Below are 72,089 nucleotides of genomic sequence, written 5' to 3' on the forward strand. Positions count from 1 at the left end.
GAAATTTTTTCGCACTCTTTAAAAAATATATAGTACTTCTTTTTTATTTACTCTTAGGTACCATGTCTAACAAAGGTATCAGAGTAACTTCCTTTACCCCACCTCTGTTGATTTTTCGATGAAATCCTGGCTTACGATTGGTTGAAGTCTGTCACGTGAAGGGGGTGTATTACTTATACCTAGTCGCTTGAATTCAATACATGGTCGATACGGAGTTATCGTTCTTTTGTAACGTTCGAACAACTCGAGTTCAAGAGGTTTGCCGAGTGTCTTTTGACAATTTAACAGTTAACTAATGTAAGTAACGAGATTGAACCTTTTTCTCCCTTTACTGAAAGTCTTCAAAACTGTCAGTACGTTAACACTCGCAAAACAACATTACGTAACACAACATGACGTCATAATAGGCATTGCATGAGTGATGATGAAACATATATATAGTGAGGATAACAATTTTACAAACCATAGACAATATATAAATGTTTTATCGGTGGGGTAAATTCGTTACATAGTTTTGTAGTGACAGGGTACGGGATGATACCTGGTTAGTAAATTTCATACCTGGCGAGGCGAAGCCTTTTGTAGCTAACATATTTTAAGAAATCGCAGTTTATAAGCAAAAGGTCCGTTGTCAGTACATGTTAAGTTTATCTGGTCCGGTGTCATTTTTCTTAACATGTAAGTAAATCAATAAAATGCAACAGAAATGATCAAATATATGCTTAATTTAAAAGAATACAAAGCACATTACAAATACATGCATATTTGAATCTCGGGGTCGTCTTAAAGCAGCTCACACCAACGTGCTAACTATTCTGCGATGTTTTTATTTTCAATTCATTTTCTCTTAGGAACCTGCGTCCTAGCTAGTATGCAAACATATACAATTCCTTGTATATCATCAGTATAACAAAATTAAAATGTTATGCTTAGGTCACATTCGGGCGACCAAATTATTTTTGTATCGTCGGCTGAAAAAAACATGATCGGCCGACACTAGTATCGGGCGACGCAGAGTAGTCATATTAATTCCTAGGAACACCGATACTTTTAAAAGTAAAAATACTTATAAGTTGGCCAACCGTCACCCGATCATCGTTCGCTAGGCCGCAGTTTGATTTTCATCTTCGGTCGACAGTTGTACGAAAACCCCATTCCTAAATGTCGACCGACTGACGACCGACTTTAAAAACTATATGCCGATGGTCGGCCGATGATCGAAGGTTGGTGGACGGACTATTCAATGAGTGCTTCAATTGAATCGGCCACAGACGAAAAAAATAACTTGACCCTACTGACATGCATAAAATTGGTCGGCCGACGAAAAAAAGAGATAAAAATCGGACAAGACAGCGGCCGATAATATGAAACTTGTGTGGAAGCATCCTCAGGTAATGTAGATTCAAGTTTGTTCAAATCATTACCCCCGGGGGTAGGATGGGGCCACAGTGGGTTATCAAAATTTTACATAGGATAACATAGGAAAAATCTTTTCAAATCTTCTCAAGAACAGCAAAGCCATAATTGGTCATATTTATATGGAAGCATCCTCAGGTAGTGTAGATTCAAGTTTATTCAAATCAAAGTTTAACATAGGAATACATAGGGGAAATCATTAAAAAAATCTTATTCTCAAGAACAACAAAAACTTGATTGGTCATAATAAAATAAAAGCATCCTCAGGTAACGTAGATGCAAATTTGTTCAAATCATGACCCAACAGAGGGGCCAAACAGGGGATCATAGTTAAACAAAGGATTATAAAGGATATATCAATAAAAATTTCTTCTTTAGAAAACAAAGCCATTATTAGTCATATTAGTTCAAAAGCATCTTTAGGTGGTGTAGATTCAAGTTTGTTCAAATCATACCCCCTCCACCCCCCTCCACTTTAATATTTAAACTTTTGAATACCTAAGTGATTTCTGCTATTTCCGAACCAAAGTGCTCAGGTGAGGGATGTGGCCCATAGGCCTCTTGTTTTTGGTGGATTTGTGAATGTAATTGGTTTGTAAATCACATTGAACTATGCTATTTCATGCAGCGTGATTGTGACGGTACATTTTGTCTTCCTGTTCATATTGTCGCCGGCGACAATGTGTACAAACACTCACTGAGCATATTGTCGTCCATCAGTACATGTCGCATGACAATGCATGGCAATGTTTCCAGATAGATATGACTAATCATTGCTTTGCTGTTGTTGAGAAGAAAAAGTTTAAAGAATTTTCCTATATATTCCTGTGTAAAACTTTGATCGCCCTTTGTGGCCCCAACCTAGGCCCACAGGTCATGATTAAAAGAAACTTGAATCTACACTACCTGAGGATGCTCCCATATAAACATCGCTAATCACGGGCCTACTGCTGTTCTCAATATTTGATCCAAAAATTTCAGAACGAGGAAAGGAGGGTGCGGTTCAGATTTTTTTTTTTTTTTTTTTTTTTTTTTTTTTTTTTTTGGACAAACAAAAAAAAATCGTTTGTGTGTGAAGGAGTGTTGCTGTATAAGTTAAATATATTATTTTATCATGAAATTTTACCTGTGTACAAAATTGAGAGTATATACAGGTTAAAAAAAGAATTTACAAAAGTAAAGAAAAATGAAAAACAAACAAACAAACAAACGGAGGGGGCAGGGTGGAATACGGATTGGGGAGGGGGTGGGATGAGCCGGTGCTAAATCCGCCTTTTGTTCTTGAGAAGATTTTTAAAGAGTATACCGTATATTCTAACGGAAAACCTTTATCACAAATTGTGGCCCCACCCTACCTATGGGGGTTATGATTTGAACAAAATTGATTTTGTTTTTGTTTGTTTGTTTGTTGTTTTAATATCCCTCTAGAGAATTTTTCACTCATAAGGAGACATCACCACTTGCCAGTGGAGGGCCAAAAATTTACACCTATTCTCGGAACTCAGGGCCATTGAAAAGTGTGAGATCTTTTTCGTGCCAGAATATAAAAAATTAAAAGCATACTTCATGTATGTACTTTCACATAAGTATCATCTCTTCTGATCCAGAAGTTCTTGAGAAGAAAATTTTGAAAGAATTATTCTTAAATATTCTATTAAAACTTAAAACCCACCTATTGTAGCTCACCCTTTCACAGACATGATCTGAATAAAAATGAATCTACACTTAATAATAATGCTTTCACATAAGTTTCAACTTTTCTGACACAATGGTTCTCGAGAAGATTATTTAAAGATGTCACTAAATTTTCACTAATTCTTAACTATACATGTACTTTCTTGAAAGAGGGCGTGACCATTAATTTGAACAAACTTGACTCCCTTTATCCATGTTTGCTTTCTGGTAAGTTTGGTTGAAAATGAAATTGGCCAGTAGTTCTTAAGAAGAAGCTGAAAATGTGAAAAGTTTACAGACAGACAGACGGACGACACAAGAAATGTGATCAGAAAAGCTCACTGGGGCTATCAGCTCAGGTGAGCTAAAAATGTGTCAACCCCTACACCAATATATCGGCACTTGTATGAGAATTAAGCAAAAAGATGAATTCCAGATAACAATTCTACTGAACAAATAACTTTCAATCTCATATCCATGTATATATAACGAGAATAATTGATAACTGATTTTTCAGATATTTCAAGAAGTACGGTATTTTGACATATCGTAGTCATGTAAACCAATGCTGGACACAATTTTCTGAGCAACACCATTTCTCCCTACAGTATTGCGAGTAATGCTAAATAAATACAACTTGTTTACTTATCAGCAATACACTTTGTCCTTTTGTCTGTCTATCTCTCTCTCTCTGTGTGTGTATGTCTCTCTCTCTCTCTCATCACGACCTTAGTAAATATTCAACACACCATATCGGCGATAAAATGTGCCAATGGTCACAGTACATATTGTCGCCGACGACAAAACGTGCCGATACTTGACTGTACATTTTGTCTTCCATTACGCAGGAGGAAGAAAAAGGTTCGTCTCGGTACAACTTGTCGCCGGCGACAATATGTATCGATGGACGACGATATGTGCAGTCAGGGTAGGTACATTTTGTCGCCGACGACAATATGTTCAAAACGACAATATGTACCGTCACACCTCTCTTTTTGATGGCATCCTTAACGATACCTAAAACTACGATGGCCGATAGCGGCCGTCAATTTACACTAACGTTATGTGTGTAACATGTACAGCATTTTCAATGAGAACTCACTGACACATTACACCCAAAAGGAAAAGTGTACAAAGCGTACAGTGTCAAAGCAAATTTCATGTACACTCTACACCAACGTTTTATGTGTAAAATGTCAGTAAAACTTTCATGTACACTCTACACCTAAAGGTGATATCAAGATTCAAAACAGATCCAATGTTTCTTTATCGTGCTGCTCCCTCAAAGTGCCTCTTGATGTTCACATAAACCTGAAGTAATTTTTATTTATATTTTCGCTATAAGGAAATGGCTAAATAAATGCGTCTGTCCAGTAGAAGATATCAAACAGTTCATATAGTTCTGGAAGTGAAAAATCTTGTTTCTAGTAAATATGGATGAAAGGTTATAATACATTTCAAAATATATAAAGTGAATCATTTTCTTTTACTTAGCAGTAATATTTACAATCATTTTCACACAATGTGAAATGAAAACAAGAATTGTTTTATATTGTGTGATAATTATCACTTTCCATTTTTTGACTGGAAAATTTGAATGCTGATGTACCTCTCCTACTGGCAGACTGATCCGTTTTCCAAGCTGTGTCCTAAATAGCATTTTCGATAGTTATTATCATGATCTGATTAAGTACCTGTAATTTAATTGATGACCCTTTTAAACCTTTCATAAAATACTAATTTTGCTCTTTACTGATTATTTACCAAAGAACTTAATTTGCCAGCATTTCCTCAGGCCCCAAAACCATAAAATGAGAATAGACTTAAGTCAAAATTTTGATTTTTTAGCATCTTGAATTTTTTTTATATTGTTGCTTAAAAATTTGCAATTTTATATAACATTTAAACTGAAATATATGATGAAAATTTGGTTTCAATATCAAAATTATTTCAAAAGTTATACTGGTTTGAAATTTTGACTTAAATCTATTCGCAGTTTATGGTCTTGGGGCCAGATCTATGTGAACTTCAAGAGGCACCTTGCGGGAGCAACGCAAAGAAACACGTCTGGTTCCGTTTTGAATCTTGATTCACCTTTAGATGTAGAGTGTCCCTGAAAGTTTTTCTGACACTTTACACACATAACTTTGGTGTAGAGTGTACACGGAATTTGTTTGACACTGTACACTTTGTACACTTTTCCTTTTAGGTGTAATGTGTCAGTGAGTTTTCAGTGAAAATGCTGTACATGTCACACACATAACGTTAGTGTAAATTGTCGGCCGCTATCGGCCATCGTATAAAACAACATAAGATTGTCCCTCGTAGTGTATACAATACAGTAGCGACAGCGGATCGATGACAACGGACTGAATTTTCGTATCATGTCATGACAACGGACAAAAATTGAAATAAATCAAAATTTTCAGTTTTAATTTGTTATCAATTTTTCTGTAAAGGCTTACAACATGTCTTGATACTGTCTGCACCAATTGGTGAGTATATTATATTCTATTTAAAAATATAACATCTCGGAAGGAAAATGAATGAAATCCACATGTGTTTTCAACAGGGTTTAATATCGCCAACGCAAACTCCTCTTTTATTACTTGTTTTTAACGGCTGAAATTCATACAGCACCAAATAGGGTGTCAGCCCTGTTTCCCATTGCAATTTCAGACATTGTTATAGATAATTTAACTTGAAAAGTGAAAAACTTCTCACAGCCTGTCTTCTCAAGTCATGACAACGGACGGATTTTATCATAACCTCATCTGTATGTTCATGACAACGAACCAGTTTTAGTGCTTAACTTTAAAGGTTTCTGACAACGGTACTGTCTAGGAACTTAACGTGTTCCTGGCCGTGATATTGAAGGGATCCAAAAGTTGCACTTATATATTATGTCAGTAAGAATTTATACTTTTGGTCTAAATTTGTAACAGACAAACACTACAGACACCTATCTGGAAAATACATATAACTGTTGAATGTTATGTGTGGCTATCATACTAATTTGAAACGCATTGGTTAGTGGGTAATGCCCTGGAAGGAAAGGTTCTTTATGTGGGCAAGAAGTTTGCAATGGAGAAATATTGAAAAGACTGTCTGAGACATAAAGCTAGTGTGTGAATTAATGACTGTGCCAAACGTGTAGCTGTTTGATATTCAGTAAAGATAGCAAACGGTTAATCAAGCACCGTCCCTCAAAAAAAACTGAATAATAGAAACTGCGAGCAGGACAAACACGAAAATCTGGAAATATCAGACATAGGAACAGGTGCCGTGGAGGAGTAAGCATTTCATGTATTCCTGTTACGCCCATTGTGAGCCCTTTGTCTTGATCAGGCAAATCATGTTAATTGATAGATTGATTGTATGTTGTTAAACATCCCATTCGAGAATTTTTCACCCATATAGAGATATCACAGTATGTCAGCGACGGGCTTCAAATTTATACCTATACTAGACATTCAGTAAGGTTTGTATTTCTTGCCAATGTCTACCGTGACAAGGAAACGTTGTAAGGTCTATTAAATTTGACGCGGCGTGGCGAACGAGAATCGAACTCCCGACACGAAGCGAACGCCATTCCAGTAGGCTACCGTGACCGATCAAATCATTATGAACTATAAGTAATATTACATGTTACAAGGCTCCAGCCTTTGGCACCCCTTTTTCAGCTCTTCAAAGTTTTTTTTTATTTAAATATTTCGGATTTCCAACGTTTCGGCATGAGCATCACTGAAGAGACATACTTCGTCGAAATTTACTTCCATTCATATGTCGACTCGATATATCAAGTGAGCTTGAAATAAAAGATACTACATAGACTGACACATCTGTTTCATATTAAGATATTTGACTAGAAAAATACGTTAATGGTAACCTAACAACAAAGCTTTATGATAAACTTGATGACTCCAACTTTTCAATCGTCAACTTCCCTTACTTATGTAGCAATATACCCTTATCACCTGCATATGGGGTTTCTGTCTCTCAGTTGATTCGATACGCAAGAGCATGCTCTACGTATGAAAAATTTCTAAAACGAGGCAAGCTATTTACAAAACAAGTTGATGAAACGAGGATATCGACAGTCTCGTTTGAAGTCATCATTTCGCAAGTTTTATGGTCGAACAATGACCTTGTCAGCACATACATTCTATCATTGAGTCCAATGCTGATTAACATTTTTCATACTAATTGTTAGGCCATTATTTTTACACTGAACTGTCTACGGGTTTTTTCGATCATGACAAGGAGCACACGACGTTGTGAGCGGTCGCCAGGGGATGCTCACTCCTCCATGGCACCTAACCCCACCTCTAAATTTAGATTGCTCTGCTCCAAATTTGTATTGTTTCATTGGACTTTCGAGATTGAATACTGATCGTTATCTTCATATTTCATACCTGTGGTTGGATCAAGTGCAACGGAGGAGTGAGCATCCCATTCACACCATGTGTGAGTCCTTTGTCTTGATCGGGTTAACAGATAAGCCGCAGACAAATCAGTATGAAAATAATGACTCCACAATTCATATTTAAAAAATCGGTCATCGGACCTAGCAACAAATTGTATTTGCAAACAGTGTCTCTGTATAGACCGCAGCATTTAAAAAATGTTGAATTTAAATGAGTTGATTCCTTTTTAACTTCAACTTATTTTTAGTAGCCTGTGTAGGTTTTGAAACTGGTCATCGAACATGCTCATCGAATTATATCAGAGACAAAAACACCATCTGCAATGATAATTATATGTTGCATATCGTTAATAAGGGAAATTGATGATAGAAAAGTCGAAGTATTCACGTTTATCATAAAACATGGTTGTTACGCTGTAGTTTGTCATCATTGTCCATCTCAAGTAAAATATCCATATTTGAAACAGATTAAGTTAAATTGAACATATTTTATTGACAAAGTCAAAAGAATAAGACACAAAATAAAAATTTACAACTTATACAGACCTTGTGGTCTTTCATTTCGAGTTTAGAGGGATACAATAGGATATCGAAACAATGAATATTGTAAATTAATAAAAGTCGAAATGAAGGCCATAGCAAGTCTTTCCCTTTTCGTATTTGGAAGTTTATAAATAAATTCTGCTTCCTAAGATTACAAATAAACATGTCGGCTATAAAAGGGTCACAATCAAGACTAACAGTTATTCTAACAATTTGTTTAGAAACCTGGTGTCCAAAGATGGATAGATATTGTCAACCAGGGACGCCAGCATCATTATCAACTTCATAGTCCTTGTGTACAGGATTTTTAACAAAAATAATTGTGTATAGGTGATAGACAAAATATAAAAATTTCCCAGTTTCATTTTTTTTTGGACGAAGCAGTAAAGCCTGGTCTTTATCATGAGGAATGGGTGCATAAAGTGTTGTAAAAGCTGATACTTTTTGGGGGAAGGGGTATTTCATATTTTCTAGTGTATACAGTTTTTTTTTTAGCTTTTTAATATCCAAATTTGATTGAACCTCTTCTTGAAAATGTTGTTGCACAGTACTACTGAGGTTTCTCCTTCATTTTCGTGGGAGTAAAGAAAGAACCTTGGTAGAAAATTTGCTAAATCTCTATATGTATCTTTGTTTCTAATGAGTTTAAGGAAGTTCTAGATCCAGTATAGGTATGGTAACAGTTCGCTTGCTTGGAATTTAAACTTTTTCGAAATTAACGCGTGATTTTGAAGAATCTCTTCCTTTTGAGGAAAACTGTTAATACAAGGTGGATTACCAACCGTAAAATTAAAATCTAAGTTCAATTACAAACAATGTAGAAGCTTTGTCAGCTGAAACCAGTACATACCGATCATGTAATCTATGTTATTCCTTTTCCACTTCTGAATTTTCGTACTCAGATGCTTAATTTGATATTAATATATCCATTTTAATTTTTTATATTTTTTTTTCAAAAAGTGTAAAGTTCTTCATGTTTGACCCAGTATTCTGTCTCCAATTGAAAGATCGATCGAGGTTCCCTAAAATGTTGACCCTTTAAAATAAGTGATTTAAGGTAATGATTGTTCACTATGATACATCACAAGCAGTGACGCACCCAGTAGGACAGTTGAAAGGGGAAGAACATGAACATGCAGGAGGCATTTATTTCAGCTGCAGATGGTCGATATCTAGGATCATAGAACATTAACATGATAAAAAAAGTCCATGGGCTTGTCTTCCGGTTGTCTTCCGGCTCCGAATCTTATAACAATAAATTATGTCATTATGACGACAAAAATGGGAATTATACACATTGGTGTTTTCGTCAATTCAGCACATTTTTTTTTTAAATTCTACAAAATCATTTTGAAAAATTTAAAGAAAAGTGACAATTAAAATATTCTTTCCGAACAAAAAATGTAGTATACCACCTAGACCTTCCTTTGAAAGGCGAATGTTTCGATTAATTTATATGTATGTATATGATTGATTTATTTTTTCAAGTTCATTAACTTTGTGCAAAATGTCATTCATTAAATGGAGAAGAGTCAAAATGTCCCCGTCCCCTTCTTTGTTTTCAAGTCTGTCTTTTTCTCCTTCATACCTCTTAAAAAAAATATATTCTCATGACCTTTTTTTTCGAAGTGGTTGTTCAAACAGTTTTGTAAAATTTGTTTTGAATATAAACGGATTAGTAATTGACAAGTCAAGGCATTCTTGCAATTGTTGAAATGATATTCAAATCAAAACAAATGAACCATTGTGTGTTAAATTGCGAGGCAAACATACAATTTTAAGTAATTTTCTTAAAATTTGCAAGGAAATAATTGCTCAATCGGTTTGAATAACTGTAATATAATTTTATCTTCGTGAATTATTTTATCCTTTATTTTTGTTGAATCGCTGTCTATGGGAAGTTACAGGTCGACTAAGAGTTTCCACTTTTAATGGAAAATGGCGTTGGAGTTATAAAATTTCATTAAAAATACACTTGAAAAGACTTTTCCTTGTACATAGTATGTTAGAAGACAATGGGATAAAATTATAGCTATTTTTCTTGAAATATTCAGTTTTGGTTATAGACGGGATATTTGTCTTACACGAAATATTTATTTTTTGTGCTACTTGGCGTATAAACGAACAACGGCTTATTGACTTTTCGAAGTTATACCCTCAGCTTCATTTCTTTTGTCATTTATCAATAGCTTTTCAATAAATGCTTTATACTGTAATTTCGTTGATGATCACCAGCAAATACTCCCAATTATTTCGTTCTATACCAAGTTTATTAGATATGAGAGGTTATAAACCTGGAGGATTCTGCTCATTATTTTCATTTTATTTAAGCTTTAAGGCAAGTTTCGTGAGTTCATCTCATGTGCTTGAGGCAAATATCCAAGATATTGATAAATGCAATCGAAAATGAATGAAATGACATGCTTTACAACTACTTGTCTAAAGTAAACAGAATGAATGATCACAACACATGTACCTCTTTTTACAAAAAGTGAAATACATGTACATGTATTTCTTGAGAAGTTCTATGCTTTTTTCTACAAAACTTTTTCTCAATTTTTAACCAATTACATGTATGTGCCATTTTTTAATTTTAAAAGGATTAGAGAATGAAGGAGAAAGATAATACTGTACGAGAAGACTAAGTATAGTCGCCCAAAGTCAGTGACGTCGTGCCAATGTCCATGAAAAAACGTCCACTATACTTCATACCTAATGATGAAGGAAACATATGGGGTGTTTATCTTTCAGTTGATTCGGTACGCAAGAGCATGCTCTACGCATGAACAATTTTTAAAACGAGTTAAGTTATTGACAAACAAGTTGATGAAACAAGAATATCAATAGTCTCGTTTAAAGTCATCATTTCGTAAGTTCTATGGTCGATCCGATGACCTTGTCAGCAAATACAGTCTATCATTAAGTCGTATGTTGACTGACGTTTTTCATACTAATTACTAGGCGATTATGTACACATTGAATTGTCGACGTATTTTTCCGATATTTACCGATCATGACAAAGAGCACACGGCGGGTGTGACCGATCGGCAGGGGATGCTCACTCCTCCATGGTACCTGATCCCGCGTCTGATGTTTTTGGAGGTCAGTGTTTGCTCTGCTCCCAATTTGTATTGTTTTAATGGACTCTGAGCTTAAATACTGTTCTTTATCTACATATACATGGCTATAGAATTTTGTAACGGAATGTACTTTTCATGACAACGAGATATGAAATTTTATCGTTTCAAATTGACATTGCCACAAGTATGTTGTTATGATTAAATCTTTTCAATATTTTCAAATCAATATTTTTCAAAGTCGAAAAAACAATAAAAGTTATGAAATAAAAGAAGGGGCCTTAATAATTTCAAAACACCTTACTACTATTCAGAATATTTGTTTAAAATTTGTTTAAATAAGGTGTTATAACACTTTATATGTTGACAAGACACTTAATAATGAGACAGTGTACAAGTTATAACACAACAAGTGTAGAGATCTATACGCTTCCATAAGTGGGTTTACATTTAAAACTTAAAAAAAAAACAAGATGTGTTTGTGAAACACTGATGCCCCCGTATGGCAACTTATAGCAAAGGCTAAACTTTCTCAAATGCAAACCAAATATGTTGGTACCCAAAGTAAGGTCTTGTCTCGAGGAATATACCTGTGAAATATGAGAGCCCTAGCAGCAACCATTGAAAAGATATGGAAAAGGTTAAAGTTTTTCAAAAGTAAGTCAAACATCAAGGTCAAGATCAAATGGTAAAAAATAATGGTGCCTAAGGAAAGGCCTTCTCACAAGAAATATACTGATGAATATGAAGGCTGAAGCACCAATCGTTCAAAGGTTATTACCAAGGTTTAAGTCTTCCAAAAGTACGTCAAACTCCAAGGTCAAGGTCAATGGATTACAGTTGTTGGTATTCAAAGGAAGGTCTTGTCACAAGGATTACATATGTGAAGTATGAAAGCCCTAGCACCAACGGTTCAAAAGATATGGCCAAGGTTAAAGTTTTCCAAAGGTAGGTCAAACTCCAAGGTCAAGGTCAAAGGGTCAAAGTTGTTGGTTTCCAAAGGAAGGTCTTATCAAAAGAATTACACATGTGAAGTATGAAAGCCCTAACTCCAACTGTTCAAAAGTTATGGCCAAGGTTAAAGTTTGGTAAAATTATGTAAAACTAGGTCAAACTCCAAGGTCAAGGTCAAAATGTCAAATATGGAGGTACTCAAAGAAAGGTCTTGTCACAAGGAATACACATGTGAAATATGAAAGCCATAGCTCCAACCAATCAAAAGTTATGGGCAATGTTAAAGTTTTTGCAGACAAACAACTTTGACCCTTTGACCTTGACCTCAGAGATTGACCTACTTTTGAAAAACTTTAATCTTGGCCATAACTATTGAACCGTTGGTGCTAGGGCTTTCATAATTCATATATGTAATCCTTGTGACAAGACCTTCCTTTGGGTACCAACAATTGTAATCCATTGACCTGGACCTTGGAGTTTGACCTACTTTTGAAAAATCATAACTTTTGAACGATTGGTGCTTCAGCTTTCATATTTCACCAGTATATTTCTTGTGAGAAGGCCTTTCCTTAGGCACCAATTTTGACCATTTGACCTTGACTTTTCCATATCTATTCAATGGTTGCTGCTAGGGCTCTCATATTTCACAGGTATATTCCTCGAGACAAGACCTTACTTTGGGTACCAACATATTTGGTTTGCATTTGAGAAAGTTTAACCTTTGCTTTAAGTTGCCATACGGGGGCATCAGTGTTTCACAAACACATATTGTTTCTTATCCTTTAAAAGATTAAATCTTAGTATAAAACATTCATAAATATAGAATTCATTTTTATTCTGAACCACAGTTTTTAATTCATATTTTTTTAAATTAAATTATTCATCAAATTAATTTAAAAATTTGATACAAAGATTCAAATTTCAAAGTACTGGTCCCTAATTTGGTCCAATGTTTAAGGAGGGACTCTTCTCATATTTCTTGTATTTAAAAATCAATAAAATTTTCATAGATTCAAGAAGACATTATCACTAAATGATGGTATCAATTCGATTAAATTTGACCGTTTTATTTTAGAATCAAGGTTAGGTGAAGTTCATTATCCTTTTCTTGACATTAAGAATAAAAATTACTGTTGCCAATCATGCCAACTTCTATTTCAAAAGATTAAATGTTTTTCTTTTTGCATAAAAAGATATCACCATATAGGGTCTATCAGACGATACTACCTTTGACATAAATAATTTAACTGATATAGATATTGGCCATTCTGAATTTCCTCTATTTTTCTTAAATTTTTAGTATATATTAGTTATTTTTATATGCTTCGTATATTTAATTTTTCTTATTTTCACATATGGTAAAGTAGTCATATAAAGATACAAATTGATACAAAAACAGAAAGTTATGAACGTTTACTAAAAGAGAAAAAACACTTTTTACGAATTTTTTGGTCAAATCTGTACTTAGTTTGGAAGCTCTAAAAAGCTAACAAAATTGTAGTTTGTTTGGAAAATCATATTTATTTGATATATTTTAAAACTTCTATTAATTTTACTTTATATTTAAAAATTTCTTTAAGTCTTTGATTGTTTAAAAAATTTTAACTAAATTCATTGTTCTATAGTAATTTGAGAAGCAGAAAAAGAGATATTTTCATACGCCGCCGTTCCGCCAAAAATATAGTCCCTGCTTAATTTCAAACTCAGTTTATCATTTCTATCTTAAGATGTACAGTTATGATAAGGAGAGAAAAAATATGATCTTTTAAATCCCTTACATCTTTATTTATATAAGACATATAACCAAATACACTTTGAATATTTCATCTAGTCAGAAACCAGACAAGAATCCCTACTTATTAAGAGTAGAAAATTTAGAACATCTTTGGGAATCTTTAAAATAGCTAAAGAAATATACAACCGTCCTTGTCTATTATAAGTATGGTGCGCCAAATTAACAAAAGCGCAATTTTTGAAGATATCTTCATTCATTTGATATCCACGACAACTTAATTAAAGATCTCTCTAGGATATCTTCAATAATGAATTCCTCCGTCAAATCCATTAATTCATCTGTTGAAAGCATCAATTTGCAAAATTGATGCGCAAAATAATTGAACTGCTGCGCTCTTCAAATGATATCAAGTGATAACGAATATTGATCGATCTCATAAAAACCTACAAACAATATAAATCTGTGAACAGGGCATAAAATTATATGTGGGATCAGATACCTAGAAGAAGTAAGCATGCCCTGTCGACCTGTCACACCCACCGTGAACCTTGAGCTGATCTCCGCAATAATTCAATTGAATAGAGCAAATATTTAATTAAACAATCCCATTATTGTACGTTATTGTGTGCAATAATTGTTTTAATGATAGTTTCGGATAATGAAAGATTTTTTTCAATTATTTGAATTAATTTTAATTTCATATTTATGTTAATTTGAATTCCATAGACTATATATAGTGTATACGGTCCAGTGTGTGTCAATGAAGTCGGGAGGTCTTTTAAAGAGCACAAATTCCCCCATAACAAAGAATCCCCTAAGGAATATAGCATATTCTACCTGATGTGGAGTTCTGTTATAAAGCAATTAAGATTCCGCATAGCAGGCCTTCTTACCTTTATTAACGTCATCGATTCTAATCTTATATGTGCATTTAAAGGGACATAATGAAGATTTCATCTGATTATTTCATTTTTTTTTTTAGATATTTGATATTCCCAACAGTCAAATCTGAATGTCAATTAATATCTTACAATTCGATGTTATGTAAGCAAGAGGTGTTGCCTATTTCTGTTTACAAACTGATTAAAACACTGTAAACAAATATTTATAAATAAGTTATAAAAAATAATTCTTGTAACGAAATTTAAAAATGAAATAATTATTATCTGGAAATTTTTTTTGTAGGTGGGTGGGTGTTCTACTAAATCGCAAACATGCCGGAGGGGACTAAAGAGGGGAATAGAAACTTTAGAATATACAATCATTTCAATGGGGGGGGGGGGGATTTGCAATGAAGCATTTTTCCGTATGATGATGATTTGCTATATTAAAAATAAGACCAGAGAAGTTTTGCTATATAGCAAATATACCCCTGGGGACTCTGTACATGGGGGTCTTTGCTACAGAACATCCGGATGTAAACTCCAAAACAATTTATATTGCACTGTACACATACTGTAGTGTATAATTTTGTAGATTTCTTAAATCGATTACATTAGGGGGAGGGGGTGTAAAGATGATACTATTTTATTCTAACAAAATGCAGAATACAAGATAGTTTGTTTCCTTCCCTGAAAATCAGATGAAGTTACATCTGTCACATGATAAATGGACTAAAAGTGCAAACCACTTATTTTAATAAAACTCTACTAACAGAACATTTATTTGTATAGAACAAAATAAGATTGAAAGTCAAAAAAAAATCTTTTTTAATCGCTCATCAGTGGTAAAATTCACCAATAAGTCTTCATTTTAATAGAAAACGTCAATACGCTGACTACTACTTTAGTTGCTTTATATAGAAAAGTCCAGCTTGAAGTTTGAAATGGTTCAAGACGGCTGTCCTTCTTGGCTCTTTTTTAAATAGGATATCAGACCACTTTTTTTTTTACTGTGGTCATAAAGAGTACCAAATGTAGTCCCTCGGCATCTTGATCTCTATGTACTTGACACTTGTCTATCTTTATTACACTTCAAAGAGAAATTTCTTTGACGTCATTCAGTGTACCAAGGTATTCTGTTCCCTCGTGAACTGCTTAGAGACTCTATATGGATAACCCTGTACAATGCTGCTAGAGCGATTATCTGTAGAAAATCGCACAACAGTCTCATCCCAAAATCGGTTTCTCGGTCTGCGACCAAAACACATAAACCCTAGCGCAATGATGAATGCCTTCCTAAAATTCTTGGACATGAACCCGTAGACAATAGGGTTGACACAGCTATTAAAGTACGATAAAACATAAAACGCTTGACGGACATGCTTCAACGTTCCCATGTGCAAGTTGTCTAAGATGTCAAAGGATACTAAGAGATTGTTGGTCGTTATGGGTCCCCATGATATCATGAAGAGGAGGATTATAGTTACAAGCATCTTCACGACCTAGATGTAAAATAAAAATAAAAGTCAAGTAATCTGATCTCAGTACTTCAATTAATTCCAAAGTTATGGTATGTTATGTCTCAATATTTTTTAACTAATGAGCACAATGGGATCTTAAGATTTTTTTATAGTTGAAAATTTAAAGGAGTGTAAATCTTTATGACTTCATGTTTATCGAAATGATTTGCAACGAGGGTAGTTCAATGAATAATGCAATATGTCATCTAAAGGTAAGAAAGGTACGTAATACGTATTCTAAACATTTTCAATCCCTCAAAGCATTCCCTGTTATCCACATTGCTTAGGTCGTTGTACCTCATCATACTCATCTTTAGGGATGCACCAAAGACACTAATGAATATCATTTCCCATGACATATCTAATATTGTACAATCTTTTTTCGATTGTTTTTGTGCGTTTTTGGAATAAAAGGATCTCACAAAGGCTGAGATCTAGCGAACATAGGGGATGGCAAAGCTCTGTAACCCTTCTTTTTTCAGAATTTCATTTATTTTTCTGTGCTAATTTGCAGCAGCGTTGCCACGTGCAAGAAAATTACCCTGGGGCGGTATTTGGACTTTCTTTGCAGGAAGTCTGTTTACCTTTCCTCAGTGCAATTTGAACATAAAAGTTACCATTAATGGTTCTTCCTTTGAGTGTATCTACATGTTTTACTGGACCTCTTGAAAAAAAAAATGAAAACTAATAAAACATGCTTGGAGCCCTTGTTTCTCTTTACAATAATATTAACGATAGCTTTTTCTTGATTCCACATTTTATTATTGATCTTCCTTTTTGTCTATAAAAAATGCAACCATGTTTTGTCATTCATCACGCAAATTTACAAATCTTCTGTTTTTTAAAATATTTGTTTTTAATTAGACCGTTGGCACATTTAATGTGTGTTTTCTCTTAGGAAATTTTTAGAAAATAAGGTACTTATCTGATAGAAATATAATTATATTCATTCTGTTATCAGAATTCTATAAAATGCTGTGATGATGAAATGCTTAGTGTCTTAGCAAAGTCTTTCGATGTAAATCTGACATTTTCAGATATCATGTTGCACATAGCATCGATAATTTTTGGTGTCCCTACAAATCTCAATCGACCAATTTGACTGTTATATTTTAAATCTCCTTTTTTTACTTTTTAATTTCTGAATCAATCTGAAAACTATACAGCATTAAAAACTATTCCTTCCACATATAAAAATCATATCTTTAATATGAGTTCTTCGGCGATTTATGTAAAGAAGCACAGTTTTCACATACGCTTCCATTTTCATCTTCTTGGTAGAGATCATTTTAAACAGTTTCAGCTCAGTGTAGCGACCATGCTTACTTTAAAAGTGAATTTCTTTGCAAGGATAATAGGAAAATTCTTGGGGTTTTCTGTAATTAGGAGCTCTTCAATTGAACGTTTCAACTGTGACAAAATAAAATTAGACAATCTACATTTACCATGATATACTGTTTGTTGCATTATTTATTGAACGACCCTCATATTCGTATATCATTCAATATACTGATATCTTGGTTAAGAAGATCTCGTGGATCTTACGAATAAGACCAAAATCTTCATATTTTCCAACAAGTATATAAGATAATATATTAATATATTAGATAAAAATATTATATTTCTATAACATTAAGATAGAGTGTAAATAAACTTTTCCAAAAATGATATCTTTATTAACAAAGAAGTTACAGAATTGTTTTTTTTTTATATTAGTCTTTTTGCAATTATAGTGGACATGATCGACTTTTTAAAGACTCCCTCCACGTGCAGACTACACTGTACCTGCTTCCTGGTATTATTGTCATCGCCATTAGTCCCTCTTTGGTTGATGATTTTTTTGTCCCGTCTTGATAACACTCGTCGAAGTTGGACAACCTCTTGTTTGTCTCTGAAAGTGCTAAATGTGTGAATTATAATGCTCCTGCGGATTTTAATCTTCATAATATTTTAGAAATTTAATGATTCCGACAGCATTTTTTAAAATAAAATTAATTTTACTACAAAGTATATGAAGAATCTCTAAACTACTATTTTGTAGATGCATTTCAATGTTTTAAATTGTAAAATAAATGCTCACACATGTGCAAATATGTGCAGTCTTTAAAAATATATATAAATAAAAAATATAGTGTACCCTAAATTGCGGTCACGTTTGTCCATTTTCCATAGTTTTCTGCAGATGCTAGTGTAAGCGTAGCTGACAATTAGGAAAGGAACCAACAGGATGATCATGAACATGTAGGTACCATATAGCCTCTGTACAAGGGAATTGTTCCACTCCAAGATGCACCAATGGGCATTCCGGTATGTGCCTACCGTCTTGTGAGTCTAATAAAACCATGACAGGAATATTACATAGATATTGCATGCTAGCGAAATTTGCCACAGTCAGCAATGTTTTGTTTGGGTGAAATTTCCAATGTTGTATACGCAAGTTTACAATACATTTTTTTTTAAATACAGAATGAATAAACATTATCACAGTATGTATATGTATCAAAATGAGACAAAAAATTTATTTATTTCTTTATCTAATCATATGTCAACTTTTCAGTAAATACCACAATATACTGTGTTTATGAATATGCATGTAATAGTGGGTAGCAATAACACTTTTCAACCCAGGAAAAATATTGATAACAGAGCTGTAGCCATGGTTGATTACGGTTTCCGAGAGATGAAAATTTTCAATGTTACCCTCAACTAAATGCATTATTGAAATAATACTGAATGTTCTGTACAAATATGTGAACAATGGACCGTGCGCGCATAAATTCTGCGCAGTCAACATTTTTTGGAATATCACCCGTTGTCAAGTAATGTTGACTGTTGCTACATTCTATTACGCTGGAGAGTGTGGTTTCATCGTTTAGTGGGTAGTTGATGTTTTTTATCGACGAATCAAGATTCAACTAATTTTTTGTACTACTTGCCTATATTTTCAGCTTGTCATTCTCAAATAAAATATGGTTTTAAAAAAACTAATTTACATAAAATTATATTATTACAAACCATCAAGGCAAGTCGTATGCGCATATATTCTGCTCAGTCAACGATTTTTAATACCACCCGTCGTCAAGAAATGATGATAGTTACTATGTTCTGCCACTCATGAAGGCGTGTTTTAATTCTTTTGTATTAACTATTTCTTGACCTATCAGATTAAACAATTTTACAAGAATATTTTCTTTATTTATTATATTTTTAGGTATATAATTCGAATTTAATTGGTCGATACAGGTTTGAAAAACAACTTTTTATCATCTGAGAACAGAAACCAATTCCTTCAGGATGATATAATCTTGCAATGAGAAACATCAATTGACAAAGTTTTTTTTTTTTTCAAGAAATATCACATGCAACAAATGAATGCGCATACAATTCATTGAAAAAAAAATCACTTTTCATTGTAAAATGTCCAATATAACTTCTTTTTTTTTAAAAAAATTGAACTGTGTCTTCATTTTCACATATTTTATATTCTTTGACATCATAATGAAACAAGCTGAGGGTAGTATTGAGAATTTTCATTCTAAGAAAACCATTATCAATCTCAATTACACCTCAGTTTTTTAATGGATGAAAATTTTCAAAGCTAATTTTCAACTACATGCTATACTTAAAAAAAATTCACAGCAAAAAGATGCTGTGCTCCAAAGCGAAATCTTCGTAAGAAGAGTGAAGAGAGTAATGGTTCTTTGTCCAACGCTAAGAATCGTTCTTTTGTCCTTTATTTTTTTCCATTAAGAATGTAAACAGAATATAAAAGTAATTCTCTTAAGTAAATTGCTAAAATAAATGAATTTTGTTATATAACTAATCTATATATTTTACCTGGCCTGCCAGAGTTGGTGTTGCCATTATGATGCTCAGAATCCAAATGCAGAGGACACTTCGTCTGGCTAAGCTTATTGTACAAACATACTTAGACTTTATTGGATGCAGAATAGCATAATATCTGAAAAGGTAAATACCGGTATTTAAGTCATGTACAAAGACATCTGTGAAAATTTACGAAGTCAATCAGTGCTGTTACACTCCGTTGGTCAATAAAATGACTTACAGAGTTGACATAGCATCTGACAAGTAAACAGAATTTTCTGAGAAGTTGACATAAGATTACGCAAGTCGATATCATTATAGGACAAGTCGATATAACATCCGGCAAGTCGACTTTAGCTTATCATATCGACTTGTCAGATAATTACGACGACTTGTCTGAATGTCAAGTTGTTGACTTGAAGGAAAATTAAGATGATTTGTCAAAAAATAATGTCGATATGTCAGATAATTATGCTTACTTTTTGGTCATATATATCAATTTGTCAGATATAGTGATGACAACTGACAGTAAGTACCATAAGTTATTTTTTTATAACAATATTATGAGTTCCTAGTGCTGATGATTATTATCTATTAAGTCGATATAAAGATCTGACAGTTGACATATAAACATCTGACAAGTCGACATATTGGGGATCTGACAAGTCGACTTCTGAAACATCTGACAAGTAGTGAGAGAAATTTGCCACCATGATAATTTCCTTAAGGATATTAAATTGCTGCTGGAAGTGTAAGGTGAGAAAGCAAGGTCAATTAGAACGTGACCAAAATTTGTGACATTCTGTTTTCTTGTTTCATAATGAATGGCTTACCAAACTTGAAATATTAGGTTTTTGTTTGTTTGTTTGTTTGTTTATTGTTTAACGTCCCTCTCGAGAATTTTTCATTCATATAGAGACGCCACCACTTCCCGGTGCAGAGCTACAAATTTTGACCTATACTCGGCACTCTGGGCCATTGAGCAGTGCGGGATCTTTTTCGTGCCAGCACCTACTGCGACATGGGACCTCGGTTTATACGGTCTCATCCGAAGGACCGGTCTTCATGTCCCACAGTGGAATTCGAACCCGCGACATAAGGATCAACTCCTTACTCTTCGACTCTAGAACGAACGCTCTAACCACTGCGCCACGCGGGCGACTGAAATATTAGGTAGAGAACTGGCTCCAGGATCATGAAACAGACTTAGACTTAAGTCAAATTTTCAGTCGCCTATAAAATATTAAATAATTATTAAATTGATCTCTATATTTCCAAATAACAACACTTTTGTAAAGCAATATACATGTAGTAAAACTATTTAAATTTTTGTGTGGTTGTTCTCTGGAAAATTTTAGTACAGCCTGTCTTGAATTTCGAACGTGTAGTCTTGTAACCTAATTTTATATATTTCAGTAATTTTAAAGTTCTTTTGATATGCAATTTACAGTTACATTTTTGTTTGAGATTAGTTTAAATCAATATAACATCAAATGTGATGGAAATAATGTATAAAAATTCTGGGTGTCTAAGAACGATACTAATAATACCAATCAACCTTAACATTGCTTTTTAATAGCAGTTACGTGAAGTGCAGCTTGAAAGACTTGGTGGAAGGAGGGGAGGTCTTATGAATATTTTAACGGGGCACGTTGAATTGTTACGGCAATCAATATATAATTGTTAAAGATAAGAAAACCACAGATGATGTATTTTTCTCCCTGATTTTCATTTCGAAATATTAATATTATCAAAGAAAGTCGTAATGAACTGTACAAAATATGATGAACGATGCAGGTGTAATCAGTTATTAAATGACAGGCCTAGATCCTTTGTTTCGGCCTTTTTCTCCGGTTAGCTAATAACAATTTTTTTATGAAAATGTTTAGGTGATTTATTTTCATCTAAATAATACGGAAGCGTAAAGGTCTCTATACTTGTTGTGCTATAATTTGTACATTGTCTTATCTAAATATAAAGTGTTATAACTCTTTATTTATACAAATATTTTGAATTGTAAAAAGGTTTTTTTTTTCATAATTTAAGGTACCTTCTTTTATTTGATTGATTTTATTGCTGTAAGTTATATCGACTTAAAAAAAAAATTTGATTTTTAGATATTGATCGAGGCGAGATATTTAATATACATGATATTAGATCTGAAATGCAGACAGTTACATTTTATCTGATATTCATTCAATCATGATTCACTGCTTATACTTTTTTGAGTTCGGGGGTGGGGTGTGGGGTTCAATACTGTTGAGGTTCACGTGTATGTGGTAGATCATATGTTTACCACAAGATCAAAAGAGTCACTTTTGTAATATTGTTACTTTCGATTCATTCAAGAATAGGACTAGTACTAAATGTATTTATGAATGGAACACTGATTGAAACTATGGGGAAGGGGGCACATGTCGTTAATTATCTTACTCATAACAATATTTATTATGCATACTTTGCAAGTACATAATTTTTATTTCGGAGAGAGATTGATGATTTTATTAATAAAAGAAATTATACTAGACTTGCATATATTTAATTTCTTATTAATTAGAATGATGAAAATTAATATTTGCTTCATTCGGGACAATCTAACTGATCATGCTCCCCCACCCCTTCACCACCTTCTTCAATAAGTTTTTCTCCATTATTATATGACAAATATTTGACACTTTACACATTGTATATATGACGTCATTAAATCCTAGTAATATGACGTTTCATTAAAATTCCCGCGCCCGAGTAGTTAATTCGAGAACAATATTTTCCATTAGAAATACTAGCATATTTATATCGATTTAACTATTATACATATATTTTCATTGTTGTCTAAAGAGATATCTTCATCGAAATCTTTAAATCAAAATCAATATTTTTCAAATCAATATTTTGTTAAGTCAATATAACTTTAAGCAATAAAATCTATCAACCATTAAAAGACGCGTTATATTAAGTGAAAATACCCTGATACAATACAACAAATAAATGAAAATAAGAAGTCATCACAGATTACATGTTGATAAGACAATAAAAAGTAAGATAATGTACAAAAATATAACACAACAAATGTAGAGACCTTTACGCTTCCGTAAAATAATTACTTTATAATACTCCTAATAAGTCATAAAATATCAGACTCTTGGAATGCGCTTCTTGAAATGAAATTACTCACAAATGGTTATACGCGAACATAGGAGAATATCACCTAATGATATTTTTCAATTTTAGAAAGCAAAGTTGATTGACTTCAAAACTTCGACCTTGGCAGAACAATGTTTTGATGGCATATCGATAGAAGAACAAAATTTGTGACGAATTACCATAATGAAGCTATTTATATCATCCTGTTGAGAAACGCATTAGGATACAGTAAAGTAATAGTCGTTTTTATTAACTCAAAGTTTGCAATAAAAGAAGACAGGAAATTGCATAATTGATGCGTGGAGTGTGATTTGCCAACAACATATAAACACCCATTTGGTTTGTTATTTCTTACAGTATGTGCATCTTCGGTTTGGTTAAAATACTCGAACTTTATTTTTACAGAGGTGGGAATATTGATCTTGAAGGAAAGAGAGAAAAGGTGTCTTTTTTACTGTTTACACTCATATCGATTCATCTTATTTATTGTTAACTCAGTTTTCTATTTCAATTTGAACGATTTTTAAGTAATACTGTAATTACGTGGTTTTTTAAATAACGAAATATCTTTTGTCGTTGGAAACTGCAATGTAGGCATAACTCAAGATTCTTATTGTAGTTTACAGTAATTTAACTAAGAACACGTATTGAATCATTGCAAAGTAGTGTGTGCGCGTGTTGATACAAAATATTGAATGAATTGTACCGGGTGCATAGTTATATTCTCCATTGATTTGTGACTTGATGTTGCTTCCGTTCTCGCCTGTTTTTCTGTGTTTGATGGGTTCTTCATCAGTATGAATATGTATAATACCATATATATATATATATATATATATATATATATATATATATATATATATATATATATATATATATATATATATATATATATATGGTATCATGCATATTATCTTGGAAAGAATCCAAACACTTGTGCGTAACCCAATTCTGAATTCTCATTCAAAACAAAAATTGTACTTTTAAAATATACTGCATTATGTGATGGGATTTACTTCTTTTACACACAAAGTAGAAATTAATATTCACTTAAGACTTTCTAAAAATGTTTCATTTAAAGTTGATTTAGACTTTCACTGGTCGATGTGCTGAAGTGATTGTTAATTTTACAATAAAAAAAACAATATTTACCTTTCTAGGCTCAATCCTGTCAGTGTCATAACGGAGCAGATTATAGACAAATTCTGAAGATAGTTCACAAACTTGCAAAGAAACTCTCCAAGTCTCCAGGAATAAGTAAAGAAAGCTATGCACTGAAAAAAAAAGAGAATTCAAAAGCAAATTCAGATGCTTTGTACGAGATTCAATCTGGAGCTACATGTATATTATTGTTTTAACAATAAAATCCTCTCTTTGTTATCCTGTATGTTATACGGGATAAAACGATTGAAACATTGCAGAAAAAATTAATAACCCATGTTACATGTAGCAGGTTATGTTTAAAAAATCTGCAATGATTGCAATCATTATATGTACTCCGTATAACACAGCAAAGAAAGGCATTTTATTATGTATTTTATGTCTTTCGTTAAATCATTCACATGCGGTATGTTTTTTAATACCTATTATAATATATTATAATATATCATAATGATTCTATCAAACGCGTCACCTAATTGGTCTAGATTCTCATGTGACTGAGAAACTTAAAAATCGAGCATATCCTGGATGAAATATTATCCTTGGTCGCGAATATCTAGAAGAAGTAAAATGCTACCGTGTCCGCCCTTAGTGGGTTCCACAGTTAAAAGTATCCTATTTACTGAAGGGAAGAGACTCCAAGTACACTTACAAAAGTACAAAACCTGCAGAAAAGAGATTTAGATACTTTTTTTTCAACTGAGGCAAATTGGAGAGCGGTGTCAAATTTGAGTTTTATTCAGACAAGAAAAATCATATTTCACTCGACCGAAGTCCTAGGGAAATACAATTTTTCTTGGCTGAATAAAACTTCATATTTCCCTCATGATCATAAAATAACTGTAAAATATTTATCTGCACGTTGCATAGATGGTAAACCCATGAAACAGATGGCCTTTGATACTTCTTTAATATTTGGATTTATAGACGGTTTTGAAAAAAAAGTCTAACTAGTTTAGAAGTCAATTATCATTATTGCTAAAAAATAATAATATTATTATAAGATTAAAAAACAGCAATGAAGTTTTCATAAAAAAAATAAAAGCAAAAAATATTCAGTTGATGTAGATGTAAAATCATTATATCAGGTCAAACATATTTGGGAATACTCGAAATGGTCTAATATAATTTATTGGCTATAAAATACATAAGGAGGTTTGGTGGTGTGATTTCTCATATGCCAGTTCTTATTTTCATTCAATGGATCAAGTTGTTTAAATGAATTATGTACAAAACAAATCAATGACATCTAATTTTGAGAAACACTAGGATTCTTCAAAACCAGCAAGCTTCAGGCTTGAATAGTATGGTGATAATTGATAATGCCCAACATAAGTTTTTTAAACCACCACACTTTATGAGATAATAATCCTGAAGTAGTTCACTGGTTTCTTAAACTGAAATTTGCAAAAAAGGAATTGAAGCCGTAAACATTAGTTATATTCTTAATAACAAGAAGGTCTAGTCTTGGATTCCAGATCATGTCAAGTTGAAGTCCGCAAAAGCCCCTCTACAATGCCTTGATATCGACCATTTGATACAAAATTCTCCAATATGTGCATGTTCTTCTTTTTCAACCATTGTCCTGCTGGGCACGTTATTACTGGTGATGTGAATACAACAGTCGCCCATATATTGGGTCCAAAATTAATGGACCCTCGTTATTACAATTGGCGACAAAATCTCATAAGTATTATGAATTTTGTCAATGATTATGCTAGACGATGGGTCAAAAAATGGAGGAGAATATTTTGACATTGTCCGACTGGGTAAAGAGTACAATATGGGTATTGAAATTTTGTATTAAAATGTTGAGTAGTAAAATGAGCATAATCTATCCTTCTGTCCTCAGTAATTCAGAAGTGACTTAAGAATTAAAAAGATCACATAATCAGTATGCCGCTGATTCAAGCTGAAAAAGCATTCAACAACATATTCTTTGTTTGTAAGGCTAATTATTACAATTGTGTATTGGAAGACCAGGTTTTAATTCTATCAGTGGTAATCGTTACTAGTAGTTACCTTTCAAGGGAAAATTCGCTAAAATCACGTTAGTTTAAATATTTTTAATATTCCCAACAACCAAATTAAATTTGAATTCCCAATCCTGTACTGGATTCCAAAACTTCATAAAAATCCTTACAAACAAAGAAACACAGCGGAATCTAGTAAATGTTCATCCAAGTCTCTTTCTTTACTCCTCAAGAAAATATTCACAACAGTGAATGAGAAACTTGTGCAGTGCTGCAAAAAAGCGTATACCAGATGTGGTGTTAAATCAAATGTGGACACTAAAACAACTTAAAGAAAATTTGAAATCACAAAATTTTCCCAAAATCAATAGCATCAAAGCATGACTTTTCAACTTTTTATTCAACTACTCCTCATGATAAATTACAGACCAGGTTTTTTTTTTTTGACATCATAGTCAGTCGCTTCTTCAATAAAAATGGAATTCGGAATTTTTATATCTTTTTTGTGGTCTTCTACAAAATTACTGTGTTAAAATCATCCATATCTAACACATAAGTACTCTGAAGTTGATATTAAAAAGATACTAGAGTTTCTCATTGAAAATATCTAGATATAGTCTTTGGATACTAGGTCTTCCAACAAACTGTTGGAGTTCCCACGACTTCATATTGTGCCCCTTTATTAGCAGACCTGTTTTTATTCTATTCTTATGAGGCAGAATTCATTCAAAACCTTCTACATGAAAAGAATGGGTCTCTTGATGTAACCTTCAACTCGACATTTAGATATATCGATGGCATTTAATATATAAAAATATTTTTCTTCATACTTTGATTTGATATATCCAACAGAAATCTAAATTAAAACACCACAAAGTCTGACGTGTGCTTCATATTTGGATGTTTTACTAGAGAAATATATTAATGGCAAACTAAGAACTAATTTTTTTATAGCATGTAAACGTGATGACTTCAACTCTTCTTCCGTAAAACTTTCCTTATTTATGTAGCAGTATAATTTATCACCTGCATTTGATATCTATTTCTCCCAGTTGATTCAACACGCAAGAGCATGTTCTGCGTACGATAAATTCCTAGACCAATGTAAACTACTTACAAATAAGTTGACGTTACAATCTCGTTTAAAGCCAACTTTTCGCAAATTTCTTCGGTCGACTTTCCTTATTTATGTAGCAATATAATTTATCACCTGCATTTGATATTTATTTCTCCCAGTTGATTCAACACACAAGAGCATGTTCTGCGTACGATAAATTCCTAGACCAATGTAAACTACTTACAAATAAGTTGACGTTACAATCTCGTTTAAAGCCAACTTTTCGCAAATTTCCTCGGTCGATACAATAACGTTTGCAAATACAGCCTGTCGTTAGGTTGAATATTGACTGACGCTTTTAATACAAATCGTTAGGTCATTATTTCCATACTGAACTGACTACGAATTTATCCGTTCACCCAGTCAAGACAAAGGGGTCACGATGTGCGTGACAAGTCGACAGGGAATGTTTACTCCTTCATGGCACATGATCCCAACTCTGAGGTTTTCAGAGGTCCGTGATTGCGCTGCTCTTACTCTATGTTAGTTATTTGGACTTTTGAGAATGATTACTGTTCATTATCTTGATATTTCATTGTAATATTTTGCAAATAAGATAGCAAATTATCTTAATTTGATTGTTTTAAGAGGGCTGGGTGGTTGTGGCCATTTTCAGACTATATTGATCTCCTTTAGAAGAAGAGCTCTATATAAAGATATACAAAAATGATCAAATTTTAAAACTAAAATGTATGAAATTTTTGTTTGCAAAATGATAGTTGACAGCTTAAGATATCATATCTAAAAAATTAAGTTATATCTGATGGTTAATTTGTTGACCCCCCCCCCAGCCTCCTTAACAAGTTTACCATCCATATGCTGACATTTTGGTTTCATAAAATGAAAAACAAAGCAAGATATTGGAAAATTGTTGTACTGTGTCATATAAAATTCAGAAAGGATCCAAGATAATCTCCTACATATTGATAATTCAGTTTTTGACCTTGAACTGACCAGCCAAGAAAATCAAACACAATAATATTTTTGTCCAAATTACTCCTTCACAAATGTCAGTCTACAAAATGTTAAATACTAAATGCTAAACATCATTAAAACATATTAACTCGCTCTGAAAATTGATGAAAATAAAGATTTAATGCATTTTTCTTGTTTGACTTTTTTCGGCCGTCTGTCTTTGAACTTTTTTTTCAAAATGAATGCTGTGTTGGAGTTCTAGCTAAATCATTTTCGCTCTTGACACATAAATGCAGAAAGTTTTATTACTGCTGTTTTTCTGATCTACGATCAATTGTTGGATAACACTTTCCCTGACATGGTGTTTTCTAAACAAGATTTTTTTTAGTTATAACGTTTATTATAAAAGTTTTCATGCACAATGCTCAGTGAAATTTGTTTTTCACAAACAAATAAATCAAAGCATCATTTTACATTCAAAGAAGCCATTTCATCGAATGACTGACAGGTACATTCAACACTTAATAAAAAACATTATCAAATAAATGTCACCGTTTGTTCTGTCCAGTTTATTTTTAATTTGTATGCTTCAAACACACAAAGGATTATCAGCGCATGTATCATAGATATGTTTCATCTCTTTTATGCTTCCAGCAGAGTTTGAATATCCTTGGAGTGTGAAAGCAATACCTTAATTACAAGACAGAGTCCTGATAAAGTTTAATGTCGGTGATGGCGTGATGATTATGCAAAATAAAATGAAACATTATTAACAAACATCCGGAAACTATTGGGTTTGTCCCTAATTAGAGCAAAGAATATAGTTGAAAGTAATCTTGTTAATAGCCAAAAATACGAGCAATGGTAAAAAATCAAATTACAAAATATACTTTTTTGTACATCTTTTAGTATTATTTCTATTGTGATTTTTTTCCCCAAAACAACTTTGGTTGTTCAATATTATTTTTCAATCGCACAATATTTAAAAATCTAGCTACAAGTTTTCTTAAATAGAAGCTGATACAAAACAGAATTCTAACCATATCCCCTTCAAGAAATTCCTACCGTTATGAGAGAGTTTATCTGCAATTATGTTGATACAATGACCTTGGCAGCAAATACAACCTATCATTAGGTCAAATGCTGACTGACATTTTTCATACTAATTGTTAGGCCATAATTTACTCACTGAATAATTTACTCTATGGATTTTTCCGTTTATCCCGATCATGACAAGGAGCACAAGGCGGGTGTGACCAGTCGGCGGGGGGTGCTTACTCCTCCATGACTACACTGTTAGTATAGTAGGAGTAAGAGTTCTAAAAAAGACTACATTTATGTATTTTTGGGAAAAAAAGGTTAATCATTCTTCTCAAGAACAACAGAATCACTTTAAAGAAAATTTGTTTTACAAGGAGACCTTTATTATAAACTCTTTTGAACATCGATCGAAATAAAAGATAAGTTCTCCGCCAATTTCATATTGCTTGTTTCAAATTCTGAATAGTTAGTTCAGTGTGTTTAACAAACCATGCTTCTCAGAAACAGATCGAATTTTTAAGATAGTTTGAATACTGTACAAACACATATTTTCGTTGGGTCAAATTTTCGAGGTTTGAGGAAAAAAATATTGGTTTGTGGAGATTTGATTTCGTGGTTGGAAAATGTTAAGTAGTAATGCTTATGAATATTTACATTTCGTGGTGGTCATAAATTCGTGGGTCTCTCCAAACCTCGAAAACAACGAAAATTAAACCCCAACGAAAATTAGTAATTTCACAGTAATAGACGTAATATGTTTCCTAGCTAAAACTTTAGAATTCCTTCCCCCCCCCCCCCAATTCTTTTTTATTATCATTTACAATCTTTTTATATACTCCAAGTAATAGTCAGTATCATTAACAATCACTTCAAAAGGTCGGGAAAGGATGGCTTCAAAGTAAAAATAGACGACAGAGATTAACGACTTCATAAACGAATCTCATTATCATGCCTAAGGCCTGTCACTTCGTGACTCAATACGACTACTAATATGCTGAAACTCAGCCATATTGCATCTTCAGTACTCGCCATTAATTCGATTTAAAATGATATTCATTGTCAATTAATCTTTCCTGTCAAAATGCTTATAAGGAAATTCAGATATTGCTTACTAGTATTTTGCTGCAAAAGATCTATTTGTCGAAAAAGAATAATACAAAAAAAGCAAAAATACGAAGGTCGTTCAATGAATAATGCAATAGGTCATCTTAAAGTAAGAAAAGTACGTAAGACATATTCGAAACATTTTCAATCCTTCAAAGCATTCCCTGTTATCCTTTAAACATTTCTTAAGTCTTTGTACCCATAACCAGAAACCCTCAGCATACTCATCTTTAGGGATGCCCCAAAGCCACTGATAAATATCACTTCCCATGACATATCTAATATTGTACAATCTTCCTTTGATTGTTTTCATGCGTTTTTGGAATAAAAAGATCTCATAATGGCTGAGATCTAGCGAATATGGGGGATGACAAAGCTTTGTAAACTTTTTTTTCTTCAGAATTTCATTTATTTCTCTATGCTTATTTGCAGCAACGTTGTCAGGTGCAAGAATATTAGCGTGGGGTGGTATTTGGACTTCCTTTGCAGAAAATCTGTTTATCTTTCCTCAGTACAATTTGAACATGAAAGTTACCATTGATTGTCCTTCCTTTGGGTGTATGTACATGTTTTACTGGACCTCTTGAAAAAAAAATGAAAACTAATAAAACATACTTAGAGCCCTTGTTTCTCTTAATATTATGATAAGAACGATATTTTTTTTCTGATTTCACATTTTATTATTTATCTTCCTTTTTGTCTATAAAAAGTGCACCCATATTTCGTCATCCATCACGCAAATTTAACAAATCTTCTATTTTGTTAAAATATTTGTTTTTAAATAGACCGTTGGTACATTTAATGAGTGTTTTCTCTTAGGCAATTTTCAGCGCTCGCTCCGTGATCGGAAGGTCGTGTGTTTGAATCACTGCCGCGACTGACCTAAGTCGATAAAAATAGGTAGCAACTGTTCCTTCGCCAAGCGCTCGGCACATTGGAGTGAAAGTTGCGGGTCCTTCGGATGAGATCTTAAAAACCGAGGCCCCATGGTCTCACGGTAGACGTTGGCACGATAAAGAACCCTCACTGCTCAATGGCCCTGTGTGCCGAGTAAAAGTCTAAATTTGAAGCCCTTCACCGGTATATGGTGACGTCTCTATATGAGTGAAAATTCTCGAACGGGACGTAAAACAACACACACAATCAATCTTAGGCAATTTTCAGAAAATAAGGCACTTATCGGATAGAAATATTATTATTTTCTTTTCCGCTATCAGAATTCTATAAAATGTTGTGATGATGAAATGCTTAGTGTCTTAGTAATGTCTTTTGATGTAAATCTGACATTTTTCAGATATCATATTGCACATAGCATCGATAATTTTTTTTGTCCCTACAAATTTCAATCGACCAGTTTGACTTTTGTATTTTAACTCTCCTTTTTTACTTTTGAATTTCTGAATCAATCTGAAAACTATACAGCGTTAAAGACTATTCTTTCCACATATAAAAATAATATCTTTAATATGAGTTATTCGACGATTTTTTGTAAAGAAGCACAGTTTTCACATGTACGCTCCTGGCACCCCGGGTGAGGTATATACAGAGGGCTTCTGCGGAAGTTTTGCCTCGATATTTTGTTGTATGTTATTGAAAATAAATATATTATTTAAAAAAAATAAAGAAAGATATCTCTTAGTTTAGTCTACTTTTGTACCAAGTAGAATTGAAAATGGACTTAATCTGTAGGAGAATTGTTAAAGAATTTCATAGAAATTTTTATTTTTAGACATGGAAACGCCATTTGTCGAAATCACTTATCAATAAAAAGATTGTATATTTTTTATAGTTAACCTCTGTAGAAAGTTTTTTTTTGTTTTGTTTTTTGTTTTGTTTTTTTTTTTAAATATAGAAGAAACGTTTTGCATCGATAATAGTATCATACATAATTCCATAATGATTTACAGAATATGATAACTAATAATATATTTAAATAATAGTTCCATTACCTTGACGGGAACACAGATGGTTACCAAAAGCAAATCCGCGGAAGCCAAACTAAGCAAAAAGACATTGGTCACACTATGGAGCTTCCGGAATCTTATCACGGACGCAATGACCAAAATATTTCCCGTGATTCCTATTACCAGTGTCAAACCATAAGCCACGGTGACCGGTATTAATTCCTCCAAGGGAAGAGTATGTGAATCTTCATAGTTATAGTGGTAATCTGAGTACAGATCAAAATAATGGTCCTCCTCTGTGATATTTTCAGTCATTGTGCTATTATTTAATGTGAATGACTCAAATGTCATTTTCAAACATTCTTTGACGATGTAGGAAAATTTTTCGCTTTGAAAAATTGACTTTTTACAAGTAAAAGTCCTGTAGACACTAAACCGAAGTTTATGGAATGAAGCTGTAAGTCATATTGATTACTTTTAGATCTCTCTTGCACAGAAATGAGTGGCAGAGATTTTCCTACACTTCTCTCATTTCATTTTCCCAATTTGGACTCAATGGTTTCAGTTATAGCTAAAGAGGCTCTATGCTTTCATTAGAACTCATCGACGAAATCCGATTAAGAAAAAAGTTTCACTTTATATTAAGAAATGTTCAAGTCCGTGATGCTCACTATATTAAAGTCTGACCAAATGATTACTTCTTCATGTATTGGCAACGAACTAATTTCCTGCGTACCGTTGATAAACTTTGATTGATTGATTATTGTTTTACGTACCTTTCGAGAATTTTTCCCTCGTATGAAACTCACCATATACCGGTGAAGGGCTTCAAATTTAGACCTTTACCTCGTCACTCACGCCTATCGAGCGGTGCGGGTTCCTTGTCTTGCCAACGCCTACCGTTTAAATGGAACCTGGTTTTTAAAGTCTCGACCAAAATACCCGTTGTTTCATTTCTAGTAATAGTCACTATTTATTTTAACGTCTCAGGTTTGACACGGCACCGCGAACGAAAATCGCACCTGGTACCTCTTGATCACGAAGCGATTACCCTACCACTAGGCTACTGAGACCCTAGATAAACTTTAAAATGTTCATTCAAATGAATGCAGTACAACCTTGATATCACTGCCACGAATTATTTTTTAACCTCTCTCAAAAGGAGGAATTAACATTATTGAATAAGGAAAAAAGGCAAAGTATGACGAAGACGCATTTACCTAATCCGGTATCAGATAATCCGATCCCCATGTCTACTCTGAAGGTTTAGGAAATGACAAATATTCTTGCCCAATCTAAAATTGCATGTACGAGGGGTTATCAAAAACTTCGTGGACTAGCGTCATAAAATTAAAACCGGTTGAGATACATCAATAAAGAACTATATGCGCTATATGCATATTTTTGCCTCCACAAAAGTCATATTTTGAAAATTGCTTGAAATGTGCTGAATTGTATATATTATATGAAAAATATAAATTAAGAAAAAATATTTATATTTTCAAATATTTTCTATGACGTCACAAACTATTCGGATTTTGTGTTATTTTTCAGAAAGAGGAAAAAATGGACAAAAATTGTTCAATTTTTACTATAAAATTTATAGAGCGCAGGCCTGCTCCCGAACAATATTTAAATATTTCATTGATATTACCATTCTACACATTATATCAATCTATTGAATTGTAGCAGACCTGCGCTCGGTGACTTTTACTTAAAATATCGACATTATATACACCTTTTGCTGAATAAATCATGAAAATTCTGAATTTACGTCATATACCTGACGTCATATCTAACATATGGCGTCATGGCTTATAAAAATATTCATTGCTTTGAAGTCTTCAGATATCCCCATGTTTCAAAACATAATTATATATTTCTCCGTCAAAGTTTGATTTTGGGGGCAAATATTGGTCATTACCCAATGTAGTCCTTTATAAACAATAAATAAGCATCTTATTTTCTATCTGTAAAATAAACTATAAACCAAAAATTTTATTTTTTAATGAATTGTTAATATTTTTGTAAGCAATGGTAAGTGTAGGCGGCGCAACCTCGAACATGACGTATTTTCTACTTGAGTGTACTTGAGAAAAACTCTTCTGATATGAGCATTTGTCATCCGAAAATCCCATTCATTCACTCATGTAATATGACACAATTGTTCAGTAAAAGTTGCAATTTTTTCCTTATTCTGTATATTCTATGAAATTTAATCGTATATTTTATATGGAATGTCCAAACTATAAAGGGGTTAAAATGACGTCAAAAAGGGGTGGGTGGGTGTAATTTTACAACATTCTTAAAAGTGTCAGCCCCTGAAAACCTGGCATACACCTAGAAAATGTTTAAACAGGCTACAGAGAAATAAAATGCATCCAGAGTATGTTTTTAATACCAAAAAAGAATCAGCGAGAGAAGAGACACAAAGTTAATGTCAAATTTGTAGTCAGGGTGACCAAAGTAAGTCTCGTCGAAAAGTGACGCTGATCATATGGTTGATATTGAACTCCGACAAGAAAATTATGTTGGCATAATCAAGCAAGGATCTTTCCCTATGTATAGATTTATTAATGCATTGTAATCAGCTGTTCACGACATTGTAAAGTCATATAAACAAGACGGGTTTAGGTCTTTACTTAACTCCAGAGAATCTCATTAAGATAAGTGTATTGAGGTAGAGGGAGTGGGCTTTGAGAAATAATGACTTGTCGGACGTCATGAAACTAAACAGCGATTTAAATTTATTAGTACATTTTACCAATAATCTTTCGATATATAAAAATATATACAATTATCTAAGGAATGAATTTAATGGCTACCCAATTTATACGGTATAAAGTGGGTCGTGGCAGTTTACGCTTTATAAACCGCGAAGCGGTTTATAAAGAAGCGTAAACTGTTCCAACCCACTCTATTCCGTTTCATTTGGGTAGCTATTAATTTCATTCCTTATAATTTAATTTTTATTCATTTAGTTTAAGAAAAAAGATGATTGCCCTTAAAAAATGACTTCAAATTGTACAAAATTTAAATGTAACGTCAGGCGGATCGATACGTTTTTGACGCGTCATTGTAACGTAGGCAACCCAATTTATACGATATATGGTAATTTTTTTATCCAATCAAATGGCGCGTTACATCAGAATTAAATTATTCAGTTACCACAACTTATTTCTTTTATATCACTTAAATCAAGTTTTGATCGAATAATTCACCAATGACGTTTTATGAAATAAATATACGATTGCTTGTCAGTTTCATTAAAAATCGCCAGTAACTTAAATCCGCCTACCGGAGCCACCATCGTACTCTCTTTTTATGCCCCCGGATCGAAAGATCACCCTCCTTTGGATACCAACCACTTTGACCTTGACCTAGGAGTTTGATCTACTTTTGAAAAACTTTTACCTTGGCCATAATTTTTTAATGGTTGGTGCTAGAGGTTTCATACTTTACATATGTAATCCTTGTGACAAGACTTTCCTTTGGATACCAACCACTTTGACCCTTTGACCTTGACATAGGAGTTTGACCTACTTTCGAAAAACTTTAACCTTGGCCATAACTTTTGAATGGTTGGTGCTAGGGCTTTCATACTTTACATATGTAATCCTTGTAACAAGACCTTTCATTGGATACCAACAACTTTGACCTTGACCTTGATGTTTTACTTACTTTTAAAAAACTTTAACCTTCGCCATAACTTTTGAACAGTTGCAGCTAGGGCTTTCAAATTTAACATTTTTTATCTTTTGGCCTGGATTTTGACTTGCATTTGAGAAACTTTAACCTTCGCCATAAGCTGCCATACGAGGGCATCAGTGTTTCGCAAACACATCTAGTTTCTATTTCAGGGATGCTTATCGAAAATGAAAGTAGACTTTAATTAAATGAACGATAAATTACTATGCGAGTGAAATATAAATATACTAGTAGTTTACGGACGTCACCTCATACCTAGTGTATTCTTAGAGGAGTAAGTATGGTGCAGGCGTTTCGAAGTTTATTTGCAGTTAATTTATAAATATAGATACTACATATATACCGGAGTATATTGCCCCCCTACCCCCAGTTTCTACGGCCATGCAGAATATTGTTGGTTTGAATAATATGAAAAAGTTGTGAATTTACATTCATATGCCAGAATTTAGAAAGAGTACATATCAAGTTTTCTTTGTATAAATCATTTTATTACATTTTCAACAGTGAAATACTGTGATTTATTTATTGAATAAAAGTTATATTCTGTCACGGTATGAAAGGATACCAAAGTGACTATTCTGTCAAACTGTGAAAGGATATCAAAGTAAGTAAAACATAATTTCTGGCCTGTCATAAAATAGAGATAGTAGCTAAACCATCTTGATAGAGACTAAAACTGCCAATTTCTTCCCAAATATACAATGTTTTCAATCTCACAATCGCTAAGCTATGACGTCTCAACTGCTCAACAATGACGTCATAAAAATCAAAGAAAACGTAATAAACAGAAAATTCAATTTTTGTAGTTGGATACGGAATTTATTTCACGAGTGGGACAAGATTTTTTTTATATTTTCACGAGTGCGAAGCAACTACAAAACATTGAATATCATCTATATCTCGTAGCAAATATCAGCATTTTTATATCAGAAAATATTTTATTACATTTTAATAAAAACAAATGTTGATGCTATAAACAAGAAAATAAAACAAATTTGATAAAACAGAAACATGTATTAAAAAGTTCTTCCTGTCAATTGCTCGACAAGGGTGCCATATTAATAGCTTTCTCTTATCTTATATCATTCAGTTTCTTTTATTTCCCGATCTTTGAGAACTTTTAAGACTACATTGATCTCCTTCAATCATTCTTTTGATGAAACAGATAGGTTTGTGCCTGAGCTTCAGTCGTATAGACTTATTGGTTATATCTTTACACTAATCGACAAAAGGCGTCCAAAATAACATAGAAAACATTCGTCAATGAATGTACTGTTGAAGAACAAGAATATAATGAGCATTGTTGCATGATGTTCCTTTCATGATTAAGTGGTATTTCACACAGTTTTCCTATTCGTGGGAAAGTGACTTTTATCATTAGATGAGATCTTTGCATTTAAAGAGCATCCGCTCACATTAATGTTTATAATTATTTTTTTAAAATAAAGAATTGTGATGCTGCCTTTTAACAATCTCAGTCTATCTATTTTTGAGTTGTTTACCCGGTATTCATTTCTGATAAATTTGTGGCCTTCATGATTTGAAAATAATACAAAAGAGTAACTTTATTCAATTTAAAGTAATGATTGATATATATAATGCGTATTTGTCTATGCATACGTTTTACAGCAAGAATCACTTGATGAACTTTTAAAAAAAAACATCTGATAAATCAAATGCTGTATGAAATCAGTATGAAATTGAAACATTGACTTGTTGGATTTGAATGACAGATGCTACAATAAAATCCTTCCATGAAAATTTCATCTAACATGTCAAATGCCATTATTCATTGAAGATATTGCAGAATTTTGCAAGTAATTAGGGGACTACCATTTGATTCGGAGGTTGGGGGGGGGGGGCTTGCAAATTTTTTCGAGTCAGATTATTTATTTTTCATTTCGGTGAAGGACAGATTATCTATTTCCAAGGTAATCAAGAACAGATTATTTATTTTCTTGCCAGTCGAGGACAGATGATTTATTTTCCACATTTTGGAGGACAGATTATTTATTTCCAAAATCTGCCAGCACCCCCTCCCTCCCCCTTCAGAATCAAACGGTCGTCCCTCTACTTTCAGCAGACATATAAGATGCAGGATAGAATTTAATACTGGATTCTTTTTGTGTTTGAAAAAATTAGAAGCTGGGAGATCAAAACTTGTCATTTTCCCTGTACAAAACTGATGATATTGAACAGTTAACACCATACTTGATTTAGTCTGCCGTTGTAGTCTCATCTTCGCTATCCAAGAGTTTGGCTAGCGAAGATGTTGCAGTGTACTCTCACAGATTTAATTCTCCCAAAAATTAATAAAGGACATGACCATGATGAGGTTTAAATGCCATCCCCTCAACGTCAGGGATCCTGAGTCCACTCGTGGCTGTTGGACTCCTGACAAATTTCACTTTTCTCATTGAGAAGCACCCATCAGGTCAAGGCTTTAATATATCAGCTGATATAAAACGTAAACAGAAAGCAAGCAGTCGACACCTTAATGTACGTGTTACAGGTTTTTTTTCACCGAAAATGTTAATGTGTTTGATAAAGAGATAAGAAAACAATAAAGATTTGTATTATCCCCGAAATGTGTCGCTGCAGTCACCCCGTAGGATATCGAATGAAATTTGTCAGGGGTCCAAAGGCCACAAGTGGACTGAGGACCCGTGAAGTTGTGAGGATGGTTAAATGCCTTGCACAAGTGGAACTTGGGGTGAGCTTATTCTTGCACACAGGCCCGTAAAAAGCAGGAGTGGCAGAGGGCCATCCCTACTTTTTTCTGAGTATAGTATTTGCTATAGTAAATTTTCCTTAAGATGCTGTTTGTCCCCCCCTCCCCTCCACTTTTTGTTGCTGTAAGGTCGAGCACTGATATTTTTTGGGGGTTGTCAGATTATTTTGAGAAGCCCCCCTCCCACCCCCCGTTTGATAAGTTAAGGGGGGGTTTCCTTTCTTATACTTTTTTTTCTTTTTTGCTTGTGAGATTTTTTTTTCTCGGAAGCCCCCCTCCTTTTGAAACCGTTGCAACGGACATGTACATATGTGAATATTGATTACATGTATTTCTGTTGCATGTGAGGTTTAGGAAAAAAATAGATACTCTGAGATACAAAGATACAAAACTGAGACCCAAGGACTTACACAACAAGGACTACAACCGCACCGTTGAATAATATTATTTATTATATGATTGAATAATTCCCATCTCTCTGATTGGCTGAGATCCAACAATGTTGGAAAAATACAACGTTATATTGACCTGCATGTGACCTTCCAGGTCAATATAAGGAATTATTTCCAGGTCAATATAAGGAATTGTTTATTCTACATTGGACCAGAAATAGGTAATCATATAATAAAACAGATATTGCTGTTTTTTTTTTAGGTCAATACAATGATTTAGACACCTTCGAAGTACAATATTCACCTCGCCTTTCGGGCTCGGTGAATATTGTACTCCTCAGGTGTCTAAATCATAGTATTGGACTTTTTTAAAAAAAAATTTCTACGACAGAAGTTCGTTAATGAAAATTGAATTGTCATGCAGCCTTCAATGTCTTATTCACTCAAATCCTGACTATATAATAAAACAATTATGGACTCGTTCGGTGGTGAATATGATATGGTCAGTATTGATATTTTTCTGGTGAATAACAAACCATATTTGTATGGGTCAGGAATATCAATTGTTCAATAATTACAAGAATTTGCGATTTTTCCTTTCCAGATCATAACAAGCATCTATTATTATGAAATTACTATTGTTTTATTATTCAGTGAAGGAATATTGACATACAACTATTTGGCTATTTCATCAACATATAATTCGTTGGTCTTTATACTAAGATGTATTGCACATATAATGCTAGGAAAAGAAAAACAAAATTATGGTTGCTTCATTTTGTGTTTTTATGTTATAAATTTTCGCAAGAATGGGGATATTATTTTAAACTGATAAATCTGTAGTTTAAATGCCAGCCAGAATTAACACTGAACACAACCCCTATTACTTGAATTTAAAAGTATTCATCAGAGTTTGTAGACTAAGATTAACATTTATGAGTAAACATGAATACAAAATGATTAGACAATCGATTTCCTTTGAGAAAAATAATACTATGTCTACTGAATGACTTACATCCTAAATATATCCTGCATAACAATGCTGCCAGACATTCAACGTATTACATGTATGATATATAACCCACATTTCTATTGCCCTGACGTCAAATACAGCCTTGATTATCCACTACACTTATTCTCTGACGCGAAGAATCTCCAAACTAATTAGCAGCTAAATTAAGAATTAACAATTGTTAGTAGTTTTATTTATTTGGGTACTCTGTGATACACAGCTGTCGCTGTAAATTTCTTTCAAACTTGGACTTCAGGGTAGCTTAAAATTGTAACTGCTAGTACCAGTTTACCAATTTTTGACAATAAACCTCCATTAATACTACGGTTGGTCTTAGTTGTTATGTTGGTTGAACATGCTAGAAGATGACCAGTGCATGAGAAAGAAAAAGCCGTTTGCTGTCTAGATCTATATAAGGAGTAGACGATTCTAGAAAAAAAAATTACAAAAGTGTATCTATAGGTCTCTTCACTTGTGTTATAACTTGTACATCGTCTTATTTTATGGTGTCTTTTCAACAAAACAAAGTGTTATAATTTCTTATTATATTCTTTATACACGTATTTGTATGTAGGTGTTTTTACATAATTAAAGGCTCTTTCTTTTACTTGATTGATTTGATGGTTAGAAATTATATCGACTTTAAAAAATATTTATATGAAAATTTTATATATATGCATAAGATTGAAAGATATCGATGTGGTGAATCGACTTGCAACAGTAAAAATATATGCATAGTAGTTATATTGATATAAATATGCTAGTTTTTGTAGGGGAAAAGTGGAAAAAAATATTTTTCTCGAAGGAACTTTGTAGGCGCAGGGATTCTAATGAAACATCACATCACTCGGGATGGCACATGTACATTGTTCCATGTGTAAAGTGTCAAAAATACTATATGATATATGATCATAGAGAAAAATGTTTTGAAGAAGAAGGGGGTAGGAGTGACATGAGCAGTCAGATTGTCCCCAACATTTATGAGTAAACATGCATACAAAATGATTAGACAATCGATTTCCTTTGAGAAAAATTATTCTATGTCTACTGAATGACTTACATCCTAAATATATACCCTGCATAACAATGCTGCCAGACATTCAATGAATTACGATATATAACCCACATTCTATTGACCTGACGTCAGTTGCAGACTTGATTATCCACTACACTTATTCTCTGACGCGAAGAATCTTCAAACTAATTAGCAGCTAAATTAAGAATTAACAATTATTAGTAGTTTTGTTTATTTGGGTACTCTGTGATACACAGCTGTCGCTGTAAATTTCTTTCAAACTTGGACTTCAGGGTTGCTTAAAATTGTAACTGCTATTACCAGTTTACCAATTTTTGACAATAAACCTCCATTAATACTACGGTTGGTCTTAGTTGTTATGTTGGTTGAACATGCTAGAAGATGATCAGTGCATGAGAAAGAAAAAGCCTTTTGCTGTCTAGATCTATATAAGGAGTAGACGATTCTAGAAAAAAAAAATTACAGAAGCGTATGTATACGACTCTACACTTGTGTTCTAACTTGTACAGCGTCTTATTTTATGGTGTCTTTTCAACAAAGCAAAGTGTTATAATTTTTTATTATATTCTTTATACACGTATTTGTACATGTATGTAGGTGTTTTTACATAATTAAAGGCTCCTTCTTTTAGTTGATTGATTTGATGGTAGAAATTATATCGACTTAAAAAATATTTATATGAAAATTTTATATATAAGCATGAGATTGAAAGATATCGATGTGGTAAATCGACATGCAACAATAAAAACATATGCATAGTAGTTATATCGATATGAATATGCTAGTTTTTGTAGGGGAAAAGTGGAAAAATATTTTTTTTCGAAGTAACTCTGTGGGCGCGGGAATTCTAATGAAACGTCACATCACTCGGGGTTTAATGGTGACGGTACGTGTACATTTGGGAGGTCAACATTACCGCTACATTACGAAAAATTTTGACTCATTACCGCTACATTTCTTTGAAATTTCGGGTGATCATTACCGCTACATTTTATCAGCAAGACTATTGCCCACTTCTGGTAAAGTGCGAATTGAGAAAATCTTGGTTTCGGACACTTGCTACTATTGGCACCTGTGAATTGTCTACTTCAATTTATATTTTTTGAAATTAAACAACAAAAATCATTTTTTCAGAAAGCAAATTTATTAAATAGTTAAGCGATTGTTTTGCTTTCATACCCGAAAAGTGCTCAATATCGAAAAATACATGTAAATGGCTGATGGGAGACTAATGGGACAGCTAAGTGGATAAATTTAACTTTAATTAAATTTTATTCAATGCTATGGACACAAACAATGTGCTTTAAATGAATAATTTCCATGAAATTTGCCATTAACTATCAAAGTTATTTTGTAGGTGCTACAACTGGTTTCTGTAAAACGTTGACACAGGCGACTTTTATTTGTGTAAATTATGGCATGTCAAATGTTGCAATATTCGATCTTTTCCATTTGTATTGTATAATTTTCTATTTGTATTGTATAATTTTCCATTTGTATTGTAAAAGTTTCCATTTGTATTCTATAATTTTTCATTTGTATTCTGTAATTTTTCATTTGTATTCTATATTTTTTCATTTGCATTGTAAAATTTTTATTTGTATTCTATATTTTTCATTTGTATTCAATAATTCTTCAATTGTATTGTTTAATTTTTTATTTGTATTGTATAATTTTTTATTTGTATTGTATAATTTTTATTTGTATTGTATAATTTTCAATTTGTATTCTTTAATTTTTCATTTGTATTGTATAATTTTTATTTGTATTGTATAATTTTCCATTTGTATTGTATAATTTTCCATTTGTATTGTATAATTTCTCATTTGTATTGTAAAATTATAGAATACAAATGGAAATTTATACAATACAAATGGAAAATTATACAATACAAATGGAAAATTATACAATACAAATGGAAAATTATAGAATACAAATAAAAATTATACAATACAAATGAAAAATTAAAGAACACAAATTGAAAATTATACAATACAAGTGGAAAATTATACAATACAAATAAAAAATTATACAATACAAATGAAGAATTATTGAATACAAATGAAAAATATAGAATACAAATAAAAATTTTACAATGCAAATGAAAAAATATAGAATACAAATGAAATATATAGAATACACTGTACAAATAAAAATTTTACAGTACAAATGAAAAATTATAGAATACAAATGGAAAATTATAGAAAACAAATAAACATTATACAATACAAATGGAGAATTATAGAATATAAATGGAAAATTATACAATACAAATGGAAAAGATCGAATATTGCAACGTTTGACATGCCATAGTAAATGCGACAACTGGTTTACGTCTATGAGACTGTTGGTTTATGTAACTACTTGATGAAATCCCGCGCAAGCGCGGGGAATTGAATTTATACCACTGACGACAGAAAATATATTGTAGTTTCTACTGACAGCATACAGGCTTATAGCAGAAACAAATACTTTATTCAAAATCCCGCATGAAGCAGATGTATGTCTCCCCCCCCCCCCTTTTTTGTAAAAACTTGAAAAAATAACAATTTCATTAATTGACGTTTATTGTGAAACCTGTTATACTATGTTATGGATATTGTACTTCAGGTGCTCTTATTTCATTTCCGTCAAGGATAAAAGCAGCGAATATGCATATTTTACTGATAAAATGATTTTTGATGGAGGGGGGGGGGATTAAAAATTCACAGGTACTTGGGTCTTGGTTTATTAATATGTATGTACTTTATTGATATGTAAAAATGTACTTTACTTTTTTACATATCAATAAGGTACATACATATTTATAAACCAAGACCCAAGTACCTGTGTAAAAAATAGTCTTTAACCTCTATGAATATGCCGAGTATTTGATACAAAAAACTGTATTCAGAAAAAAAAACAACAACCCTGAAATGTATTGAAGCACAAAATTTTACAGCTTTAATTGTATTTGAACAATTCCTTATTTATTAATTTTCTCTTTTCATGTTAGCAAGTATATTACGAAGTACAAATTGTTCTTCGGGTTCGTTGCCACGATGCTCTCAGTAAGGAATATATACAAATTTTACCGATAAATTTATTAGGAAAACCTACTACATATATGTAATAGTCTTTCGATATATATAGATATATTCACAACTTATAGTGTTATCAATGATATCCAATTATTTCAATGACCATTCACACAAAAGCTTTTTTTTTTTATGTTCATGCAGCTGTAATCGCCTCGTTTTTCTTTTTAACATCGGGCTCGATGCTATATGATGTTCTAGAAGCTTCCGTCAATATTAAGATCGGTGAATGACGAAAATAATTTGCACATTTCCCTTTTTAATCGGTTATCACAACTTATTTCTTTTATATCATTTAAATCAAGTTTTGATTGAATAATTTAGTGATGACGTTTTATGAAATAAATAAACGATTGCTTGCTGTCAGTTTCATTAAAAATTGCTAGTAACTTAGATCCGCCAACCGGAAACGCCACCGTACTCACGTTTTTTGCTATTTCATGACTGTTCAAAGAAAATGAAAGTAAACTTTTTATTTAATGTACGATACTTACTATGCGAGTGAAATCTGAATATAGTTTACGGACACCATCTTGTATCTAGTGTATTCATAGAAGAGTTAGTAAGAACTCTGGTGCACCCGTTTCGGAGTTTATTTGCAAAATTTATTAATTTATAAGTATAGAAATGTGAATAATATGAAATTATTCAAACTTGCATGATAAAAATAATAGCTTTTACAGCATATAGCCATTTTTGACCATTTCTTGAAGTGTTTTTTGGCTAAATTATTTTGTTACTTTCAAATAGTGATATGATATAAACGAGGAAGACGATGACACCAAATGATCCAAAAGTGCACCAGGTATATACGAATGTCGTGATGGTTGTAATTTCTCGTTCAAATAGCGATCAAGCTTTTTAAAGCAATGAAGGAATGCATAATGGAAATATTTTTCCTTGCAATATATTGTTTATTCAGAACACGATATGTTGACATCTTTAGTATTGAACTGCGTTTAATGAAATCTACAGTATCTTTATCCAGTAACATATCAGGCCCGTAGTATCAAGTCGGGGGTGTACTTTTTCCCAAAAATAGTCTTTTTGCTGTAGTTTTGTTCCTTGTTTGAATTTTTTTATGAAGACCCATTTGCCCCCCCCCCCCCAAACTTTTTTGTAACCATAAGGTAACTGCAGTTCTGTAGCTCGCTGGTCTGATAAAAATGAGATAGACGACCAAAGAGCTGCAGTGCCACCCATACAAAAAGCTCAATTTAATTAAAAAAAATCCTTAGACCTCTAGCAACTACCTCTCGTAGCTGACGTCTGCACGAAGAGTGCCCATACACTGTTGATAAAAATGATAAAAATTATACCGTGTATGGCCGTGTATACAAATCAATTGCACAGAATGACATAAAGATAGAATTGATGGAGAAATCACATATTTTCGAGAAAATAAAGACACCTCATATTTTCTTAGTTAGTAGCGGGGGGGGGGGGGGGGATCCACACTTCATGTGCCTGTGAAAAATGGCAGTTTAACATATGCGAAATTCGATGGTCTCAATTTCATGTCGGAGGGGGGGGGTGTATTTCCTTTTTTAAAAGACAGTTTTGTTGTGGAAATAGTAAAGGAATATATTTGGAACACAGAGTTAGAAATATTTCAAGATGATAGTTTGAAACATGGAGAAATATATCGAGAAAGAGCTCACTTTTTTGTGCGCAATAAATATACACTTTCTTCCATTTTGTGGCACTGCAGCTCCCCCGTCTGTCAATATATTTTTTCAGAGAGCAATACTGTAGTTCTGCAGCTAACTGTAAGGTTGGACTCTGGATAATTCCAGCCGTTGGGGGAAAATGGAAAAGTTAGAGAGAGCCCCCCCCCCCCCACACACACACACACACACACTCACTCAAAGAAGTTGGATTGTTCTTCCGAGATTGGGCGGTTTGTGTGTATATATATGTGTTTTGTTAAATTGGCGTGTCGATCACCCCTGCCCTACCCTTACATAATTTGAAAACAAATTTGTTAAATTGGCTTGTCGAACATCCCTGCCCTACCCTTACCCTCCCTTTACATAATTTGAAAACAAATTTCCACGGGTCTGCATGTTTAATAAGCAGACCGGCCTCTATATGTCACTCAAATATGAGAATATTTTGTTGAAATATTAAAATACTCCATACAAGTTAATTATCGGAAATTCTTATTGCCTGTCCATGCCATCTTTCCAAGTCAAAGGTTAAAAAAAATATTCAGGGAGGGGATAGAAAAAGTTTAACACACTTAACAACGTCTATTCCCTTCAAATACATGTTCATGGCTCTCATTCTTATTTAAGAGAGGTCAATCCATTGGTGAGGGGGGGGGGGGGGTGCACGGTCATTTTTTTGTTTCTTCTGCATAGGAATTTATAGGCAAGTGTCAATGACTTACAAGATGAAAGGGGAATGTATAGGGATTAAAATTGAACTATGGAATAGAGCCTTTATGAACATATAACATTCGTTAGCGAAACAAGTTCACGAGTTTTATGGCTGATATCCAATGTAAACTATCCAGAGTGAATTCTGTGCATTTTTTAATCCTTTAAATTTTTTCATCACAAAAAAGAACAATTTATTTTTCGTGATTATTATTTGGGGGGGGGGGGGGGGGTAGGTGGGGTTACAATACATTTTAAATGTTTGATAAAATTAGCTTACAATTTAAGAAACAACCAATCCTGGACCAGGAGGTATATGTATTGGGGTGTATTCAAGAATCTTTGATTTGTACTACATGTAGCGCAAATGTTGCGCTATCTAATCTAATGTCTCGATATTAGATTTGAATGTATTTCTTGAAAAACGATAATATCATGGTAAAGCAGTAAAACGTCAGACCTTATGAAACGGAACAGAAGCCAAACGTAGCAATTGCAGGTGCCAAGAGTCGCACAAACAGCAACCATATTCGCACTGTCATCAGAAAACTTTATATTGCATCAAAAGTTTTAATCTTGTGAAACATTACAGACAAAGGAAATCATAAACGATTCAAATGTGATATACTCATATAACTTTTAACACAAATAATGTAGTGTAAATCGTGTTTATCATGAAAACTGGAAATATGAATAGATCCAGTAAAATACATTAAACGGATGTAATCTAAAGCAGTTACTGGATTGCTTCTTACATGTGTTCAACGAACAAGCAATTCTACTGCATATAATCATAATAAACATTAACAATTACGACTTAATTAAATGTACTATAATTTCTGAACGTTTAGTTGACATATACTGCCTCAATGATGCAAACCAATAGTAGCGGGTGTCCGAAACCAAGATTTTGTCGATTCGCACATTACCAGCAGTGTTGCCGATTTCAACTCATTACCGCTACATTTCAAATCAGCCAGCAATGACACGGAATACTAGTATGTTCTGTTCATTATTATTCATATAAGAGATTTCCTGACAGCAGTACGTCAAGCAAATGGCCTTCAAAGGTCTACCAATTATGTAAAGACTATGTGTTTTATCCATGAACAATGCTCGGTTTAACACTTTCTAAAATTTTTATTAAATAAAATAGATTTCAAATAAAAATTGAAAAAAAAAAATAGAAACATTCTGATGAAAGTCTTACTTTCCCCTCCCAGTGGTGAGCAGGGGAAACAGGTCTTATGGATGTACATGTATATTTTGTACTTTAAATCAATCTGTTATGCATAATCCGCTGGCTAACGAAAGAGGCAATGTAGCGGTAATGTATACTTTTAATTGTAGCGGTAATGTAACCTTTTTTGTAGCGGTAATGAGTATATAGCGGTAATGACAATTTTGAAAATGCAGCGGTAATGATACGCACCTGTACATTTTACCATGTGTAAGGTGTCAAAAATACTATATGATATATGATCATAAAGAAAAACGTTTTAAAGAAGAAGGGGGTAGGAGTGACATGAGCTACGAAAGCCTATTAGGATCAAACTACGGTTAAAAAAAAAATTTGAAAGGCCTTATAACGCCTTTTCAAAAGGCGTTATAACGCGAAAAAAGGCGTAATAACGCCTTTTGAAAAGGCGTTATAACGCGGAAAAAGGCGTAATTACGCCTTACCAAAAGGCGTTATAACGCGAAAAAAGGCGTTTTTTCGCCTTTCCAAAAGGCGTTATTAAGACCTTTCTATAAGGCGTTATTACGCCTTTCCAAAAGGCAATATTACGCCTTTTAAAAAGGCGTTATTACGCTTTTCTAAAAGGCGTTATTACGCCTTTTTAAAAGGCGTTATTACGCCTTTTAAAAGGCATTATTACGCCTTTCAAAAAGGCGTTATTATGCCTTTTGAAGGGCCATTATTATGTCTTTGACAGGCCCGTGCTTTTGAAGTGTGTGTGTGTGTGTGGGGAGGGGGGGCTCCCATTAATTGACAAGCAAACAAAAAAAAAATAATCACTCCCCCCACCCCCGAAAAAAAAAAGAAACTGCCTAAACTTGAGGGGAATCTTTTTCTAACTTTTCGGTGAAACTTTTTTTTAAATGCAATGACTTGCCCGAGTTTAACCATACTGCAACAATATGTTAAGGGACCAAGCAATCAATAAATGATTTTTTTATATTCAAAACTATAGCAAGACTATTCTCCCAAAAAGTGGGGTGGGGGAGCCCCCCCCCCCCCACTCGCATTCGTACTACCGGCCTGTTTGAAAAGGAGTTATATCCAAAAATGGAAAGGCGTTATTTTAAAATAGTAAATATATGAAAGGTTGAACCAAAGCCATCTTTATTTATGCAATATTTAGATTATAGTTTTAATATTATAAATTACACTATAAATTATAGTATTTTCTATATTCCTGCACATCTCGCAGACAGTTGTTTGCATTTTGCATGCATATTACGAGAAGTCAACACTCTACTTCTGAAAATCCAGGATATAGGCAGAACCAGCTTTGGGCTTTGCTAGCCACGTATTAAAAATTCATGTGAAATTTGAAATATTTTTCTCTCCTCTTGCAAAAAAAAAAACAGGCAAACTATTTGCATAGGTATAATGAGCAATTAGCCTTCAACCAAATTTCCGAAATCCATGCACCTTGGTAGAGGCGTTTGGCATCAGAGAAGGACTAAGTTGGTTTAACACTGAAAATATTTTACACATTTAAAAATCTTTTTTCCTGGAAATCTAATTATAATCAGCTCCCAGGGTGGGCTAAGTAAGTCATGTATTGAAAAAAAGGCGTAATAACGCTTTTGGAAAGGCGGAATAATGCCTTTTTAAAAGGCGTAATAACGCTTTTTAAAAGCGTAATAACGCCTTTTGGAAAGGCGTAATAACGCCTTTTAAAAAGGCGTAATTACGCCTTTTTTCGCGTTATAACGCCTTTTCACGTTATTACGCCTTTATTTGCGTTACTACGCCTTTTTCCGCGTTATTACGTCTTTTTTCGCGTTATAACGCCTTTTGATCTTTTTTTTTACCGTAGTTTGATCCTAATAGGTTTTCGTAATGAGTAGTCAGATTGTCCCCAACGGAAGCCCATTTAGGACTTATTAAAAAATATTTTTGAATTCGTTATAATGAATTCAACAAATTTGTTATAACGAATTTAATTCGTTATAACAGTTTCTTTGAATTCGTTATAACGAATTTAATCTGTTATAACAAATTTGTTGAATTCATTATAACGAATTCAAAAATTGGTTATAACGAATTAAATTCGTTTAAACAGATTCTAAAATTTGCTATAACAAATTAAATTTGTTTAAACGAATTCTAAAATTTGTTATAACAAATTAAATTCGTTTGAACGAATTCTAAAATTTGTTACAACGAATTAAATCCGTTTAATCAAATTCAACAATCAGGACCTGTAGAAAAATATATATGAATTCGATATAACGATTTGTCGAATTCGTTCTAACAAATTTAATTCGTTATAACAAATTAAAGAATTCATTTTAACGAATTAAATTCGTTATAACAAGTTTTAGAAATCGTTATAACGAATTTAATTCGTTATAACAAATTTGACAATTCGTTATATCGAATTCAAAAATATTTTTGATAGGTCCTAAATGGGCTTCCGTAGTCCCCAGTGTGACAAATATCCACTTACTTTAGTCTGATTTATAAGAAAGAAATATATATGCAAGTCCAGTAAAAAATTTATTATTTGTTCTATTAATAAAAATCATCAATCTCTTTTTTGAAAAAAAATTATAAGCTTGCAATATATATATATATATATATATATATATATATATATATATATACAGTGCCCACTGTCCAATCCGACAACTGTGCAATCCGGCACACTGGGCTTTCCGACGTAATATTTTATTCCCAAAAATTTCTTTATAATTTAAATAGAATAAAACACTGTATATTCCGACCACTGCACATTCCGAATTCCGGCGATTTTTTGTCAACAGAAGTAGATAATTACTTTATGATTTACCCTGAGTAATCCGACATAATTACACTGATGTACCGTAATTAGCCGCTGGCCAGGTACATGTAACATGAATGTCACGTTTGGTCACAAGATTGGTCTACTTAGAGAGTAGTTAATTACATGTACGAGTTCAAAAGTGTTTAAATGAACAGTTTTTGAACTAAAAATTAGGCAATTATTTCTCTTTGATGTTATATATACGTACGTCCCTGTTGTTATCAATTTTATTCTCGCATTGAAAAAAAATAGCATCCACGCGACAGAAAATAAAAAGAGTACATGGTGTTTAGATCGCCTTTACGTTACAGAATAAATAAGATTTTTAGCTTGAAATTTAAATCAAATATGCAGTCAGGGTCCTTCGTAAAGCCATGTTATGAAAAAAAAATGAGTTCGGCGAACTACTGTGTAACATGTATACAATACACAATTTGAAAGGCAGCATCTTGTCTTATAGAAAACGTTTCATTTCCGGGTTAATATACACTGAATCAGGCGAGGCTGTGTACATAAAAGATTCGCCGAAAGCAAAAAATAACGCTTTCAGTTGCCCTTTAATTTTAAAATATTACGTCTGTTTGATTAAAATTCAATCGCACAGTTTTAGAGTTACGTCCCGTTTGTATGAAAAGTCGCGTGACGGTATTAATAGCACAGTCTATGTTGAGAAATAAACAATGGCGAAAATCTGTAGAAAAAAACAATACCACTGTGTAGAGAAGGTAGATGAAATATTTACTTTTATATCGACTGTCAGTAAGTAAAAATTAAATTGCAACATCTCGAAATCTCGAAGCGATCGGCAGTTCCATGTTTTGTCCATTAAAAAAAAGAAAAACATCGTATATTACTGCAGAGTTTACTAATGCTATATCACAAACGCTGTTTCTCAAAGAAATGCTAATCAGATATATTTAATACAGCGAAGAAACACACAATTATGCAAACACTTTGACAATTAAATACAAGTGTACTCTTAACCTAATGAAAAATGATTTTTTTTTATTTTGTATGAACTCGCCTGACACTAATCATAACGCTCAGAAATATTCAACACTGAGTAATCCGACACACTGCCTAAGCCGACATTGTTTTTATTTCCCGCAGCATGTCGGATAAGACAGGTTTCACTGTATATATATATATATAATCACATTATAATGAGCAAAGTACTAATAATTAATGACAGCCACCCTGTGACGGTACATATTGTCGTTTTGTACATATTGTCGTCGGCGACAATATGTACCTACCCTCACTGCACATATTGTCGTTCACTGATACATATTGTCGCCGGCTGAAAAGTTACACATGTACATATTGTCGCTGGCGACATTATGTGCCTCACCCTCACTGTACAAATTGTCGCCCCACAGATATTGTTGCTTAAACAGTTTTTTTGTTGCCTTTTGGTAGTTTTGTGAATGCAATTAGTGTGTGAATCACACTGACGTGTCTCGTATGCTATTTCCTGCAGCATGATTGTGACGGTACATTTTGTCGTCCTGTTCATATTGTCGCCGGCGACAACGTGTACTACCCTCACTGCGCAATTTCAATTGTCGTCAAACAGAACATGTCGCAAGACAATGCACGGCAATGCTCCATATAAATATGACTAATCATTGCTTTACTGTTTTTAAGAAAATAATTTTTAAAGAATTTTCTCATATATTCCTATGTAAAACTTTGATCGCCCATTGTGGAACCCACCCTAGGCCCGGTTTGATTTAAAGATACGTGAGACTGCGCTACCTGAGGATGCTTCCATATAGACATCACTAATCACGGGCTTACTGCTGTTTCTCAGTGGTGGATCCAGAAATTACAAAATGGTGCCTATACTTGGCACTCAGGGACGTGGAGCAGTGTGGAAATCTAAATATTGTATGAAAAACTTTGATCACCTTCCCCCGATGGACATGATCTGAATAAAACTGAATCTACACTTCATAATGATGCTTTCACATAAATTTCAACTTTTCTGACACAGTGGTTCTTGAGAAGAATTTTAAAAGATGTCATTAAATTATCACTAATACTTATTTATTTATCTTGAAAGAGGGCTTGGCTCTTCATTTGAACAAACTCGAACCCCCCTTATTCACGGATGCTTTGTGGCAAGATTGGTTGAAATTGACCCCGTAGTTCTTGAGAAGAAGCTGAAATTGTAAAAAGGTTACAGACAGAGGGTCAGTCAGACGAAATATGATCAGAAAACTCACTTGAATTTCCAGTTCAGGTGATCTAAAAGTATCAACCCCAACACCAATTATATCGGCACATGACTGTATATGAGAATAACGCAAAAAAAAAAAGATTTCCAAATAATCATTATTACTGAACAAAAAAACTAATGCATATATTCAATCTCCAAGTATATAGTACAAGAATCTTTGACATATCATGGTGAAGTACATCAATCCTGGACACAATTTTCTGACCAAAAAGTTTTCTCTCTACAATATCTCTTTCCTTTCTCAAGAAAATATTCGTCAAAGCAATATATCGACGACAATATATGCCGACCTTGACTGTACATATTGTCGCCGACGACAATATGTGCTGGTGCTTGACTGTACATTTTGTCGTCCATTATGCAGAAGGAAAATAAGGCTCGTCTCGGTACATATTGTCGCCGGCGACAATATGTACCAATGGAGGACAATATGTGCCGTGAGGGTAGGTACATATTGTCGCCGACGACAATATGTACAAAACGACAATATGTACCGTCACACACCCCCACCCCCCAATGATTTCAATGTTCGATTCATAAATAGGCCTATATGTAGTCCAAGACTGTTCGTTAATACATACAAGGAAACAACATTATGAAAGTTACACTGTCTGTGGAAACTGTAAATGATTGATGTTTGTCACCATGTGGTAAACATCCGCCACATAGACGTGAACCTCCCCATTCTTGACCCCCCCCCTCCACCCTTCCATCTCCCGCCAAAAAATATATAGAGGATATTTGTAGTTGGATGTGGAATTTATTTCACGAGTTGGACAGAATTTTTTGATATTTTCAAGAGTGCGAAGCACGAGTGATAATATCAAAAAAAAAAAATCCTGTCTCACGAGTGAAATTACAAAACATTGAATTTTCTGTTTATTACATTTTCTTTGATTTTTCCCTTTGCCTCTGTCTTTTCTTAACACAGTGTCATAGGCTGTGGCGTCATAGTTGAGCAGTTGAGATGCCATATCTTAGCAGTTGTGAGATTGAAAACATTGTAACATGGACTTAGCAACATATATGGGAAGAAATTGGCAGTTTTAGTCTCTATCAAGATGGTTTATTACTTTCTCTATCTTATTACAGGCCAGAAAATATTTTTTTTCTTACTTTGATATCCTTTCACCTGTAACAAAATAAAATTTTGGTATCCTTTCACATTTCAAATCACAGTATTTCACGGTTGAAAATATCATAAAAATTGTTACAGAGTGAATCAGGACAGAATATCAAATAAAATATCAATATCAGCAGATCAGATTTAACGTCTTATTACAGTACATAAAATGATGTAATATCATCTTTTGATATCTTTAAAATATCATTATACTTAAGCTTGTAATAGTTACAATGTTAAAAAGGGGGGGGGGGGGGTCAACCACGTAAAATATTCGACGAGCAAAAAGAGAGAGAGAGAGATTTGATAATCCAACTACGAGTATTTTGGGATATATTTACTCAAGATCAAAAAAGCTGGAACAGAGACACAAAGATAATCTTGGTCCTCCTCCCTTTTAAAAGTGATGGTGGGGCAGCTGCCCCCCCCCCCCTCCGGCGACTACTACACCTGATCTAACTGTTGATGATTCCCAAAGACCCCCCCTCCCCTTCAAAATATTTCTGAATCTCAAAATGATATGTGTATCACATTATAATCGCACATGATAGCATATACGTGGTACTATCCCGAGTGAAATGACGTTTCTTAACCCCCAACCCACCCACCCCCCACCCCCCTGCGAAATTCAATAACAATATTTTCTCACTTTCCCAATATATATATTTATATCGATATAACTATATATTCATTTTCACACATCGACATTACTATATCGATATGACTAAATCTCTTGCTTTGAGCAATATTTTCAAATCAATATTTTTATAGCAATAACAATCAATCAAATAAAGGATGGTATCTTTAATTGTGTTAAAACACCTAGATACAATTCAAAATATGTATATAAATAAGGAGTTATAACACTTCATATGTTGATAAGACCATAACAAATAAGACAATATACATGTTGTAACAGAACAAGTGAAGATGCCTACATGTTTACGTAAAAATCAGTGTTTTTGGTTGTCCATCTCCAAACAGTATTTCAGTATATCGGAATGAAGTATTAACATTTTCAGACTATCATTTAAGTATTACACTTTGATAAGGCGCATGTTGTTGCTCTAAACAATAACAGGACACACAGGTTTAAAAAAAATTGCATTCCACAAAAAATGTTCTTATCTCACACACTTGAAGATTCCATACTATTTTAGCTGTCTCTTTAAAAAAAACCACACAATATATGTACCTTTTTAATTTCCTTTTTCCTATAATTGAAATGTTTTGATTGGCTTAATTTTTCTTAAGTTGTTCTTTTGATGTATTAGAGAGTGATTGAATTAAATTCAGCTCTTTTGTAATTTTGTACATCTAGACATAAGGGTTTCCATCTTATAGACATTCTTGAATAAGAGAGAACTTATTAATCCTGAAAAATGAGGCATTGAAGCACGGCGTTTCATGATTAAGTGGTATTTAATTCAATTTTTTTTTTCTTTTTAGAGGAAATTTTCTTTATCACCAAATGAAGAATTAGTAATGATAGGTTAAATAATTTCCATTTCTTATTTTGTCTCTAAAATTAATTTTTTATTAGTGTACGGATATTTTATAAAAGCTTCAGATGCTGCAATCTAACGATTTTTAGTCTTTCAATTTGTAGATTGATTATGTTCGTCTCTTCTTTTGTAATATTTATAATCCGGAAGTACAAAAATAGCCTTCATTAAACGTAAACTTCAGATAACATTATGATTCTGTTGTCGGAGCATAAATATCATCTGTATGAAAAACAGTAATTATAGATCCGAAAATTAAATGTTGCACTAATTATCATCTTGAAATCATCCTTCATCAAGCTAAACTTTCAATAAATCATCGGTTGATAATTCGTATCAATATATTGTCAATTTAAGCAGAATAAGAAAATATATTGATTTCTCAAAATGAAGAATGTAAGCTTTTGAAAATTATATGTTTTTTTAAGGTTCATCTTCCCTTTGCTCATTCATTTAAAATCTTTCCTTAAAGCATATGATTATCCAAAAAATTATTATTAAAATGCACATTTTTTACGATTCTTGCAGGGCAAAATTAGACAAAAATGGCCTGTTCACAGTTTTGTAAAGAATAAGAGTCATTTATAACAGTTAGAGTTATCTCTCTTATCGGAATATCATTGAACCTTAAAGATAAGAGGATGAATGTTATAAATATATTTTTGTAATGTTTTGATAAAGACTGCAACCGATGGTGTGTCAGTAATTGGAGATGTTATGGGGTACTAAATAGTGTTAATTATATCAAAATCATTAATTTAGCTACTTAGTTCATCCGTGGGGTGTTTATTGCCTTGTCCTTGAAAACACCAAAATCCATACATCATAATTATATATGGCAAAGTGACTTTCAGGTTAACCACCTCGTTGTCTTTAATCTATTATTTTCTTATTGGCATCAGAGTACTTATCATTCGGAAAAACCATCTGTGGCAATGTACATGTATTGCCAATTTAAAATTAAACAATAAAAACAATTGTTACCTTTATTTTTTTTTAATAATGAAGAGACATTTAACCACACTGTAGCATTGCTGGTTTTTTAGAATAATCCCTCAGTAACGAAAAAGGTGAAGATAACCCAAGAACAGTGTTCGATTTCAAAAAAATCTAGAAATAATACAAATCTGTGAACAGGGCATAAACACGGATCCTCAAAATTTCCAGAGGTGGGATCAGGTGCCTAGGAGGAGTAAGCATCCCTGTTGACCGGTCACATCCGCCGAGATCCCTATGTATTGATCAGGTAGCCGGAACATCCCGTAGTCAAATTATGTATAAAACAAAGGTTAAACAATTGGTATGAAACACATCAGCCAAAATATGACGCAATGGTGGGTTATATTTGTTATTATAAAAAAACCGATAAAAAAGAATTATGTATCTTATACATAGTGTAGTCTATTTGTGTACCAAGTTATATTGAAATCGGACAAAAACTGTAGGAGGAGTAATTATTTAAAGACAAACAGACAGACGGACACCTTACTGTCGCATATGCCCAAAACAGATCAAAAGTAATACAATATATCCTTTTTAATGTAAAACTAGTCTACGTACTTTAAAACAACTTATCCCAATTTGAACAAGTCATAAAATATCTTATAACTATAAACAAATAAGTGTCATGTCAGTTATACAAAAAAGTTTTAAAATGATTTTTATTGAATATTTTGCACATTGCTGGGAAGAAACAGCACGACACTTCAATATAATAAGATGCATGTCTGTGACATATTATAAAATGTCTCCATGTTACATAAATAAGCAGTCTAGAAACTGACACTAGAAAGAACAACCTGTCAACTTGTACATAAAAAAAATATGTACATAAAGTGACATTCAAATATGACAAAAGAATACAAAAATAAGTACAGTGTGGTCCATTTTTTAACATAACGCTAATTAATTTTCATATATATTAGATTTAAGGAAATCTTCAAGTATCTTTCTTGAGAGAGCTCCACATAACTAACCAGAAAAACTTCGTTTTCATTTCTATAGAGTTAAATACGAAGTTTTGAATTAAAAATAATAAGAATAAAGAACGTTTAATGTTTATTATAATTATGTTGATGACGTCATATTGGTTTATTTCATTATACGTGCTTGGCTCTCTAGATATAATGAAATTTTCTATATATGATACATCACAACTTCAATGAATAACACAATAGCGAATAAATTGTTATTATTATTACAGTTGAATAAATATCACTGCTAGGACGACCTGATGCACCTGGAACATAAAATTATAACAGTTATTGCTATACTGAACATAACGACAGTACATTTGCTTTACCACTAAAGTTTTAAATTAATATACCCAGAATGAAAAAGCTATACATGTATGATATCTGTGTTATTTGCTTTTACTCTTCATAACAGTTTCCTAGCTGGGATTTTTAAACAGAGGCTATATTTCATCAAATAATGATATAGTGTCTATAACTTCATGTTTTCTTTGGACTGAGAAACTAACAAAAAAGGGGACAGAGTAAATCAAAATCTTCTCTACATCTGCTTTTATACATGTTCTCTACGGTTAAATTCTGTATCCGTCACCTAATATCTAATTCTAAGCATTATTCTTTTTCTGCATTTGAACAATTTCTGATTGTTTTAGTCTTTATATTTCATCATCAGATTCTTTTTCTACCTACTGATCACCTACTTAAAGGGTTTTTATCTCGTATCTATTTTTTTAAACGAAACACTGTTATATTCTTGAAACATATAATTATCGTTTAGTTATGAAATAACTTTGAAAACAGTTATAACTAGGCGATAAAATGCCTGTAATATAGTGTTCTCGAAGTAAAAATCTCCACTAATTAGATAGGGGTCACGTGCTACTGAAACGTCATAGGTGTCAATGGTCAATTACAACTCGTAAAGCTTATCGTTTTGTTCTGTTCTCTTTTAATCTCATTTTCTGCTTTATACAAAATTATGATAAAATGCAAAATCAAAATGTGCCTGCTTCAATGAAAGTTTTTCTTTCATACATTATAAGCCCTAGCGGAATAAACACTTTCTTTTTTTAAAGATGGACTCAAGCCATTGTAAGCAAATAGGAATAATTTCTTTTTAACTTCTTTCAGGAAATTCAAAGCTTAAACATGTCTTTCGCCTTAAAATCTTTGTTTTTAAGTACATGTACATGAAAATATTTTTGTAATAATTCATATCCTGTTGAATAAGACATTTACACATAACATTTCGATTCTTTATGCGGAAGTTTGCTTGTGGTTAGATCTAAAAATTGTTAAATGAATGATATGTCACTGCAGTTTGTTTTTACATAATAACATTTAGGGATGGGTTGGTGTGTTTTTTTCAAAACAGCAAAATATAGACTGACCAATTAATGGTGGAAATAGGAATTCACTCCTCACACTAGGGTTATCTGGCAGGTCTGCAATACAAACGTAAGGTACGTCCTCAGAGGAAACCTGCCCAATTAAAGTACTGGAAGAGTCCCCATAACCTGCATTAAAATAATCTACCGAATTGCAACACTCCATTAAGATAACTGAATGAAATATGTCTTTTACTAAAAGGAAAATGGATAATAATGGCATTTTAACAGACATAAACAGAGACACATTGATATCTTAGACTTTCATTAGTAAGATAATGACAAATGATACGAATAGCAAATGTATAAACATTACCATTTTCCCGCGTCGTTTTGTCATTGTTCACTGAGGCGTGGGTGACTTCGTGGGCTCCACGGAACCAACGTAACGTCGCGGGAGGGCGGCTATTTATAGATATACACGTCAGATTTACAAAAGCGTTCCGCTGGAAAGGCACCGGTACGTCCCAGTGCACTGACATGTTTGACATCGGAACTGTAAAAAACAATCCATATACAGGAAATTTGAAGTTTCATTTTCGCTTTACAATAAGGTTTGAATTGTACTCAAACTAAATAACGTTGAAAGTTTTCAAAGGGAAATTTTCAAGTAAAAGTAAAGTGTTTTCTATTAAAGACAGCGTCAGGATCTTAGCTGAAGAATATTACAGCATGATTATTGTTCGTTGTCTTCACATTTCATCTCAAAGACCAGGGTCACCAGGCATGAATACGTTGAAATTCTCAACCAGTTATAAAATTGGCATTTTATTGCGTTTACTTTAAACTTTAATTAATAGATGTATGTTGTTGAACATGACCTATTCGTGTGTTATGATATCAGTTGAACAACATGGATATCTAATCACAAGTTATTATCTTACGATCCGTCTAAATCGTGTGAAAGATTTCGTCGATATATATATGGTATATAACATTGTTATCGTTGATTATGCATTCAATCCTCTGTAGATATTTCATGATCTTCATGTATGGGCAAATCATCAAATTCAAACAATAATTGTCAAGGGTATATGGTTTGAAGGCCTAAGACTTCTGATTTTGCTTAAAGAACACATGACTAGAGAATATCTTTGTCTTACTCAAGATCCGTTAGTATAGCGCCTTATTGTGTGGTTTGGAAGGACGGCTCGAGTTTTTAGTGGTGCCAGAAGATGCCTGCAGACTCATGGGTAATCGTCGTTATTGCAAATTAAGCCTCCAATAAAGTTTTACAAGACACAACTTTCCAATTATGTAAACATAAAACTATATATATGTGGGACTTTTGTCTTCGCCCATAATCCATTCAAAAAGAATTTACATTCTCTAATACAGGGTTACATAACATCTGAAACAAATCAATATCCAAGGTTTGAATAAAAAATCAGAGGCTTTGTAATGGTCATGTAATGTTGAAAAAATATAGAAGTAGCTTGCTTGAAAGATTGCTTTCAAAAGAACGAGGAAGATAGGAGTATTTCACAGAAATACGCACTTCGTTTTCTTTAAATGGTATAACTGTACACATATTTAGGATGTTTTAGATGTTATTGTCTGTAATTCAAAATGTTGGTAGGCTGCCACCCCTCCCCCTTTTTTCCTTATGATCTAATTAAACCAATAATGGCAATAAATGTTACGTTGTTCAATTATCTGTTACTGTAACTAATATTTTTCTTCCCTTTGGGATATGAGGATTTTACAACGTTGATGAGATTTAAGGAGTAATATGAAAATATACGATACATGCTATCTATTCCGCGCACCTGCTATCTGTAAAGCCACTGTAAGACGCTGTTCCCCTGTATCACACTCGTACATCCCTTCGTCTTGGAACCGAACTCTTTTGATGATTAAATTGTATTGATCCACCACTTCGTATTTCTCCTTGTGAGTCGTTTTGTTGTTTAATGTCAGTATATTCGATCCCAAGTCAATCTGATAAAAACAACAAATTGAAGTGAAATTCATGATTTTTTTTCAGGATCAATGTGTTCATGTTCAGTTTACGCCATTCTGACATGAAGCATATAGGATTTTGGTGTCCTCAAAACATTTTTTTTTCATCAAAAAATTCTATGATATAAACTGGATATTTTTCAAATTAAAATAATTTTTTTGCTATGCCATCTACTATAATTTATCAAGTTTAAATCATAATGACATTAGGTGTTTAATACTTTATACAAAATTTGATATGATACATGTACCTTTTTCCACAAAACAATGCTTCCCTCAGTTTGATACTGAATGGTACATAAGAGTGTGGCATCGTTTCCGAGTAACACAGTTGTGTTGGAAGAGAACTCACTAACAAGTGTTTCCAATGTGGGACCTATAATATGAAGACAGAAAGCATGCAGTGGAATTCAAAAACTTTAAACAATTTGAGCCTCTTGAAGCTGTGCTGGTCAGCGATATAAAGAGCCAGTTGAAGCCTTAATAAATCGTTAAAATGCCTCGTCCGTCTGTCTATTAGCTAGTTCTGTGTTTTGGTCCAATTTAAATAAAACTTAATACAAGTTACATTTTGTATCTTCTCGTTTCTTTTCTTTTTGTTTTGTTTTCGTATAGTTTCTTGTCTTTTTTGTTTCGTTTCATGTGATTTTAATAAACTTTGGCACACAGACTGTAAAATGGTCTGGCTTAATGTAAAGGAAACATCAAAGTTTTTAATGTAAAACTCAAAAAATGTACATATATTTCCAAGTGAAACTAACTATTATTGGTTCAAGTTAGTACACTTTCGAGCTCAAGATTTCTCTATTTTGAGATGTAATTAGTCATGGCGAATAATTGAGAAAACAAATAAATAGGGTAGATTATTTTCATCTCATCTATAAAAAAAATTATTCGGTTAATGAGTACTTCAATTGTTTGATTGATATAAAATGTTTTTGGGTTATCATTGACTCCAATTAGTCATTTTTGATAAAATTACGTAGGATCAAATTATGGGGTTTATTTCATTGATGTCTTTTTATTAATTTGCTGATATATAATATTTTGTCTCTTTTCCAGATAATTGGAAAATTCGGAAAACGAGTTAATTTACAACTTCTTGAATGACTCATTTAAGTCGTTTTGTCCTTATCTTAAAATGTTTCTTCCCTAACTCATTAGTTAATCTGTCTACGAGCTTCGATTTACAATATTCGTACTGAAAATAATTCGCATTTATGTCCCCGAAATCAGAAATTGTGAATACCCATGGGCCCCAGAAAGTGTGATAATATCCAGTTTAATGATATTTTGACTGAGAGATTTGCATAGAAATAATTATGTATCATATTTCAGTTTGTTCGATTCGGTTGTGTACAATGGTGTCTTCAGCAACTGTTGATGCAAAATGAATTATGCAAATTTAAAACATTTTGACAATTCAATATTTTTTTTAACGATAGAAAAATTTGACAAATATCTCTCATAAAAAGTTTTAACTGGTAGTATTAATTAAACAACTTTTTCTTCTACTTGAATCCTGAAACAAAATTTTGACAATTAATTTTTTAGAACTGGTAAAATGTTTCATGTTATGTCTCGATCTGAAATAACACCCTATACATGTAGTTTGTCTTGATGATATTATTTCTAATCATACTGTTTGCTGTCTTCTCTACTTCGATCGTTTTTATTTTTACATTTTTAAAAAAATAATTTAAACAAACTGTGAGGAACAACCCAGAAATCAAATGAACAAGCTTATTTTTCTTACAGATTTATTTCCATTAGTTTTTTTCTTAGAGCAGATTTCGTAAATTTAGCTTCAATTTCCCATTCCTGATCTCGAAAAAACTGGGAAGGAAGCACTGTTTTTGACTAAAGTATACAAGGTGTTCGAGTTTATACATGTCAATGTTCACATAAATAAATATTCACAAGTTCCATAATTTACTTTATAAAATACACTATTTTCCAACTATTACAAAAACTAATTAAAGGATGTACATGTATTTATGTTTTGCTTGAATTTTTAAGTGACCCCCTGAGCAAAAGCAAATCACAATTGAAAAGAGTACTAACCTACAAATAGCACAACTAAACACATCCAACATTCTGTCAGGCCCATGTCTGCCTAGTAAATATTCACCTATTTAATGTTCCTGTATATGTATAATATACATAAATTGACACACCTATTGGGGTACCTAATTTACACGATTATCCCTCCGCCTTCATTTTCTTCTGATTTCAATAATGCCAAAATTTACGCCAGACTAATTTTTCCTGTTCCTAGATAAATGAAGGTATTGTAATTAGATCTACAAAATACATATTTACTAACATTCCCCCCGTGGAATAAACAAACATAGTGGTGATAATCCTGGCTAATATCTTGACAATTTTCAAGATATTTATTTGATCAGGGATGTGTACACAAAATCGTTACAGCATGAGACATATGAAAGAAATCCAATATTGGTATGAGAAGAGAGCAGATCGAGCGTCGCCTTCCGTTTCTGTCTAGATTTAATTTTCCCTCCTTATAAATACAATATCACTTAAAAATTATTTGTACCATAGCACAGTATACTTGCCCCCCCCCCCTTCCCAATTGAAAAGGGGGTATATAGTGTATAGTATAATTACATACACTTTGCCATTATACTCATATGGGAGTGAGGGGATCATTATGTGAGCTCAGTGCTCACAGTACCTCTAGTTCACAGGTACTTGTGGACAGGAAATCCCCCCCCCCCCCATTTAACCCCGATGTTTGTTGGACATTTTTTTCACATAGTATATTTATTACACTTATTCATCATGTGATCCATAGGAAAATATTGTGAAAACCCCAAAATAATCGTTCCACACAAAAATACCCCACTATACATTATAAGAGAGACAAACCCCGGGGTTGAATATCGGGGGGGGGGGGGGGCTGTCCGCAAGTACCTGTGTTCTACTTTATATTATGGATTATTTTCAGTATAGGTAAAAAAAAAAGGGGCGCGATGCATAAAAAATATGTCAAAAAAAGGGATTCTTGCTGGGATATATATACCCATGAAAGCAAAATATATCCATAGACGATTAATAGAAAACCAGGAAACATTAATTATACCCACACTTTCAAAAGAAAGTTCTGGTCCCAGTACATTTTTGTTAACCCGGTCAGTCCGTTTTTTTCATACTATTTTCTTCCTCAAAATCCTTATATATTTTACGCAGTTGCCAAATCATCTTTTGAGTTATGATTGGTGTTGAGTTGCGCAATAAGGTTTCAGAGTTTTCATTTTCATCCGGAGTTCAACTGGGGGTTGAAAAACGACGGTTTTCAACAAACCTGGTTCCCAGGACACATTTTACATTTTTGGAATATGATTTGAGGTGTCCTGTAGATGTGCAATAAGTTTTGGGAATTGCATTTTCATCCTGGGACTCAACCGGCGTTAAAAAAAAACGTTTTATTACAAATTTCAGTTACAGGACAACACCAATCATATTCCAAAAAGATGAATTGGCTATTGCTTAAAACGTATTTGAGGGGTTCTGGGAACGAGGTTTTTGCTTGAAAACGTCGTTTTCTAACCTATAGTTGCATCCCATCGAGAAAATGAAAACTCTGAAACCTTATTGCTCATCTACCGGACACCGCCAATAATATTCCAAAAGAAAAATTGGCTACTGGCGTCTGCGTAAACTAGGAAGAAGATATTGTGACAGACGGACTGACGGATGGACAGGGATACCAATGTACCTGAATTTTCTTTAGAAACTGTGGGTAATGTATGACGTACATTTAGTGTAATTCAGAGGTTAGACAGACGCCTGGTTATAACTTTTTCCCATATCAGATTATTCCTAGGGTGACAAAGGATGAATGATAAGATGTAAGGAAATGACAAATCTTTGTCAAAGATTTGTTTGTTTAATCCTAACGTCTATGTTCAGTATACTTAATGAAAGTCTCAATTTCTTTTTCTTTGATTATAGAATGAGCTCGATATTGTTGCCAATGCCTGGAATTGCCACAGAATGATAAAACAACACACCAAAGGAAAACCATTTGTCTTGTGCAATCTCGCGGAACTTTGTGGTGCGGAAGACTTTTTGCAGGATGAAATGAAATGGATTTATGTTCCCAAAAGCCTAAAACTTGCTTTTGAAAGAGAATTTTTTTTTCCTTTTGTGCCATTAGTAATAAATAAGTTTAATTTTTTTTTTTTTTTTTTAATTTATTTATTTTCCTTTCTTTTTCATTGTGCAACCAACAGTTTTCACATGGATGATATATTCCTGTATGTGTCTAATTCAGTTTTACTTACTATTTTGGGGGTTATAGAAAGGTATATTTTAACTTTGACGTATGCGCGCCAATCTAGCGTTAATTCCGTTTATATGTCTGTACTTTTTTTGCACGCTATCTAGCGTCAATTCAGTTAATGTCTGCTGGTTTTGCATCGATGTTGATTTTTTTTAATGGTGTCTGGTGATTTTTATCTTAGGCGGTTTGTTTTGCATTTCAGTATACTTTTGCAAAATTAATTGTTCGTTGTGCGTTAGTTACGTCTTTCATGCCCTTTGCGCCGCCCATATATAATTCTTTTCTTTTATTTTTAAGTTATCAAGATTGCTTGGAACCACTTGTATGATGACAAAATATTTTTAAAACTTATACAATAAGTTTTCCCCTCAAAAATATTTAATTTGGGGGAGTCTTTTTATGCTTAAACTCCAATATGCCAACAAAGGAATTGACGCGGTTAATATAAGTAATATTCTTAATCACAAAAGGATCCAGTCGTATTCCACCATATTTCAAGTTGAAGACTACACATTGTATTTCCTACAAATATACATCGACTATTGCTTCCAAACTTTTTAATTACAAGAAAACTTTACAGAGCCTGGATATTGAGCATCTGATACATAATCCTCCTTCCTGTTCATGTTCTTTTTACCCTACAACTATAGTCCTGCTGGACACGTTATTACTGGTGATGTAAATATAGTTAATAATGAGGACCTTAGATGAACTAATTTTAAAAGGTCCTAAATATAGGAAACCCCGATCCTTTAACTGGCGACGTAATTTCATACATATTATGGATTCTGTAGAGGATTATGCCAGACTTTGGGTCAGACATGAAAAAGAAGACCTTGACACTTTGTCAGAATGGATTAAATGTATCAGATATATGTTAAAATCTCGCATTAAGCGATTGAGGGGCAGTATGAAAACCATCTATCCTTCTGTTTTCAGTAATTCAGAAGCGAAAAAAGAATTTGATAGATTACAAGATCAGTACGTACTGGTCCCTGCTGACAAAGCAGGTAACAACATTGTCTTTGTTTGTAAGGCTCATTATATAAATTGTATTTTAGAGGAACTGAGATTTAATTCTACAAGTGGTAATCCAACTTATACCCAAAGCTCCCTTTATAAGGAGGAAATTCTTCAAAATTATACGTCAGTTTTGAATATTTTTAATATTCCCAACAACCAAAATGAGTCTGAATTACCAAATCTATATTGGATTCCGAAACTTCATAAAAATTCTTACAAAGGAAGATACATAGCGGGTTCAAGTAAATGTTCTACCAAGCCTCTTTCTGTACTCCTCACTAAGATACAGTAGTTAAGGAGAAACTCCAAGAGTGCTGTGCAACAATATATTCAAGAAGTGGTGTAAATCAAATGTGGATACTAAAAAATTCCAAGGAACTTTTGGAACATTTGAAATCACAAAATTTTATCAAAATCAACAACATAAAAACTTACGACTTTTCAACTTTATATACAACTATTCCCCACGATAAATTAAAGTCTACACTTTCTGACATCGTTGATAGCTGCTTTTTCAATAAAAATGGAACTCGTAAATTTACTCACCTTGTCATTGGTCATTTACAAAATTATTTTGTTAAAAAGCACTCTGTTTGTACACACAAGTACTCTGAAGTTGACATTAAAAAGATGCTCGAGTTTCTGATTGACAATATCTATGTGGTTTTTGGAGACCAGGTCTTCCAACAATCTATTGGAATTCCCATGGGTACCAATTGCGCCCCGTTATTAGCAGACCTATTTTTGTATTCATATAAAGCAGAATTTGTTCAAAATCTTTTACGTGAAAAGAAGAAAACACTTGCTGTGGCTTTCAACTCGACATTTAGATTATCGACGACGTATTGTCAATTAACAATGGTTATTTCCATTCTTATGTCGACACGATATATCCCGGTAAGCTTGAAATAAAAGATGCCACAGAGTCTGACACATCTGTTTCATATTTGGATATTTTATTAGAAAAAGACTTTAATGGTAATCTAACAACAAAGCTTTATGATAAACGTGATGACTTATGAAACAATATACCCTTAAATTATCACCTGCATACGGGGTTTATATCTCTCAGTTGATTCGATACGCCAGAGCATGCTCTACGTATGAACAATTTCTAAAACGAGGTAAATTATTGACAAACAAGTTGATGAAACAAGAATATCGACAGTCTCGTTTAAAGTCATCATTTCGTAAGTTCTATTGTCGATACAATGACCTTGTCAGCAAATACAATCTATCATTAAGTCAAATGCTGACGGACTTTTTTCATACTATTTGTTAGGCCATTATTTACACACTGAAATGTCAACGGATTTGTACGTTATTTCCCGGTCATGACAAGGAGCACACGTCGGGATGCTCACTCCTCCATGACACCTGATCCCACCTCTGAAGTTTTAGAGGTCCGTGTTTGCTCTGCTTATTTTGTAATCATGTTTAATGGACTTTTGAGCTCGAATACTGTTTGTTATCTCCACATATTTCATTTTATGTATCAGTCGAAATGATACATTCCAAAACAATTTATTGAAACAAAAGGATTACATTATCGATAACATATAGTGCATATTAGAATACAAAAATAGGACAAAGGTATTTTAAAAGAAGAAAAACAAAATGGAAAGATGGGGGGGGGGGTGGTCTAGCCCCCAAGTGCCTGTGGCTCTAAACAGCTCAGTATAATTTATTACGTTACTCTACAACTCCAGCATATAATTCATGTAGGGAAAGTAGTGTACGACACTGTATGGAGTATGATAAATATCTTTTGTATGTAAACAAGGGTTGGTGCCTTTTTTATTTACAACGCTAACACGCTTCATGAAATATGCCGTCGTGAAACGTCGTAGTTCATGTTTTCATCAATCTTCAAAAATTAAATTCATTTCTTAAATAAATGACTGCAGTCAAATCAGTTTGCATGATAATTCATCAAATGACCAATAAGAAACATAAGGAAATGTTTAATATCGCATCGTATGGTTGAATTGAAATAATTGCTTAAGAATTTATGCTATATATTATCAAAAAACTAATCCAGATACAATTATAATGTGAACCAAATTAAAATGGGGGTGGGGGTGGGGATGTTCTAGTCCGAATCAAACAAGATAGAATTGTCTTGAATCTGCATCACCGGAAGTACACGTATCTGTATCCAAACATTCTACGTAGAAATAAACATTCTGGAAAATACCAACTGTAAGTTTCATCATTTATGTAGTTTATTATTTTTACGTGCAAACATGTATTTAAAGTGATATTGTCTGTTTTGAATTCAACATCATAATATCGGACGCTTACTTGACTATTTCCGTGTCGTTGACAAATAAATTGAAAACTTGTCAACACTTTATTTAATTACATACAAACATTTTTTTCAGCAAGAATTCAATCTCTATTTAGATTGCCAGTGGCCTGAAAAACTGAACATTATCAGAAAATGAGGAGCATTTTGTGTTTATTCTTTGTGCAAACGTTTATTGCTGTTGCACTGGGTGAGTTGACGACTAATATATTGAAAGTTTCATAATTATATCTTCGAAATATTAGAACAGTAAATCTTTTTAACTAGGACAAACGTCGTATTAATTTTTAATTTAACCCATATTCCTTTCATAGGGGCATTTGGAAGTCATGGCGACAAAATTCGACTCACAGATATTCAAACTCTTACCTTGAAGAGTGGAATGATGACCAATGCCAGAAGATCTGCGGCCGTCCCTCAGGTACAGATTCAAAAGATTTTTATGATGTACTGTAAATTTTTGGGGGGTAGAAATTCTTTCATTGAAGCGATAAAAGTCCATTGGAACAGGATTTTTGATAGAGTTTGTTATTTGTTTTGGCAATGTAGCAAAATTTAAAAGGTGTAAATAATTTTAATCATGCACATACTGTGAAAATTCAGAGAGTTCTAAATGTCAACATAGCATTTAAATTGAAGAGAGGACAAAATTGTCTCAAAAATGTATTGAATTTTTCCTTTATAGGATTAATTTTTGGGGATGGAAGGTACATCAAATCTCATATATGTTTCTGGTGATTAATTTGATGTGTATGTACAATGTGTAACTTCATTTATATTCTTAAAAATTGTGCCAGAGTTGATGTACTCTGTTTTGTTTCATTGCAACTACATTGGATATATTGTAACTTTGTAAATGGGGGGGGGGGGGGGGGCTGTTCCCAATTAGCTGATTTTTTAAAATGATACATTTGTAGTCACCATATTATCATGGTAATAAATTTAGTTTTAAAAACTAGTTACTCCTCTGTCATATTTCTATATTTCTTGATATATGCTTACATTTAGTTAAGATCTTTACAAAACCCTACATTTGGTTTTGAAAGTAAAATTTTTAGCCCAAAATCCACATTGCTAAGCATTGACTTATTAGGGGAGGGAGAAAATACATATTTATATTAATTTTATTAAATGGGCCACTAGTTCTGAAGAAGAATAAGGGTTAAATGTAGAAAGATAACACACAGACATGAGACAGAAAACTGTTAAGAAACGTCAATCAAAGATGCTCACAGGGATAGACATTAACTTTCAGATTCACTTGCCCTTCGGGCAGGTGAACTCAAACTTTGACTTGTCCGAACGCAAGCCTTGGTTGCCCAAAATTAGGAAAGAACTGAACATTATTTATTACTGTAAACGTTATGATAAGAAAAAAATGTGACCAAATACACTACTGTCAATTTAGCAAGTTGAGCTACCTGAAAAAAATTCGATGATGCATTTGTTAATAAATGTATACCACTGAACTTGTAAATTTAACCTGTTAGCACACACTGCCATGCAGCAATAACCCTCCGTTTCCTTTTTATAAAATTCATATTTATTCTTAAAAATTATTTTCCGTAGGATCCTTTTGTGAATCGTGATTTTCAGAAATAACTGTGAAGCAAAGCTAAAGGAAGATAATTGCTACGAAACATACATTTTATCTTGATTAGGATACATTGTGTTACACTGTACTTATGATCTGTGCGTGAATAAATAATTTAATTTCCTAGTAAGAAGTTAACAAAATTTTGTTAGACGTAGAGCGTTTTTACTAAGAAAGAAAATAACGAGCCCGATTTTTAAATGAACAATATAATCTAGAAACGCTAGCAAGGAATTCCGAATGCAAAAACATTGTCAGTCAGGTACGTTGTGGAAATCAAGTGTTCAATTTATTGTTGTATCTATAAATTAATGGTAACTAATAAATATATACATTTGTATGCAAAAAATTCACTTGCCCGGTCGGACAAGTATGTTGACATTTTCACTTGCCCGAACTGATAATTTACTTGTCCCGGGCAATCGGACAACCGTTAATGTCGATCCCTGGCTCATGAGGGCATTTGATTCATTTGAAAATTACAAAGCAGATTATAAAACTTGAAAAGGTGACCTTACAATTCGTTCCAGCATTTTGAAAGAATATTGTGAAACTTTCATAAATCTCTTCAAAGACTTTTTGAACAAAAAGTTACTTTTTTTTTAAACAGTTGAAGTGTGTGGGAGGGACAGCTGGTTGTCATGCCTTCAAGCCACAAGTTGTGCAGTGTTATAACAGGGGGTCTGATGGTTATGATGTACAGGTATACAAGTTTCTTATTATAACTGTGTGTAAACCCATAGCAGTGAAATATTAACATGCAGCATCAGTTGAAAAGATTTAACATGGTTTTGAAAAAAAAATATATGTAATGATTTGATTCATAATGGACAATGCCAGTGGTAGAATAGACGCACTCTCGGGATTAGGCCAAATAAAAAAATATGTGTGGTTCCGGTTACCCGACCGTCCCTATTTTATACCCCCGACCCTAAACTTTTTTTGGCAATTTTCATATTTTTTCCAGAATTTTCCCCAATTTCCATCAATGGCTCCGGTTTAAGTATTAGTTTCAGCAATGACGGCCCCCTTGCACAACATAGTGCAAGTGTTTATTAGTGTTAAATCCAAAGCAAGCTAGCATGTAGATGTCCCCTACTAATATTTACTAGTATATTATCACACCACATCTAAATGTCATTTGCAAAGTAGTGATAAGTATTATTTAGAAAAATTAAGAAATTCATTTTGTAAAAAAAAAAAAAAAAAAAAAAAAAAAAAAAAAAAAAAAAAAATCCTTACCTACCTACCCTAATTTTTTTGGAGGTGTAACCGGAACCACACATACTTTTTTGTTTGGCCTTATTTCAATTTCAGTCATTTGTACAGTGCATATAGCTTTTAAATAAAGTATGCATATTATAATGACTATACTCTTTATATTAATAGTGGGAATGTAAAACAGACATGGACAATGCTTACCGCTTTGGTTCAGTGGACGTGACCTGTGAGGGATATGATTATCCTGATGACCCCTATGTTTTGAGAGGCTCCTGTGGGGTAGGGTTATTTTGAAAATAAACACTTGTGTTCTCTAGGAACAAATCTTATAGGTTTTTCTAGCTTAGTTACATTGACAAAGTAAAATTAATAAAATTTCAAGCACAATTATTTAACCATTTTTTTAAGGAGACTATGCTTTCAAATGATTTGGATTCGCATTTTCAGTTGGAGTACACAATTGATCTCACAAAGGAAGGATACCAACAGCAGCATAGTGGGGGACATGATTACTATGGTGGTCACTCATATAGTAGCCCTTATACTGGTAGTCAGTCGCATGGGTAAGTTTATCATCAAATCATTGAATTTATATAAAACAAGAGTGTAGCCTACCTGTAATTATGATATTTAAAATTCTTACTCAATATTTGCAAGGAGGCATTAATAAAAAGA

At 33.0% G+C, this 72,089-nt stretch overlaps 3 protein-coding genes across 3 annotated transcripts in view; 1 reads left to right on the forward strand and 2 right to left on the reverse strand.

Moving 5' to 3' along the window:
• Positions 1–15,545: 15,545 nt before the first annotated feature.
• On the reverse strand, positions 15,546–32,797 carry LOC133184603 (QRFP-like peptide receptor). Its single transcript, XM_061319691.1, has 6 exons — positions 32,456–32,797; positions 24,348–24,469; positions 20,064–20,187; positions 18,364–18,557; positions 18,012–18,117; positions 15,546–16,208 (listed from the first exon to the last, which is right to left on the reverse strand). Exons 1-6 carry the CDS (start codon positions 32,759–32,761, stop codon positions 15,825–15,827), a joined length of 1,236 nt encoding a protein of 411 aa, XP_061175675.1. The 5' UTR covers positions 32,762–32,797; the 3' UTR covers positions 15,546–15,824.
• Positions 32,798–58,081: 25,284 nt separating this feature from the next.
• On the reverse strand, positions 58,082–63,103 carry LOC133184489 (kin of IRRE-like protein 1). Its single transcript, XM_061319577.1, has 6 exons — positions 63,024–63,103; positions 61,211–61,335; positions 60,767–60,938; positions 59,314–59,493; positions 59,001–59,126; positions 58,082–58,113 (listed from the first exon to the last, which is right to left on the reverse strand). Exons 1-6 carry the CDS (start codon positions 63,067–63,069, stop codon positions 58,082–58,084), a joined length of 681 nt encoding a protein of 226 aa, XP_061175561.1. The 5' UTR covers positions 63,070–63,103.
• A 5,324-nt stretch (positions 63,104–68,427) lies between these two features.
• LOC133184490 (store-operated calcium entry-associated regulatory factor-like) overlaps positions 68,428–72,089 on the forward strand; it is a 10,970-nt gene continuing 7,308 nt past the window's right edge. Inside the window, exons 1-6 of the mRNA XM_061319578.1 lie at positions 68,428–68,493; positions 68,676–68,789; positions 68,914–69,020; positions 70,804–70,896; positions 71,583–71,693; positions 71,862–71,977. Of these exons, the coding sequence (XP_061175562.1) occupies positions 68,735–68,789; positions 68,914–69,020; positions 70,804–70,896; positions 71,583–71,693; positions 71,862–71,977 (482 nt within the window). The 5' untranslated portion in view covers positions 68,428–68,493; positions 68,676–68,734. The remainder of the gene's footprint in view (positions 68,494–68,675; positions 68,790–68,913; positions 69,021–70,803; positions 70,897–71,582; positions 71,694–71,861; positions 71,978–72,089) is intronic.

This window comes from Saccostrea echinata, unplaced genomic scaffold, assembly GCF_033153115.1.
Source record: "Saccostrea echinata isolate AGI-Se365-2 ecotype Australia unplaced genomic scaffold, CSIRO_AGI_Sech_v1 ptg000010l, whole genome shotgun sequence".
In the NCBI taxonomy this organism is placed as follows: domain Eukaryota; kingdom Metazoa; phylum Mollusca; class Bivalvia; order Ostreida; family Ostreidae; genus Saccostrea; species Saccostrea echinata.

Bases quoted from the DNA above. Each gene is read 5' to 3' on its own strand.
- LOC133184603 (XM_061319691.1), bottom strand. From the start codon at position 32,761: ATGACATTTGAGTCATTCACATTAAATAATAGCACAATGACTGAAAAT. The intron at 18,118-18,363 runs GTACACTATATT...TAGCACTTTCAG, and splicing joins AAACGTGACCGCAATTTAGG to AGACAAACAAGAGGTTGTCC. The intron at 16,209-18,011 runs GTACAGTGTAGT...TTTTACATCTAG, and splicing joins ACAATAATACCAGGAAGCAG to GTCGTGAAGATGCTTGTAAC.
- LOC133184489 (XM_061319577.1), bottom strand. From the start codon at position 63,069: ATGGGCCTGACAGAATGTTGGATGTGTTTAGTTGTGCTATTTGTAG. The intron at 61,336-63,023 runs GTTAGTACTCTT...TTCATATTATAG, and splicing joins TTTAGTTGTGCTATTTGTAG to GTCCCACATTGGAAACACTT. The intron at 59,127-59,313 runs GTAATGTTTATA...ATTTTAATGCAG, and splicing joins CAAAACGACGCGGGAAAATG to GTTATGGGGACTCTTCCAGT.